The 72,089-nt window shown below is 47.0% G+C and overlaps 1 long non-coding RNA gene across 1 annotated transcript; it reads right to left on the bottom strand.

Moving 5' to 3' along the window:
- Positions 1–13,028: 13,028 nt before the first annotated feature.
- LOC138453078 (uncharacterized) lies at positions 13,029–63,679 on the bottom strand. The gene is made up of 2 exons (XR_011260359.1): positions 63,630–63,679; positions 13,029–19,203 (listed from the first exon to the last, which is right to left on the bottom strand). It is a non-coding gene; the product is annotated as an uncharacterized lncRNA (long non-coding RNA).
- Positions 63,680–72,089: the final 8,410 nt, after the last annotated feature.

The following is a 72,089-nucleotide window of genomic DNA, read 5'->3' as shown; positions in this document are numbered from 1 at the left end:
TCTCTCTGTGTTACTTTGAGTATTCTGTGACTCGTTTCAGTGCTCTGGTCAGCTACCTTCGCCGCTTGTAGCCCGTGTGAACACCTGTACCATCTCGGTAAATTATTTTACTCTGTTTACCACACAATGGCTACAATAATGCCCTACATGTACGAGCCCGAGTATACCGAGGAGGAACTACTGGAAAGGGAAGCACGCGAAAACGATGGGGATTCGGACGGCAGTTGGGAGGACGATTCAACAGATGAAGAGCCTGGGCCTAGTCGCATGGACGGTGTTTCCACCTGGTGCACATGCAATCGGTGTGAGCTAATGCTGACCGAGGACGAGAACTGCTGCTGCCGAGAAAACTCGGGATGCCTGGCGTATAATTCGGAAGGCGAGCCACGACCGCAATGCATCACCGAGCTGCCAGACTTCAGGGCAGCCTGCCTCACACGGGCCGTGTTGAGAATAATGATGGTGCTTATGCACGAACTTCGAGCAACTGTTCATCCTCGTAATCCGAGTAACGAGTAAGTATACTCTGCTTGTCATGCCACTCCTATTTCATGGTCTTCTACTATAGCCAAAATTACATCATCTACATATCATTGTAACGCACGTAAAGCGTTGAATAGTGTGCATTGTCTAGATAGCATTTGTCCGTGTAAAATGCCATTAGTTACAAGAATTGTCATTGACAACAAACGTTTATTAAACTTATCTGGGTCATTTAAAAACAGTTTGTTTCATTCCTTTTCACAGGTGGTACAGGCTGGTGGCCTATCGTTCCTATGCATGGTGGCTTCACGGGAGGCTTGGACACCACGTTCGAAGAGTGATACCCGCCTGTGCCGTTCGTGCCATTAGAGACACGTTCCCGAGTGACAGCGGTCAGTACAGGGGATTTTCTCTCGCTGTGCTGCAACCTGACCTGTATAACCTTTAAAGTCTTCTAATTTTTTTTTTCTTCATGAAAATAAGATACAAAATAAAACACCACATTTATTTTAACAACGTTTGTCTCGATTTTTTAAATGAATCACATATATCTATAGTATCAATTACCATTGGATTATACAGGCCTTCGGGTCTTGGCCACTATAATACACTGGTTGAAGTGTGGGTCTGTGCTCACAAGAATCTGCGGTATGTGGCATTTGTTATTGATAAGCAACGATATACTATCATTCATATAAAGGCGATATACTGTATATTGATATAAAGGCGGTTCGCGCCGGTGGATGCTCGCTGGCATGGGGGGGGGGCTGTCCGGGGCGCAAACGGCCAAGGTGCCAAACTACATGTACACTTCAAAAGGTGTCCCACGCCAAGGGGCCATCGGTCACATGGCCTCCTCAGACCCCGTGTCTCCAGCCAGGCCTCCCCTTGAAGCAGGCCGCCCCCCTGCAATCCACATAAGTGTGTCTCCATTCAGCAGTCTTCCTGTGCCTTATCTGCACGCCCCAGGCCCATCCATCCCACCCCACTGTATCAAAGGCGGTTCGCGCCGGTGGATGCTCGCTGGCATGGGGGGCTGTCCGGGGCGCAAACGGCCAAGGTGCCAAACTACATGTACACTTCAAAAGGTGTCCCACGCCAAGGGGCCATCGGTCACATGGCCTCCTCAGACCCCGTGTCTCCAGCCAGGCCTCCCCTTGAAGCAGGCCGCCCCCCTGCAATCCACATAAGTGTGTCTCCATTCAGCAGTCTTCCTGTGCCTTATCTGCACGCCCCAGGCCCATCCATCCCACCCCACTGTATCAAAGGCGGTTCGCGCCGGTGGATGCTCGCTGGCATGGGGGGCTGTCCGGGGCGCAAACGGCCAAGGTGCCAAACTACATGTACACTTCAAAAGGTGTCCCACGCCAAGGGGCCATCGGTCACATGGCCTCCTCAGACCCCGTGTCTCCAGCCAGGCCTCCCCTTGAAGCAGGCCGCCCCCCTGCAATCCACATAAGTGTGTCTCCATTCAGCAGTCTTCCTGTGCCTTATCTGCACGCCCCAGGCCCATCCATCCCACCCCACTGTATCAAAGGCGGTTCGCGCCGGTGGATGCTCGCTGGCATGGGGGGGGCTGTCCGGGGCGCGAAAGGCCAAGGTGCCAAACTACATGTACACTTCAAAAGGTGTCCCACGCCAAGGGGCCATTGTTCACATGGCCTCCTCAGACCCCGTGTCTCCAGCCAGGCCTCCCCTTCAAGCAGGCCGCCCCCCTAAGACCACGACATACATACGTCATTCATTCACAAACACACCCCTGTTTCTAATACTTTATAAACCACTTGATATGTCGCATGAGAACATCTTTGTGCTTTGCAAGTCAACTCCTGAACGTGCTACCTGGCAACCACCGAGATCTACGCTAATCTGGTCGTCGTCGTGCTATCCGTGAACTTCTGTGACCGCTTAGAGCAAACCTATCAGTGCGCTACCTGTGGCCATCCACCTATTCTCCCGCAACATACTGCTCTGCTTGCTGAATCCGACTGTTTGTTGGTCAAGGTAAGGCCATGTATCCTAGTCATATTTCGCAGATTTTTAAATTTCTATCTATTTGCGAGTAGAGTACACAATAGTGCTATGTTCATTGGTCTCATTGCTATTGACTAGAGTTTCCATTGCTATGCTATCAATAGATCTATTTATTTTCATCTGTGTCTATTGTCATCGAATTGTATCCTTCGGGGGTCCAGTCTATAATGTAAGCATGTTTCCTTCTCGTGCAATACAGAACATCGAAGGGATGAGTCACATGTTCAGATTTTAGTCACATCATTTATACATTTCTGCAATTTATGCAAATACTAAGCTGCACATAATGAACTGGTACAGTTCCTGCGACCAAAACAAACCTTGCATTGATCATTGTATGATTCATTTACTTTTGTATCAAATCTTTATTCTTGAAGATTGTATAATAATGTCGATATTTACTTTTCAGATTTATCAACAATGCCTGCCTGTTCGATTAGCTAGGATTTATAAAATCAGTGGAAGATCTACAATCGAGGGGGATGCACATCGACCTCATAGCCACGGATAGACACGTTTCAATTGCCAAGACAATGAGAGAGCAGTTCCCACATATTAAACATCAATTTGACGTATGGCATCTTGCTAAATCAATTAATAAGAAAATCTCGGCTGCAGGAAAAAAAAAAGGTTTTGAAAGTATTTTGCAGTGGTCACATTCTATCAACAACCATCTTTGGTGGAGCTCAAATACTTGCGAGGGGTCAGGGGAAATACTACTTGAAAAATGGCGGTCACTGATGCACCACTGTACCAACGTTCACCGCTGGACAGAAAATGAACATTTCCACCAATGTGAACATGGCCCTTTGTCCCCAGAGGAGGCACGGAAGAAGAAGTGGTTGATTCCGTCATCACCGACACACAAAGCCATTGAGAAGATTGTTTTCGACAAAACTCTATCAAGAGATTTGAGAGGACTGACAGAATTCTGTCACACAGGAGATTTGGAGGTGTTCCACAATATGTGCCTAAAGTACAGGCCAAAGCGCTTGCATTTTAGCTTTCGGGGCATGAAACATCGCACTCTACTAGCGGTCTTGGCCCATAACAGCAATGTCGGACGTGAACAATCTAGGACTAGGGGTAAAGTAAGGATGCCTCGCTACACCAAGGTGTTTTCAAAACGAAGTAAGCAATGGGTGATCAAACCAGTCTATGATGAAATGCAGTTCGACTTTGTGAAAGGCCTTATTGTTGCTGTGTTAGAGAAGCACAGATATGGAATTTTGGACGTTTCTGTACAGAGCAGTGATCCATTGCCACCAAACATTGCGACTGTGCCATGCCCACCCGATGCACAGCTGATTGTAAAGTACAAATCGCAGTTTAAATAATTGCAGTAGGATTGTATTTTTGTAAATAAATGTTATTGTACAGTGTACCAGTAAACCTAACCCCCAACTTCACCATCATGGGTGGCAAAGCTCGCAGACAACGGGGAAAAAATTGGGGCACTTAGAACGCGCCAGCCAAGCAGGCCATGGCATTTGGGAGAGAAGCCAGTTCGCATTTGCACATTGAGGCGCACTACATAGACGGATTCTAAACTTCAAGTTCTCATAGATGCCTATACTACGTGATGTTGCAAATAAAGAATGCGAAGGACAGTGCACAGATGAGGCCCACAAGTCGCACTGGAAGTATAAGGGTCTATTGTTTTTTGACCTTGAGACAGGGACCATGCAGAAAGAACTACATTTGAAGGGAGTGCGCAATAACGTAAGAGAACGATAAGGCAGAAAATTCAGAAACTAGACCGAGTTTCAGTTTTAGGTCAGTATACGAAAAATCATTGTCAAGAGCACGGTCCGTTTTACAGACTGCATTACGAAGAGACACAATGGAAATTTCAAATATAATGTAAGTAAATCTTTACACGCTTTTATACCGGAATGAAGATTTAATGAATGGATGCATGAATAAATGAATGAATGAAGACTGTAAAAGATGTTAAAACTATTCGTAGTGGGCACATGGGCATGCAGGTTCACTGGTGTCACCGATCTCGCTCCTTGGCCCAGCCACTTTTCCCTGCACCACGGGACTGTCTCTGTATCCTTCAGCCCCTTGTCCCGGCATTTACCTGGCACTTGCCACCAGCTGGCCCAATTATTTAATTTGTCATCAACTAACCATGTACAGCCCTTCCCCATGCGCGATCAGAAAGACACCTGGCCTAGTAGGATCGTTGTCTGTCTGCCCTTGTTCCCCACCTGCCTCGTCACGCCTAGAAACACTTGAGTATACGCGCGTTACAAATGCCATATCATATATCATATCATTCCTCATGCATGTAGAGTGTCGTTTATCATTGTGTGTTGCCCTCGATTTATCTCGTTACTTTTCGCATTTATGTTAGAGAAGAACATACTCCATTGAACTACCCTTGCAAGCAAATAGTTTCTGATCGGCCGTAATGAATGAAATGAGTAATATTAATGAAGTTCGGCTAGCAAGACTAATTATCATTTATTTGTTTTCTTAACAGGTATTTGATCCCGTTCCGCGCCTGCCACCTGTTTGAGACACCGGCGGACGGATTCTTCAGCAGACACCTGCAGCTTCGTGTCAACAACTGGAGCACGATCACCATATTATGGGACGATCGCCAAGGGCCCACATGCCCTTATGCTGTACTAGTGGCTAGAAGTAACATAACAAACTTTAGGCTGGACTAGTGCCTAGTTGATGGAACAACCTTGCGGTTCACCGTGCTTCCAAAGTGATTCTTTTTACGAAAATGAACACCCTGTGTGCCATAATGGAACAGCGCGTGACTCAAGATGAAACGGAACAGTTATTGCGGATACAGATAAAAGAAAATAAATGGCTTCCGGAGTTCATATGAATATTCTCTAAACATTTGATGCCAAATAAATGTACTTTACCAAATGTACCGTGTTGCTGTTTCATTGTAAAGTACAGTTTCATATTCCGAATTGTGGCGCGCTGTGTTGTGAGTTGATCTGTGTTGGTTTCCGGGTTCGCAGAAGACGACTGGGCGCGTTTGCCTACGCAGCACAGTAACGTCACGGGGAGAGGCGGGGAATATGAATGTTTTCATAATGTCAGGCTCAGGGGCGGGGGAATTGATTTAGTGCCGCAAAAGCAGGTCAGCCAGGGCGATCGGGAAAAAGATAGGATTATCAGAAAATGGCGGCTCACAGGTGCTTGTTTTCGCGTGCGTTTAATGGACGAAAACTCGGGTAAGGTCCATAGGAAAGTTTTCTAAAATCGACCCACTTAGCCTTAAAAAAACATGGCCGACCCATAGGGACAATAAAATTTTTTACTAGAGTATGCCTTTAATAATGACATCAGAAAGTGCGTGGCAAGCAAAAACATTGAGCGAAGTATTGCATATGGCCCAATATTATGAGAACAGAGTGAATACACAGAAAGAGAAAGAGGTAAAGGATAGGGTGAATTTGAAAACAAGGGTGTTACTTCAGCAAGTGACGAGACACAATAGAGGGAGAGGAAACGTAATTCGAACATGCATGGAGGGCCTCTGGGACTAAATCAGTGTGCGTACTGCAGAGAGGAAGGTCACAGGCGAGCGCAATGTCCACATTTACAAAATAGAAATGGGTATGGTCACAGAAGACAGCATAGGGGACACCCAGGAACAAATGGGCAGAATAGAAACAATATGCAGCAGCACCAAAATAATCAAGGAAATGTTACCCAGAATCAGAACCAAGCTCAAAATCAGACTGCTTTTAGCCACATCCAGCAGAACCCACAGTATGGAAACCAGAGTGAGCGGAATAGAGGGAAGGGTGGAAACATTTTTGATACACAACCAAATACGTATGATGATGTGTTCCCTCAATAGGACAGCCCAAGACAGGGGTCGGAACCAGTGTCTATTCCTGTGAATCAAAAAGGACCCTATGTAGAAATGAAAGTCGGGAATAGAGAGCATAGCTTTCTCGTAGATACAGGAGCGCAAAAGTGCTCGATAAACCATCACTTGGTTCCGGAGATACCACTGTCAGGGCAAAGAAATATTTCAGTAGGGTTCGCAGGTACCCCAGTAATCAATCCAGTGTCCCAATCAGTACCAGTAACATTAGGTTCATTCACTGAATATTGTCCATTTCTCTTAACAGAAAATTGTGGGGAAAATCTTTTGGGATTAAATCTATTGAAAAAACTGAGTGCAGTTATCCATTGCACTTCTGGAGTGTTCTTGACAATTTCGCCACAGAATGTACCAGTGTCTGAATTTTTATCCAAACCTTTGCAAGGAGAATTGAGTAAAGTGCCAACTTGCATATGGGCGATGAATGACAATGTGGGATGCTTGAGAATAGAGCCAGTAAAGATTGTTCTAAAAGAGGGAGTAACGCTACCGCGTATTCCACAGTATAAAATTTCAGCAGAGGGAGAGAAAGGATTGAAAAGTATTGTTTCAGATTTGGTAAAACTACAGGTGATTGAAGAGATTACAGGCAGCACATGTAACAGCCCTATTCTCCCAGTATATAAGCAAGGGGGTAATGAAGTACCATATTGTTTCATAATTGATCTGTGCGCATTAAACAAAGTGGTAGATACTCAATTCCCATTGGTTCCAGACGTCACCACGATTTTGACAATGATACCCGCCTCAGCAGAGTACTTTAGTGTTATAGACTTGAAGAATGCCTTCTTCAGCATTCCAGTACACAAGGATAGTAGATATCTGTTTGCCTTCACATTAGGAGGACGATCATTTACATTCATGCGCATTCCACAGGGCTACACAGAGAGTCCGAGTATTCACAGCAGGGCATTGAAAGAACAACTAGATATGCTAGAATTACCGACAGGCTGTGTATTGTTACAATATATAGATGATCTATTGATCGCTGCTGATACAGAGGAGATTTGTAAAAAAAAGTACTGTTTTATTATTGTCACATTTAGCAGCGCATGGCCATAAAGCGAGCTTAAAGAAATTCCAATATTGTCGAAAGGAGGTGGCTTATTTGGGCTACCTACTTTCGAGAGTGGGGAGAAGACTGACACCAGAGATAATCTAGAGTATTTCTGGTATGCCTATTCCAAAAACACAGAAAGGAGTCAGAGCTATAATAGGTATGGCTTCTTACTGCCGGCAGTGGATTGTGAACTTTGCATCGATTGTGAAGCCAATGGTGGCATTGACAAAAAAGGATGCTGTAATGCCTTTGCAGTGCATTGAAGAATGTCAGAGAGCATTTGATCTACTCAAAACTGCATTGTGTTCCACTCCAGTTTTGGGCACACCAAATTATGAACATTCTTTCAGATTGTTTGTACATGAGAGTGAAGGCTGCGTGTTGGCTGTTTTGACACAGGAACAAGGTGGAAGAAATAGACCATGCGGCTATTTTTCTTCTGCGCTGGACCCTGTAGCGCGCGCACTACCACGTTGTTTGCGAGCTGTTGCAGCGGCTCCTGCCTCAGTGAAACAAACTGAAGGAATGTGTTGGGGCACACCTTAATTTTGATGGTGCCACATGCCATAGATGTTCTATTAAATAGAACGCAGACGCGACACCTCCCATCTGCTAGATTGACTAGATACGAAATTGTCCTGTTTGCGCCACACATCCAAATTATGAGGTGCGGCGCTTTGAATCCTGCAGAATTAATGCCACTGCCCACGGAAGCATTAGGGGAGAATGAATCACCTCCCCATGATTGTTTAATGGTCACTGAGGAAGAAACGAAAGGAAGAATTGATTTAACAGATACCCCACAAAAAGAGCCAGATGGAGAACTGTTTTGTGATGGCTCCTGTATTAAATTACCTGATGGCACATCAACTGCTGCCTATGCTATCACTACACTGAAAAGAATTGTGGAAAGTAAAAGAATCCCCTACAACTCTGCACAAGCAGCAGAGATAATAGCTTTGACCAGAGCCTGTGAGATTTCTGAAGATCTGAGTGTAAACATATATACTGACAGCCAATACGCCTTTGGCGTGGTCATTAACTTTGGCCGACTCTGGGCTGAGAGGGGTTTCTTGACATCACATGGAGCCAGAATTCAACATGGCCCTTTGATTGTACGATTGCTGTCTGCACTTACATGTCCAAAGCGCCTAGCAATAGTGAAATGCAAGGCACATAAAAAAGTAACATGTAAAGTGGGAGAGGGAAACGCATTTGCAGACAGGATTGCGAAGCAAACTGCCACTGATTTGAATACCAAAATGTTGACAGTACAGTCTGAGGAAGTGCCCTGCATAATAGAAAATGGAATTGCTACTGTCAAAGAGATGCAGGCAGAAGCCACTGCTGACGAGATACAAGAGTGGGCTGAGGGCTCTGCAGAATTAGATCTAGAAGGTTTCTGGGTAGACAAGAAAAGTAAAAACTGGATGCTGGCCAACTCCTATGTAACTGCAATGGTCACAATGGCCCACAGTCCTACACATTGTGCTAAAAAGATAGTCCAGCATTTAGCCGCAGTATGGGAGAGCACACACAAAGAAATATGCTGAAAGGCTGGTCCAAAATTGTATTACGTGCCTACAACACAATGTGGGGAAGGGAACGGTGACTCCAACAGGCAGTTTCGGCCCTCCCTCTATGCCATTTGAGGTAATCCATTTTGATTTCATATAGAGGGAGAGGTGCCAAAACTTGAATTACGTTTTAGTGGTTATATGTGTGTTCAGTAAGTGGATGGAAGCATATCCATTAAAAGACTCCACCGCCATGAGCACTGCAAAAGTAATGTTGAAGGAATATTTTTCACGGTTCGGTCTGACCCGGGTCAGATAATGGCCCGCATTTTGTGGGCGCAGTGATATTACAGATTTGCGCTGGTCTCCAGATTGACACGAGATTCCACTGTTCTAGACACCCCATGAGTGCCGGTCTTATTAAACGTCACAACGACATATTAAAGGCCAGAATAAGTAAAAATGTATGCAGCAAACAAGTTGCGCTGGGTAGACGCATTACCGCTTACGTTACAGTGCACATCTGTGCAGGCAAGAACTGGGCTCTCCCCGTACAAAATCGTAATGGGGAGGCCAGCGAATGTTTGGTGTGCACCACAGCCAAAGTGGCTAAATGAAGTAGAATATCCTGTGCTCAGTACTTATTGTAACCTTTTAATGCAGAAATTGCGTTTGATTCATCAGCAGGTGCAGGAGGCTCTACCCATTGCTCCCACCCGGCCTGTTTGTGACCACAAAACCAAATTCTTCAAAGAATTGGGCCCATCTTAATTGCTGAGAACTCAGGGTCCTGGCCGATCTTAAATAGTGTAAATTATTGTGATCAGTGATAACCAAAACTGGATGTCGGGCTCCCATTAGGTAATGACGCCATTCCATAAAAGCTTCCCTGATTGCCAAAAGTTAATTATCCATGATGTCACAATTCTGTTCACACCCATTCAATTTGTGAGAGAAGTAGGCTACTGGATGTAAAATGCCCTCCCCATCTGCCTGTGACAGGATTGCCCCTATGGACCGATTGGAGATATCAGTCTCCACCTGAAACTGTTTCTCAAGATTAAGGTGACATAGAATCGGGGCCTCTGTAAATGCTGCCTTTAACCTCTCAAAATCTTCCTCAGCCTCCTGATCACAATGGAACTTGGAAGCCTTTCTTAACAATCGGGTAATGGGAGTAATGATGGCAGAACAATTATTGATAAATCTTCGATAGAAATTGGCAAATCCTAGAAATGATTGAATGTCCTTCACAGACTGAGACAGCCATTTGGTGACTGCCTGTACTTTCTTGTCATCCATAACTACTGCTGGCGTCATGCTGTAGGTTTGCATAAAAAATGTAGCTTACATTGCGTCAAAAAGGTAGAAAACTTCCTGGGATCTCCTGCAAATCTGTCAGGGGCTGCCAACGGAATACCTAGCTGTTGTTGCACCACAACTGTATTGGATCAACTAGATGGTCCTGCCGATGAGGCCGCTGCCACCTCACCCCGGAGTGGCATTCCTTGAGCTATTAACCCACTAACCTGCATCTACAACATAGCAGTCTCCTGCCGGGACTGAATAAACTCTGCCTGAATATCCTGAAGTGCCTTTAGCACCTCTGTTAAAGGTGGAGGGGACTCCATCTGGCTTGGGTGGCTTAATTATCCCAATTTGGGGGTGGTGATTATGTCACACTCCTGGAGTATCACACAACTCCTTCCTAGCCACGGTAGCCACATGCAGTTGACCCCTTCCACCTTGGTTGGCACAGGCTACTGGTTTTAGCATATACAGGTACCTCCAGACAGCCAAAGGGGGAAAGAGGGTTAGGGAGAGGTTGTGGATAGGTAGGGGGTGTTAGGGTTACCGGAAAGAGGGTGAGGGTACCTGCAAATGGATAGGTATTAGGGAACATAGGGAAAGAAACAGCATGTTAGCTCACACTTGTCTAGAACATGTGGTACACCTTCATGTCCAGGTGTCCAGTCAAAGGATCGAATAAAAAGGATTGAATGTCCTTTTTTTGGAAACCAAAAGGACTGGAAAAAAATGGTTCAATGTTTTTTATTTATTTATATACTTTTTAGTTTAGTATGCATAAAAAAGTTTTTTTTTAAAGAAAAAGGGGGGTTTAGGTGGTACCCCCCTAAAAAAAAAAAAAAAAAAAAAAAAATGCATTCGGTCCTTTTGATGTAGAAAAAAAGGCATTCAATCCTTTTGCTTTAGATCCTTTCACCTATAACCGTACACCTCCTGACATAAGCTGCACCCTTCTTGCTTAGAGCATAGCTTCATAATTCATGTATCCTTCCCTGCCAGCAAGAAACATAATCACATACATGAGTTACTAATGACCCATAGATAACTGCAGCAGCGTACAACATGAAATGGACAAAATCACAAGGCAAAACACATGTATCTTGCAGCAACGTGATTTTCCCATTGGAATAGCTCCAGCGCTTCCTGTACTGTAATCAGGCAACAGTTACTCCTGGAAATGTATAAAACGTAAGCGGCTTGCCACAAACATGAAAAGAACAAGAGCAAGCAGCCACAAAACAACACATAAGCCGCTCTCCGCTTCTTGTGCGAAAATGCCCCCACCCAACGTACTTCTATTCAATTCGCTAGGATTCCGCTTCCCACGGTTTGCCCAGCATGTGTTAATGAGGATCCCTTCAGTAAGAGAACATCCATGTGCGCCACTCCATAAACGTGTTACTGCTCTCAATGTGGAGATAAGGATCAGAGAGTTTACACCCTGTGCGAGTGGCACTAAAAGAATGACTGAACGCCCCCACATACACACACACTCCTCGTGGCACTTAACTGAAGCCTGGAGGGGCTCGCCGGCACCTCCCCAGGCAAGCGTTATGCAGCGCTGAACTGACTTACCGCAGTGGCTCTGCTCCGTACCCAAATGACGGACATAGCCTTTCTGGGAAGCACGTCACCTCACCGCCTGGCCCGGGTCCTTCCCATAGCTTCCACAACGCCTGCCCACCTTCTCTCCACCGGACCGTGCCTGCCACGCCTACAATCACCAACAGGCAGCACGGGCCGAGGAGCCAGTTAAGTAGCGCTAATGAGCCTGCGCACGTGCCGGCCCAACTGACAACACAAAGGCTCATGGGAAATGTAGTTATATGCCCATTTTTGCACGGGAAAGCTGTTCTGAACCACCTTGTAACACCCTTTTCCTTACATGAAACTACTAAAAAGGCAGAGGAGGCAGAAGTAGGAGGGGAAATGGAACCTGGACCGGGAGGTCAGGTCTTTAGGGGAGGGATATGTATGTGAAGAATCCTGCAGATCCCTCACTAAATCCCTTCATAAGGTCTCCTTCTAGGTGGCCATGGGAGGGCAGAGGCTTCCCGATCCTATCCCTGGGGCTCTTGTACTGCGAGAGGATCACCTGGGTACAGACAGGGCCCCGGGTAGTGAGGAGATTCCGTGGGATGAGAAGCTGTATTTTTCCTCTGAAGGGAATATTCTTACCACTATGCCAGAAGAGGTTATGACTTATTGTCATTTTAATATCTCTCAACCTCCTGCTATAACTAAGGTGGTAAACTCTGAAGGTTGTAAGGCCCAAACCTATTGTACTAAAAGAAAGAATCTTTTTGATCCCTAAAAACAAAGGTCTTCCTCAATATCAAGGGTACACTGCAAGGAACAGTGAACATGTTGCCTTCTCTACCACATCTTCCTCTAATAGAGTTAAAACCTATAGCCCATCTCTTAAAAATACTAAGGGAATTACATCTACCCTTAAAAAGTTACAAGAAGTGGAAAAACCTAACCTTGAGAAAGTGAACTACATGTCCCAGAATCCCATAAGGATTGAGGAAAAAAAGAGGGCTGAAGAGGCATGTAGCAGTGGAGGACAGGCAATCAGGCCTAATAGCTTTCGCCAGAGTCAGGAAATTAGCAGTGTTGACGAGGAGAGGAAATTACTGACGGGCCCATTGCTCAGCACTCACCCTCGAAAACCAGTTATACAAGATAGCTGCACCATGTGAGGACAGAGTGCAGGATTCACATACTCCAGCAAGATTCAATAACCAAGACTCAATAAATTGGCAAAGGGAAGTCCGTTTAATGATACACACATTAGCAAATGGAAATCGGCAGCATCACGAACACCTGCCTCACCCCGACTTCCCCGAACTTCAATCAAACAGCCTCTTTTATGGGCAAAATTCATCATCATTGACATCTAATTCTACAACAAATTATCACGCAATATAATTGGTTGGGAAAGGTAACTTAAGTATAGGTGCTATATCTGTATATGGAAATAAAGCGAGTGGATTGGATGACTCTTTTCAGGTGGGCATATATGTTCTGTAGGTGGAGTCTCGTGAGCTCATGCTCACCTCCTCTTCTCTGGTCAATCTCGAGTTCCCCGGCATGAGCCTCTTTGCTGAGTTTCAAAACTTGGCATGTCAGGCCTTTGGCCACCTGGGTACATTTCTGCTTTCACACAATGGAGTTGCACGTGTACATTGTGCTGTACTGAGGTAGATATATGGTTGGCGCTTGCCGCTCTATTCTTCTACTAAGCATTATAGGCAGTATCAACTTCTTAGCATCTTGCGTTTCAAGCTTATTTACACACATTCAACAGGGCGGTTGCTTTCATCTTGTCTCATGGCACCATTCTCTTATGTTTTACCAGTGTCTCCCCCCTGTATCCGTTATAATTATCCTTGCAGTTACTAATACTGGCATACGTGCTTTCAGTAGCCAATTCAGTTTGTTCTCGGGGCTGCTCAGGCCCATGGTTTATTTCCATTGGCCTTCCATTAAGGCTTTAGGGGTCTCCTCGTGGACGGTGTGCAGGTATTCCTCATGTTGCATCAGCGGCTGGTACGGCTGTCTGATAGGGTACCGTGCTTCAACCGGTACCGATCTCCTTATGTACACGGGGCAGAGTCCCAGTGCGGCTCTCTGTTGGTTCATTTGCTCCTCATACGTCACATACCTCGGCAAGTACTTTACTGGCAACTCGCAATAAGGGGCAGGGGTGCAGGTCATATCTGGGACCTCCTCTACACTCCCCCCTCTGGTCGGTTCATCGACCACTTCCGCTTCCTCCTTTATGTTCAGTTTCTTTGATTCTTCAGATTCTTGTTCATCGTCTTCTGGGTTTACACAAGATGGTATAAAAGTATGCAATTTTGGTGTCCATATCTTTATCCCCCCTTTCAAGCTTCCTGCTGTTCTCAAATGCTCATCTTTGTCCCAGGTCATCAACTGGCATTGTCCATTTGGACTGCAGTAAATCCATTTGCCTTCATACCTTCTTCGTTACTTGGGATAAGTGACTTGTGTTCCCTCTGGTGCAAATTCACTGGCCTTCACAAAGTCCTTTTATCTCCTCATCTGTCAGGTCTCTGGGCTTCCAGCATGGCTCGACATCGACCATAATTTTCATCCCAATGGCCTTCTTTGTAGTTTTCTGGCACTGTGTGATGATTCTCTTGATAACACAGAATCCTAGCAGCACCATTGCTAGCAAGGCTCCCAGAAACTTGAATATATCAGCCATCCATTGTGGGACCCATGAGAATAGGTTCCAAACCAGCTGTCGTCGTCCACTTCATCTGTTTCATCGATCATCTGGTTCTTTAGGGTTGTCAACATGCTATGGCCTCTGTTAGGGTTCCATTTTCTTCGTCGTGTGATGGTATAAAAGTGCAACATGATTCTCCAATTTTTGCACAAACACCTCCATCCATCGCTGTGATCATGTCAAGCACATATCTGTTCTGGAGAGTCATCAGCCGGACTGCTCTTAGTTCTTCTTTGATCGCGTTGAATCCTTTTATGGTGGTATTGATGGTCTGCAGTAATTCCCATCTCTTTATCTACAACCACTTGGTGTTTGCACCAACCTGAATATGCGGCAAGAGTATTGTTGTAAATACGGATGAAGTCAGGCTAAACGCCTGTGTTCATAGGGAATGGCATAAAATGCGTCCTCTGATTTGGCAGAGAAGTAATTCTCTCTCTTCATCCTTGACATTAGTTCCACAGACCTCCTTTTCCTCAGGTGAGCATCTGCTTTCGGGAAACTGTACAAATTCAGTTCATTTTTTGGAATCACTAGAGCAGGAACGTGGACGTTCACCAGTGTGCATATGCCTCCCCAGTTCCTCGATAGTCGTATGTAGGCCTTGGATCCACATGCCCAGTAATGGTCCATCAGGACTGCAGTTCCTTACGACATCCCTGGGGCTTCATACATTCGTCCACAGTTTTGGTTCTCCCCCATTTTACTCGTGCCATTACTTCTAAAGCACAGTTTTGGGTTTTCCAGCGGTACTATTTGCAGGGGGCCTCCTCTGTCTTAGACCCACGTTAACAGCTTTACCAATTTTGGCCATAGTGGTTTACATAGTCTTTGTGAATTTTCTATTGCTTCTTGGCAGGCTCCAAGGACCATCCAAACTTGGCAGATTATGACTCCTTCTTCCCAACCGTCTGGGGAAACTACTGATCCCCAGATCTGCATTTGTCCTCGGTTCTTCCAGATTTGAGCTTCTCGTTTTCCCTTGGACGTTCAGTCTTGAGTTTATTTCCCACCTTATTCCTGATCCTTTGATGTCAGGGTTTTCATATCTAATCACATGATTCTTGGTGTGCACCCTGTTTCTTGTTTTGATGTCCTGGACAAACCCGTCTTCATCAGGGTAGTCCTTTTCGTTGGCTCATATCAACGAGGCGTCTCTTCCCATAAATTGTCCTCTGGTGTTGCTCATCGATACGTGTGACATACAGTGTGCTGTGGGACATCGATTTCTACAGCCACAAAGATTTTGGACTTGCCCATGCTGTACGGCAAGAGTGCACAGACGAAATATTCTCCTTCTGATTGTCTTCATCCTACTTCCTTCATGTGTTGGTACCAAATGTTGTTTCCAAGATGGGCTGTGCTGTCCAAGTAATCGTTTAGTTTGTTGTCAGTTTCATATGGACTTCTCTTGAGTCTTAATGTTTTTCTGTAATTGGCTACTACTATGTCTCTGAATGCGTCTGTGCTGCTCTTTCGTTCAGGTAGTCTCTCAGGTATTATCCTTGGTGGTGCAGGTCTCACTTCCTGCACTGCAGTAGCAGAGGAAGGGCTTGCATTTCTTTTCCTCCCCTCATGCACTCTTTTGTAGAACTCCTCCCACCACATTTGGCTTATCATCCCCCCACCACATGGCAGTGTCGTAGGCTCGGTAGTTACTTCTGGCGTTGGAGCTGGTGTGCTCTTTGTTACCGTCTCAGTGGTTTTGTTGCCCAGCTCCTCATGTAGCTTCTTTGCTCTAAGTATGAGTGGAAACACATACTCAACTACCGCATCTGTTTTCTCAGTGAGTTCTTTCGTGGCTTCCTCCGTTCCATTGAGGGATTTTGCTATGCCATCTCTGTTCGGTTTCTCGCTTGGTTCCCTGTTTTCTGGAGCTATTTGTTCCACGGATGACATTCCTCTTTCAGTTGTTTTTGCCTGCGGTTGCGTAGCCATTGGCTCTTGCCCATGTTCGTGTGCACTCAGTGTATGGGTGTGTGCCCTGGACAGTGCTGCATTACCATTCATTCCGTGCTGACCTTGTCTCCAGCTTTTCTCACCATTCATTACTTCAAGTGTATACGTATTACTGCTAATTACATTCAACTGTAAATCGTTTGCTTTATCATCAGTTTTTCTTGGGACAGTCTGGGAGCTTTTGTGGGGCCCAGACGTTCATTACCTGGTGGATGCACAGACATTGGGATGCTTCGTGCACCAATAAAAAATGCAGTTCTGATAGTTAGAGACAAAAATACTACAATAATCACTATGCATATACATATAATGGCTTTGAAAGACAGTTTACAGCATCTCCTTCCAGGAAACCGGGTGCGCCCTTCCGCTGGTGGCACGACTCAGTTACTGTTTTGGGCCCCCATTTCAAACAAGTCCATAGTCAATAGTTTATTTTTCTTCTTATTCTAATCTCGTCGCTCAAAAGTTCAGTGAACACTAAAGTGACAAGTGCTGTTCAATGTCCCCCCTCTTGCGAGTGATGATGATAGTCTCTGAGTATGGAGTACAGTTCCTTTGCTAGACTATGGGAAAGGTTAGACTATCGTTTTCAGCACATCATATTTATTCTGTATTGTTGTGGGAACCGCATTCCCAGGGCACTCTTCCAACTCGCCTTGGCCCTGAGGATATGCAGGAAAATGTTCACAGTGGCACCATGAAAGGATGGGTTTGTTACAAATCACGCAAAAATAAAATATTGAAAAAATAAAAATAAAAATAAAAGTGAAGGTAGGAAAAAATAAGAAAAAGGTTGAAAAAGGTAAACACGGCTGTGAAGTTTGTGTCTCTGTTCCTTTCACTTGGTCCTTCGAGGTCGAGTTGCTGAACAGTCTCTCTTTCCCTCATTTACTCCACTGTGGAACGATGATGAAGGAATAGAAAAAATAAGAAAAATGAGACCAAGATGTTGGTATCCTCGATTTTGCTTTTCTCGAACTGTCCTACGTTAGCAGCATGAAGAACTATGTCTTTGCTTCCTTGCTCTGTTCCCGGTGGGAGGATGATGAAAAGTTTTATCTTGGATCTCCCCCTTCTAGGGCTCGTCTTAGCAGTGGATGTCCATAGTTGCTTCTTAGTTGTCACGCAATAGCCCTCAGGAGTCTGTTCAATTGAGCATTTTTTGAGGGATCATTAAGAAAAGCGGGCACCTCAATGTTGCGGGGTCTGCCCACTAGTTCTGGAAAGTCTTCAATGAGATGAAAGAAAACACGAAACGCATACTGACTGTCTTCAGGTGTTAATGACATTTGCTCTGATTCTTTGGCTCTTAGGTCACAGGCCTTTCTTGCAGTGTGATCAGTCTTTGTCTCCTTGATCTGTCCCTCGACGAAAGGTCTCACTGGAATCTCCTTAGGAATTCTCGCTGGAAGTTGGACGGTTCCACTTGGAGCATGATGCCATGGAGAAGGGTTTTCATGTGTAGGAAATTGACTGAATCTCTAAGGAAAGTGACAACGTCAACATCAGCAGTTCTTCCCACCATTTCTGGATAGTCTGTGATTAGCCTAATCAGGACGTTGTGGGCTAGCTGCGTGTCTGCAGGGGACAGGGACATTTGCTTTGTTTTGCTGGGTCCTGATCACAAGTCTTTTTGTTGTCATGAGCAGTTCTTGCACTTTCCTGCTGCGTGGATTGCTACCACATGATTCAATTTACCCCATATTTGATTTAAGAAGTCATTATTTCGGGGATCTCTGATGAAAGTCAGTGTATCTGTGGTTCTCCCGACCAGTCCTGGACACTCCTCTATGATTCGAAGGAATAAAGTGTAGGTAAGTTCATCAATGACTGTTTGAGGTGGGAGCATTAGTCTTTTGTTCACTGTGCTCGGGCAACTCGGCGAAGACCTCTGTGATGACAGTCAGTAGTTGCCTGATTACCTTCTTATTTTCTGGATCTTGAATGTATTCTGTGACACTTGTTTCTCTCCCTATGAGTGACGGATAGGTCAGTATTACTAACTGAAAGTAGGTGAGTACATCCCACTTAAGACTTCTGCTGGGGTGAATCATATGTCCGTGAACAAAGTCTTGATACTGGATGCTTCAGGATAACGGTTTTAGTTTACCGGATTGTCCTATTTTACTGTTTATCAGAGTCTGAGAGTTCATGTTCAATGCTTTGTGGCTCAACGTGATCAAGCTACCGGTGTCACTGCGGTTTCAGAATATGCGGTTTTCTTCTTTGGCCTGCAGTTTCAGCTGCACATTGCGTTCATTTGAAAGTCTTGTATCTCATTCAATGCTTGGAGGAAAAGTTCAGTTTATAGCCACAATTTTCACAGCGAGTTCTATAGTTTGTCTCTTCTGCTCGTGCGTCCTTCTTCCTCGCCATTGACCATGTCTGCACGTGCTGAAGCCCTTCCCCGTTGTCTGTGGATTCCTCGGCGGTAGATGCAGTAGGAGTGCTCTCTCCTATGAACAGCTTGATATCGTTCAGGATGGTCCAGGCTCTTCTGCCCACAAGCTTAACAGCGGGCGGGGTGCAGTCCTCTACGATGAAAGGGCCATTAAACCTTGGCTCGTCCCATCTTTTCCTTGTAAAATTCCTCACGAGGACGCTGTCTCCAGGGAAGACGAGAGGCGCACAAAGGATGTGAGCTGCGCTGCATCAGCACTATCTGTTGTGGTTTGCGCCATGCTGTCCCCTTCCCGCCGTCGCTGCAGCTGGCCTGTAATGACAGTGGCACTGGATGTGAGACAGTCCAGATAAGCTTTCATTTCTTCTCCCAGAACCTCCCTAGTTGTCTGGGCATCATATCTAGCTCTGTCTCGGGGGGTAAGGGGAGTCCTCATCCTTCTCCCAGTAACTATTTTGTGTGGCGTGAGATGATGGTCGGAGCCTGGTTGGTTCCAAAGCGCATGCAATGCCAGTGGTAGGCAGTGCATCCATCCCTTTCTTAATGTGAGCTTCAACTTGGCTATCCTTTCCTTGAGCAAGCCGTTGATTCGTTCACATATCCCATTTCCCTCTGGATGATACGCCGACGAGAACTTGTGCTTTATACCAAGCAACAAGCTAATCTGTTCGAACACTGTGTTCACGAAATGAGACCCATTATCTGATCTCATTACCTCGCACACCCCCCATCTAGGGAAAACCTCCCACACCAGGAACTTAGCAGCACAGGCAGCGTCAGGGTGTGCACAGGGAACTGATTCTACCCATCTGGAAAAGGGACACACCACCACAGGTAAATACCTGTACCCATTACACACTTGAATCATATCGACATAATCAATATGAAGGTGCTGGAAAGGTCCATTTGGTCTGGGGATGACTCCTCTCACTACTTTTAACGTGTGCCCAGAGGTAAATTGTTGGTAGACAATGCAGTTAACCATAAAGAATGCAACATGCTCTGCTAAATTCGGTATAAACCAGTCTTCGGCGAGTGTTGCGGCAAGATTTTCTCTTGACATGTGTATGGGGTAGTGAAGCTGTTCTAGCGCTACTTTTAGAAGGGCGAAAGGCATTACTGGTTTACCAGTGCTGTCTTGCCTCCAAAATCCGAATGAGGGGTTTAAAGAACACCCTTGACGCTTCCAGAGATTTTTCTCCTCCTGAGGTGCCTCCCCCTGGAGCTCCATTAACTGAGACTGCCCCATATTAGTATAGGCTTCTGGTGTGGCTCGTGCTACCATTATTCTCTCATGGGTACGTGCCACATCCACGTCCATGATTGTTTCAGCTTTGGATGCCATACGTTTGGCTTCCGTGTCCGCTTCATGATTCCCACATGACACGAAATCTGTCCCCTTGGTATGAGCAGCGCTATGCCCACTGGGAGCTGTAGTGCTTTTATCAGCCTGTCCAACAGGGCTGCATGCTGCACTGGCATGCCGTCTGCTCGGAGGTAGCCCCTCCTTTTCCAGCGCGATAGTCCTGCGTGCACTGTTGACGTCACATAGGGAGAGTCACTGTACACTGTCACTTCCTGGTCTGCGTGATTCTCAATGGCGAGTATGAATGCCACTAGTTCTGCAGCCTGTGCCTCATAATGAGATGGTATTCGTGCACTGACAAGTACTTGGAACTCTCCATTCGCCATGTGTTTGATCACGGCCACGCCTGTATACCTTTGTCCGTCTTCTTGGTCAATTCTCGAAGACCCATCAATAAAGACGATCTCCCCACTCGCCAGGGCATTTTCCTTTACCCTGGGGATCTCATCATAGAATTCCACATAGTTCGCACAGTCGTGTATAGGTTCTCCCTCTGTGACTGGCTCAGCTATGAACGTAGCAGGGTTCACAGTTTTGCATCACACTACTTTGATCGATGGATTAGAGATAATCAACTCGTAGGCTGATGCTCTCTGAGAAGTAAGCGTGCCCTTTGGCTTCTCTAGTATGGCAAATAGTGAGTGTTCAACATATAGTGTCATGGAGCACCCCATCACAATGGATGATGCCTTCTCAATGGCGACTGCGGCGGCGGCTAGATTTTGTTTCGCATGGGAAGTGGCCCTTCATGACTGGGTCCAAACTCCCGCTGTAATATGCTAGGGGTTTACACCCCAGCGAGGTTCGCTGCGCGAGCACTGCCGTCATAAGATTGCCATCAGTATGAGAAAACACATAGAATTCCTCAGCATAATTAGGAATCCCGAGGACTGGGGCCTTACAAATTGCCCCGTTGAGTTCTGTAAACCCTTTCTCCATTTCTTCATTCCATTCAATTTCTTCTCTCGTCGCCTGGGCCTTTTTAATAGCCTGCAACAAGGGCTTGGTATATGAGCTGTAGTCAAAGATCCATGCTCTGACATAGTTGCACAGGCCTAGGAAGCTTTGCATTTGCTTTAATGAGCGCGGCGTGGCCGTGTTCATGATGGCCTCAGCCCTTTCTGGGGTTACCTTTTTCCCCTCATGTGAGATCAGTTGCCCTATGTACAACACCTCCTGTTGGCAGTACTGCAACTTGTCCTTGTCCACTTTGTATCCCTTCTCAGCTAATATAGTCAATAGCTGGACAGAGTCATGTCGGCATTGCTCTTCAGTGATGCTGCAGATTAAAATGTCATCTACATACTGCAAAACAACACTGTCCACCACAATATTGCTTAGGTCTATTTGCAGGACTCGGTTGAAAATGGACGGAGATTCGCAATACCCCTGTGGCAACCTCGTACTTTTCAGGCGCATTTGTCTGAAAGTAAATGACATCAGGTCTTGTGAGTCACGGTGCCATGGAATCGAGAAAAATGCATTTTTCAAATCGATCACCGTGAAGTATTTTGCCTCAGTGGGTATGTTGCACAAAATTGTGGATGGATTAGGGACTAGAGGGAACTCGGCTTCGACTATGTCGTTCAATGCTCGTAAATCCTGGTTTAAATGCCAAGTCCCTCCCTTTGATTTCTTGACAGGATAAATCACTGTGTTGCACGGTGATTCTGATGTCACTAGGATGCCCTGCTCCATCATGGCAGAGATTGTCTTTGCCCTTCATCTGCTTCTCTAGACATGGGATACTGTCGTGCCCGTGGCACAATTGCTCCTGGTTTTAATTAAATTTTTACTTCGCCGGCCCCGGAGACCTACGTCATAAAGCCCTGTAGTCCATACTTTCGCTGGCACTAGGGCCATGTCGTCATTGAAATATTCTGGGCGTACCAGCACTATCATCATCCTCTGCGGCACCTCCCGCTTGATCATTTTGACCCAAAATATGAGACTCAATTCCACCCGTGTCTCTTCTAGGTCAGGGTGTTCTTCGAACAGATCATCATCGGTGACGTCAGTCACTCGATACCCTTCTTCGATGGCGACAATCGCACACCATGGTCTGCCCTCGTCGTCATATCCTTCAACTAATACTACCTTTCCTCGCACCGCGGCAGATTGTATTATTAAGGGAAATACTTGTCCCTCCTCTTTGTGCATGGGTATTCTTGGCCTGAATAGAAACTCATCAGGGGTTCTCATAGGTTTGTCTGCGAGGCCTGGCAATCCCGCCATAAGCACTCGTACACCATATGCAAAAACTTCTGGCTCCAGTGTACAGCTCTCATAGCTGCACGTCCAGAGTATGCTCTGATCATTTCGCACACGTTTGCATAATGCATTCCTGGGGTGGAGCACACTATGCCAACCTCAGTGAACGAGATAGTCATATTCAACTTTGTCATCAAGTCCCGACCCATGATATTCACTGGGGATTGACGAGAATACAATAAAGGTACATTCGTGTTACATTCTCCCACTGAGACCGGGAGTGCATCAGTAAAGGGAACTCTGCTATGAGCTCCAGTAAAATTCTGGGTATCTATGGCCTCGCCGGACAAGGAGAATTTGCCTTCTCGTATGCACGAGCGCGTTGCACCCGTGTCAACTAAGAAGGAACATATACCCTAGTTTCCCTGTTAGGGTCTGGTGTCACTGATAGGATAGAACACATCAGAGTTCCCTGTGAGCCGTCCTATTCCATATATAGGTTAGGTCCACTGTATACCTGTGGGTTTCCCCCACCAGAATTAGTGCCCTGAGCCACTAGCTGCAGTGTCTGCTGGGGTTGTCCCTGTGGTACATTCCCCATGTTCTGTGGCTGGACCACTTGCTGTGCACCTTGCTGCAAGCCAACCGCCTGCTGCTGCACGGTATAGTTTTGTGCACTGCCCTGTTGTGGGGTAGCAGGTTGGTTCACCATGCCTGCCCCCATCCCTTGGTGTTCTGCCACATGCTTTGGCTTCTGCACATGCGCGCCACATGTCCTGTCACTCCACACAGCCAACACACTGGCGGTGGTCGGGCCATCTGCCATATGGCATAGTCAGACTGCCCATCGGTGCGTTCTGGATACCATTTTGAACATTCTGTAAACCTCCTTGGTTACCTCTAAACCCTCCCTGATTACTCTGCCATCCTCTTCCTCCAAATCCCCTTCCTCTTGGGTAAAATCCCACGTTATCCTGATTAGTCTGTGGCGGGTTAGTTGCACACTGTGCACTCGATTCGGCTGGGCTTGTTAGCATGGCTCCCTCGAGAGCATACTTTGAGAGCTTCCTTTGCACTAGCTTCGCCTCTTCTCCCTTACGCGTTGCCTCTTTCTTCCGATTCTTTTCTTGCAACAGTCTACAGTAATGTGCAATTGTCAACTGGATTTCGGCTAACGGTTTAGCTTCTATTCCTTCCAATTTTTTTAGCTGTTTTTGCACCGGTTCTGGTAACTCTTGGCACAATATATGATAGAATACAGGGATAGATTTCGTCCAAGACTCATGGGTTTCGAGCACCCATGCGTCTTGAAAACTCTGGATATAAAGCAACGGATCCTCTGACTCTTTCATTTTTCGAGTCATTATAGCTCCCATATCAGATGTGTCTGGATATAGCGTATGCAGCGCTTTCCATACTGCTGCTCTACAGTTATTAAATGGCGCTCCGTCATGAGAGGTGTTAGTTATGGTTACCCTAGGGTAACCTGCCCTTTTCCATACATCATCTGCTCTTTCTCCGAGTATAGCAATTAGGAGACCCTTGATGTCCCCTATGGCTAGGGTGATGCCCCCGTAATTTTTTTGAATATATTGCGGTCTTGCTCCCCCTTTTCTAACAGTGTGAATTGGAATGCACAATCCTCCTTTTCCTTCTCTATACCTCCTTGGTCTCTCGCCGGGGTGGCGTTCCCGCCTTGCCGTCTACCTGGCAATGCCCTTAATCTATCTGTATAGGCAGGTGCTGACACACCCCTCTGACCGTGGTGTGTTTCTTCATGTCGGCTGGACTGTCCAGCGGACTTCGGTGTCCAGCATCTGACCATCGTACCTCTCGGTTCCCTGAGAGGCACTTTTCGCACCGTCTCCCTTCGTCATGCATCACTTCCTCTGCTTCCCCATCGGAGTCAGACTCTGAATACTCCCAGTTTACACAACTTCTTGCATCATCTTCGCTCTGCCCAACTTCTAGTCTATCTAGGGAACGTCCCCTACTCCCACTACTTCGGATGACATCCTCAGTGTCATATAGCTGAGTGTTCTCTAAGCGCTCATCTTCCCTTCCCTCTTGGGAGATTAGTTCCAGTCCCATCTCATCATATATTTTATGAATCGCTTCCCCGATGCTTCTGGTGTCGAAGTCATCATCAATAATTGTCCCGCTTGTACCTGGTACCGCATCGCTTGCAGGAAAGAACTCTTCTATGTCTTCCCTGTCTACAACAGGATTGGGTTTTTTAACTTCCCGTTGCAAATATTCTAAATCTCGTGCCCTTTGCCTGCGTTTATGCTCTGCTTCCTCATCCATTGCTCTTCGCTTCTTCGCTTCCTCTCTAGCCTTATCTACCTCCCTCATCCATTCATTTCTACGTTCTTTTGCCCTTCTACTTTCCTCATCTTCTCTCTTCTTCATTTTCCTTTTGTGCACTCTCCTTTCTTCCTCCAACTTTAGCATGTTCTGCCTGTACTTTTCATAGGCTGCATATTGCGTGCGACTGAGCAGTATACCTTGCTCTTCGCTATATAGTTGTTCTTGCCTCAACCTATCCTTCTTTCTTGCCCTCTCGTCTCTTATGTCCACTTCTTTCTCCCTTTCCTTTCTTTGCGCCTCGTCAGACCATTCACTCGGCCTTGCACCATCTCTTCATTTTCCATCTAATTTCAATAGTATCTGCCCTCCCATCCATTCATCCTTTGCAAATGTTAACTCATTGGTTCCTTTCCGCTTCTTTCCCTCTCTCTCTCTACCTAGAGGTGCACTCGTTTGTGCCTGGCCCTTTCTTTCCTCACCTCGCCTCTCTTTGTCCCACAGAATTGTGGATGCCGAGTCAATTTCCTGTTCCTTCTCTTTCGTCTCGTCACTGCTACATGCAGGTGACTCATATGCAGGGTTGCTATAACCTGTGGCTGCCTTAAGTTCTCTTAGTGGGTACAGACCCTCCGACTTACTTCCCTCAACAACTGGTTCCGGTGGGGCAGGTGGCGCGGTAGGTGTCTCACCCCCCTCCGTACATACATTTAATATCCAGTCTGCGGGGGGTTCTTCTTCCTTTACTTGTTCAAACATTTTCCAAAGCTCGACAACAGCAAGGCGTTTCTCGAGCTTCTTCCCGCTATATGTGGCATGTAAGAAGGTGGTCATGTGCTGTAAAACAGCCTTAGACAATGACCCATTCTGGGGCCATGGCATAAACATTTTATTTGCGTTGCCCTTAACCCACTCCTGGCAATATTTCTTCAGCTTTGTTGCATGCTTTGGCAACTGTTTGCACAAATGTGCAAGTGGGGTAACTTCCTCCATTCTTAATTTTGTCACCAACAATGCTCACACAGTTTTTCAACTTTTCGCTATTATGAGCGAGCACCACATACGCAAGCTCCAATCCAACTTTTCCGCAAAATTTTTATACCAACAGTTTACTCAAGACTCATCAATTCAGTGGCGATTCCCTCTCATTTACAGAATCGCGTAAAGCAAAAATGCATTGCCATCAATCGATAATACAACAATTCAGCATACACAGGACATATAGGACAGACGCTTGACAGACTAGACGGACACCAGCTGGTCATACGTATACCTGCCTTCTAATAACTACCCCGTCATTGGATTTGAACGAACCCCATTATGGCGTCTTTAAACGCCATCATAGCCTAATGTCCCCCCTCTGTGGGATCTGGGTTCACGTTCCTTCTGACCACTCTTTAAAGCGCATGAACAAGGCGAATTTTACAGTTTTCTCTCGGGTGCCCCCCCCTCCGGTATTCCTTACAGTTTTCTCTCGGGTGCCCCCCCGGTATTCCTTACAGATTTTAATGTCAGGTGCCCCCCCGGTATTCCTTACAGATTTTGATTTCAGGTGCCCCCCTGATATATTTCCCCAATTACTTCAGGTGCTCGGGTCTTTACCCCCTATATATATACAGTCTTCTCTACTTCTAGCTGTTTTATTTTTTCTCCGCTACCCTCCGTTACCTTTCCCCTTCTTACACTACGGCCTATAAGACCTTTGCCAGGATAACGAGTTTCGTTGTTTCACTCACCAATCGCCTCTTTTCCTCTCTGGAACTTCAGGATCACTGCCCCTTCCTCTTCCTGCTTTTAAGGTTTTCGGCAGATCCGCTGCCCGTGGGAATGAGAAGGGTTATGCTTGGAAAGGCGGGTTCCTTCAGACCCACTACAGATTTTTTGGAATATTTACACTATCATTGTCCACGGGGAGCCTCTCAGCCTACTCAGCCGGAATGGCAAAAGGACTCGTGATTTAACCGAAGGCCCAGAGTTACTTTGTGCCGTCGGTCTAGAGGTGTCTTATAACTATATCAATTGATGATCTATAATTGATGGCCGAAACCATCCTCACTCTACCAAGTGTTGACGAGGAGAGGAAATTACTGACAGGCCCATTGCTCAGTACTCAGCCTCGAAAACCAGTTATACAAGATAGCTGCACCATGTGACGACAGAGTGCAGGATTCACATACTCCAGCAAGATTCAATAACCAAGACTCAAAAAGTCTGTTTAATGATACACACATTAGCAAATGGAAATCAGCAGCATCACGAACACCTGCCTCACCCCGACTTCCCCGAACTTCAGTCAAACAGCCTCTTTTATGGGCAAAATTCATCATCATTGACGTCTAATTTTACAAAAAATTATCACACAATATAATTGGTTGGCAAAGGTAACTTATAGGTTCGTATAGGTGCTATATCTGTATATGGAAATAACGCAAGTGGATTGGATGACTCTTATAGGGTCGGCGTCTATGCCCATCCCTCTACAACACACGTGATTGACGTCACTAGAAGTACGACGTCTCATTGGTTACAGTGTCTATAGGACCCTAGATTACATGGCCCATTGTGATTGGGAAAGTTACACCCCTAAACATAAATCTCCATTTTAATTAGCAGTATGCAGAATAGACACCCAGGTGCCTAGTGTGCCAAGATTCACCCTTCCTCCCTTCCATCAATCAGTGTTTTAGGGCTATGTGTCAATTAGTTGGCTGGGTATGGCCTCGGATCTGTAGTCTCTTATAAGGAAAAGTTATGGCATCCTCGGGTTCTGGATGACATCAGGGGGTGGTACATCTTCGCGCCTGTCTGGTCACGTGTTGGTTCACCATGAATATGCTTCAGTTTCCAGCCTTTTGTGCATTTAATTCCGTGTTCGCTTGGCCACCTGCATGGGCCTCCCTTATCTTGACCTTCATGGGCGGGCTGGTATGTTCTGTAGTTGGAGTCTCGTGAGCTCATGCTCACCTCCCCTTCTCTGGTCAATCTCGATTTCCCCGGAATGAGCCTCTTTGCTGAGTTTCGAAATTTGGCCTGTCAGGCCTTTGGCCGCCTGGGTACATTTCTGCTTTCACAAAATGGAGTTGCACGTGTACATTGTGCTGTATTGAGGTAGATATATGGTTGGCGGTTGCCGCTCTATTCTTCTACTAAGCACTGTAGGCAGTATCGACTTCTTAGCATCTTGCGTTTCAAGCTTATTTACACACATTCAACAGGGCGGTTGCTTCCATCTTGTTTTATGGCACCATTCTCTTACGTTTTACCAGTATCTCCCCCCTGTATCTGTTATAATTATCCTTGCAGTTACTAATACTGACATACGTGCTTTCAGTAGCCAATTCTGTTTGTTCTCGGGGCTGCTCAGGCCCTTGGTTTATTTCCATTGGCCTTCCATTACGCCTTTAGGGGTCTCCTCGTGGACCGTGTGCAGGTATTTCTCATGTTGCATCAGCAGCTGGTACAGCTGTCTGATAGGGTACCGTGCTGCCCAGGGTTGTTGTGTTATGGCTGCTTCAACCGGTACCGATCTCCTTATGTACACGGGGCAGAGTCCCAGTGCGGCTCTCTGTTGGTTCATTTGCTCCTCATACATCACGTACCTCGTCGAGTACTTTACTGGCAACTCGCAATGAGGGGAAGGGGTGCAGGTCATATCGGGGACCTCCTCTACAGCAGTAATGGCTGTTAGGCAGAATTGCATGCAGTACCCTCTGGAACCACCACATACAATTAGGACTACGAGTGTAAGGTAAACCAACCAACTGTACCACACAGTTTTTGGTAGCGAGTTGAGCAGCCAGGCTTATCTCAAGAGTGAATGTGAGCAGTACAAGAGGTTACACAGAGGTCTTTCAATCACAGTGGTTCAAGTAGACACTTATACTCAAGGTTTCTTGGTAAAACACTTATTAATTTATACACAATCATTTAGAAAACATGTCATTAGAAGGAGGCAACTTAATATCATACACTAATACACTTCAATACAAAGCTCTAAGATTTGAGACAGTTTGAGCTTCCCTGAAGAAGGAGCAAAATAGCAGTTCAATTACTTAGAAGTGAGCAAAAGGGACAAGGTAAGTAGAATAGATCCCATATACTTGTTAGACAGTGCAAATAGTTTCAATTCACCAGAAGAGTTCAATTCAAGTCAATAGGACTAGGCCAAAGTCAAAGGGCTAGTGTTCTGGATAGGATAGAGCAGTTCTGGTATCAAAAAGTCTTTGCAAAAGTTCTCAGAAGTAGTTTAGGCAAAAATGATTCATATGTAGGGTCACAAGCTGATTAGGCGTGCAAGTTGGGAAAGTTTCACAAACTTTCACTGCGAGAGTGGCGTTCTATCAATTGGGTTGGCACAGAACCTTAATTTGAAGAAATAAATGCTGCTGAAGTTGTTTGTTACTGCCAGTTCCTGCAGATCTCACTGTTCCTGAGCCTTAGTCGAGGGGACAAGAGGGAGGATGTCGGGGGACTCCTGCACTGCACCGGATAGTTGAAGAAAGCAAACAAGATGGAGTCACTTCAGTTCCAGTAGCTGTAGATTCAAGAACGCAAGCTGGTGTCCCTCTCCCTGGTTAATCCTAACCAGCCTTGAGAATGGTATCCAGGTGTCTTACGAGTTGATTGGTCCCACCAACTCAAAGGAAGAAGCCGTCCTTGAAGGAGCTTCTCTGTCGAATGGAGTTTGGCAATTCGGACCTGCAGCAGGGCTTCAACGGGCAAATCAACGGTCCAGGAGTTGCACCAGCTGTCCTCTTCCAGCTCTTCCTCAGTTCTTTCGTTCCAGTGGTCGACTCTCCTTTCCAGGCCAAGAGACTCGCCTTTTAAACAGTTCTCTCCCTTTCATTCCAGCCTAGCTGCCTCTCACTCAGCAGGGTGGCTGACCTTGCCAGACAGTCAGCCAGCCAATCACGCCAGAGTGCATTTGGGTCTCCTAGGAGGCTAGGCACAGGAGGTTCCGGGCACCTCCCTCACTTCCTGGCAACCCCAGCCACTCAGACGACAGAGGCGGTCTTCACTCCTGAAGCCCGCCAAAGGCACACAAACAAAGGGACCAAACCAGGTATGGCGCACAGAGACAAACACTAGAAGGACCTTTCCAAAAAAGATACGGCGAAAAAAGAAGACCGGGACATGTTTAAACAAAGGGGCTTAAGGCGCCATATTGCAAAACATGGCTCCCGTGATTTTTGCTACCGGTGTTCGCGTCGGGAGCAATCATGGTAGTTTGTTGTAAAACCACTGCCACCAGCCTTTTCAATAGGAAAAGGTAGCATTTGACTGCTACATGAGTATTTAGACACAGGGGACACTATGTAACCCCTCCAGCAGTCCATTGTAAGATGGTGTGTGCTGGGTCTATGAATTTGGAAAGACTAGTAAAGTCAATTTCACTTTACATTCTCTGGGAAACAGTAGTTTATCCCAGAGAAGGTATTTAAACCTTTGGGAAGTCTTAAAGACATCCCTGTGTCACTGCACTGAAGGTGCTGTGTAACACACATGACAAGATGATGCCTATGGAGTTATCTAAAACCCCATATTCAAAGAACACAAGTGTAAAACACACATCAAAATACATGAAAGAGTGGGAAAAAGGGCTCACACTCTTTCCAGGTAAAACAAATCAAGTCCTTAAAATCCAGCAAAGCTGCTGGGGGGTCTCCAAGGTGAAGGAAATTAGCACATTTTTGAGAATTCTCCCTAACACTCGTCCCCCCCAGACTAAGGGACAGGAGGATTTAATCCACCCCTGGATGAATCTCCTTACTCCAGTCGGTCAAACATTTTGGAGAGACCATCAGCATTTTGGTGATTGCACGCAGACCTGTGTTCAATGGTAAAATCAAATCCATGTAGGCTGATTGACCATCTCAACAATTTAGGATTCTCCCCCTTCATCTGCATTAACCATCTCAAGGGTTGGTGGTCAGTCTGAATCACAAAAGTAGATCCATACAAGTATGGTCTTAACTTCTTCAGTGAACACACAAAGCAAAACATCCTCTTTCAATGGTTGCCCACCTTGTTTCTGGTTCCTTCAGCTTCCTGCTAATGAAGCAGATGGGGTGCTCCCTACCTTTCTCATCTAGCTGACTCAGAACTGCACCTATACCTGTATTGGAAGCATCTGTTTACACAATGAAGGTTTGGCTGTAGTCAGGAGCTCCTAAGACTGGAGCTTGACAAAGGGCTTGCTTAAGTCCTTCAAATGCCTTGTTGCACTCCTCATTCCATCTGAACTTTTTAGGAAATTTGGATGAGGAGACTACATTCAAGGGAGATGCTATGGACGCATAGTTTTCAATGAAGTTTCAATAATACCCAGTGAGGCCTAGGAAGGCTCTCACTTGGGTTTGAGTAGAGGGGTGGCCCATTCTTGTACAGCTTGTACTTTGCTAGGCAATGGCCTTATTTCACCTCCTCCTACCTCATGTCCAAGGTAGACCACTTTGCTCTGACCAATTTGACATTTACTTGCCTTTATGGTCGGATGGGCCTGCTCAAGAGCCTGCAAAACATATCCTAAGTGGTCAACATGTTCCTTCCAAGTAGGGCTGAACACTGCAATGTCATCCAAGTATGCCATGCAGAAGTCCTCCATCCCATTCAGAAGTTGATTAACCATCCTTTGGAATATTGCAGGTGCGTTCTTTAATCCAAAAGGCATGACCTTAAACTGGTAGAGGCATGCTGGGGTTGAAAATGCAGTTTTCTCCTTGGCATGGTCTGTCAGGCTATTTGCCAATAGCCTCACGTTAGGTCAAATGTCCTGAGGCCCTGGCTGAACCAAGTTTGTCCACCAGATCATCTGTCCTAGGTAAAGGATGGGCATCAGTCTTAGTGACTGCATTTAGAGCTCTATAGTCCACACAGAATCTCAACTCCTTGGATCCTGCCTTTGGCACTAGTACAACTGGACTAGACCATGGACTGGTAGAGGGTTCTATTACCCCGCGATCAAGCATCTTGTTGACCTCTTCCTTTATGTGGGTTCTGACATTATCTGACATCCTGTAACCTCTGCTTTTAACAGGTAAACAGTCACCAGTGATAATATCATGCTGGCCCCAAGGGGTCAAGCCTGGTGATAGTGAAAACAGAGGGGCAAAGTTATTTAACAAAAACTTGCACTCCTCCTGTTGTTCTAGTGTCAGATTAGAAGAGAGATTAACTCCTATTTTCTCATCTAAAGGTTGTTCCCTCAGGAGATCAGGTAGAGGTTAACTCTCTTCCTTCTCTTGAGCTGAAGATAGAAGCAAAGTTCCTACTTCTGGTCTGGTAACATAAGCCTTTAGACGGTTGGAGTGAAAGACCATGGGGCCCTCCTTAGGATTGCCTTAGTTCACCAGATAGTTGACCTCTCCAAGTTTTCCCACAACCTTGAAGGGTCCTATCCATTTGTCCTGTAAGGCCCTCTGCCTTGTAGGAACCATAACTAAAACTTGCTAGTCTTGAGTAAACTAAACCATGTTGGCCTTCTGGTCATGCCAATGCTTCACCAGAGCCGGACCTGCTTTTAAGTTATCAGATGCTTCTGTCATCATGTGTGTCATTCTCTTCCGGAGACCTAACACATAGTCAGTGACTCTCACTGGCTTGGGAGAAGGAGCACTCTCCAACCCATCCTTAAATAGGGCCAATGGACCTCTAACTGGATGAACATAGAGATGCTCAAAGGGACTAAATCCAACTCCCTACTGAGGGACTTCTCTATAAGCAAATAGAAGGCATGGCAGCAGAAGGTCTCACTTTCTTCTAAGGGGTTCTTCTAAAGCACCTATCATGCTCTTCATAGTACCGGATTAAACCGATTAATCCATTTGTTTGGGGATGGTAGGCAGTTGAGAACTTGTAAGTTACTCCACAGTTTTTCCACATGGCCTGCATGTAGTGGGACATACAATTTGATCCCCTGTCAGAGATTACTTCCTTGGGAAAATCTACCCTGGTAAAAATACCAATTAGGGCCTTAGGAACAGCCTGAGCTGTAACAGTCCTCATAGGTATGGCTTCAGGATACCTAGTAGCGTGGTCTACTACTACCAATATATATTGATTGCCTGAAGAGGTTGGAGTGTCTAAGGGACCAACAATGTCGATTCCTACCCTCTCAAAAGGGACTCCCACCACTGGGAGGGGCACAAAAGGTGCCACATTCTTGGCTCCACTCTTGCCAGATGTCTGACAAGTGTGACAGCTCCTACAGAATTTATCTACATCAGATCCCAACTCAGGCCAGTAGAAATAGAGAGAAATCCTTTCCTTGGTCTTCTTGAAGCTCAAGTGACCAGCCAAAGGAATCTCATGGTCTAACTGTAGGAACTGGTGTCTTGTCTCTAGAGGCACTACAAGTCTTCTGTAGTCCCCTGGGATAGACTCAGTTGGTTCACTGTAGAAAAGGCCATCTTTCCAGTATAACCTATGCTCCCCTGGCTCTTGCCCGTCCAGCTGGGAAGCTGCCTGTTGGCGAAGACCTTCACGAGTAGGACACTCTCTCTGGCCTCTACTGAAGTCTGCCCTACAGGGTACACCTTCTGCCAGTAAAGACTGCAGCTCAGGATGGTTTTTAGGATCCAGATCTCCAACAGTAGCAAGGTCCTCTTCCAGCTCTGAATCTTCAGCAGCTGATTCAACCTTTCCTGGTTGTTCCTCACACTCCGCCTCAGCTGGTGGAGCCTTCACAGGTGTGACTTTGGACAGTCCTCTCGGGGATGTCCTTCTTGGTAGCATGGGAGTGCTTTCTGGCTTTTTCCTTGAGATCTTGGGTTTCCCCTTTGTCTCATTCTTCCTGGAAATAGCTGTTAGTAATTCCTGTGGACTAGGTGTTATACATTCTTATGTAACATCCTCTGGAGAGCCATCTAAGGCACTCTCCCTGGCCCTCCTTGTCTGCTCCTGTTTATTTTTGCTGCTGGGAGGCCTGCGGGTGCTTGATACAATTCCAAGAGTTTTTAAGCTATTCCCCAACAAGACTCTCCTAGGCACCTCACTTTGTACATTTACAGCTATCTTGACAGTCATGCTGCTACACTGGATGAGAGCTGGTAGTCTAGGAAGCATTTGGACAGGTCCTCCAGCAAGCTTAGTGAGGCTTTTGCGTGCCTTAGCAACATCCTCAGCCTTGAAAAAAGATTCATCCACTACAGTAATGCTGGCCCCAGTGTCTCTAATGGCAGGGGTCTCCTGCCCATTTACAAGTACACCTGCATTGTAATATTCTTTGGTGTTATCTGGAATAGAATTATAGACATCTAAATTCTGCTGTTCCCACAGACCCAGGGACACTACAGAAACACTGGCAGAGACTCCAATGGGGTTTTCAGCCAGTACTTGAAAGTTGCCACTCGTCACATGTACTTCTTCCTCTGGGGAGAAGGAGACAGTGTGGACCCCTGAAGGTTTAACCTTGCATCTTGGATACCCTTTCACATGGTCAGTAGACCCACAAGCATAACATGTTCCAAATGTTTTGACAAATGGGGGCCTCTGATGACCTCCCTCTGGTTTGGCACCAGAGGTTTCACTAGCCTAATTTGGCTTCCCTTGTGGCCTACCCTTTTTATGTTTGGGGGCCTCTTTTGGATTGGAGGTATTAGAATTCTTTTTGCCATCTTTCTTTTGCTGCTTCCCATCATCCTTCTACTGAGTTGCCCCAGAATCCTTGTGAGTAGCCCTGTTGGCAACCCACAAGTCAGCAGCCTTTGCTAACTTCTTTGGATCAAGTTCCTTAGAGTCAGCCAAGTGCTGTCCCAGCTCAGGAGAGTAGGCATCAAAAATAGATTCCAACAAAAATAGATTTCTCATTCCTTCAAAAGTGTTAACCCTGTAACCCTTTGCCCAACCATCTAAGTTCTTCAAACATTCACACACCCAGGTAGCCCAAGGGGTACCATCATGCTTTTTCAGGGTCCTAAACCTTTTTAGATAGTGGGAAGGAGTTTTCCCAAATCTAGCTATCAAAGCTAGCTTCACATTTTCATACTCCAATCTTTCAAGTTCCCCCACCTCCATTACAGCATCAGTTGCAACCTGGGGGAGCCTAGAAAAATGCCAAGGAATCAACTGATTCCCTGTGAAACCCTAAATCCCATAGTTATACTCAAAAGCAGCTAACCAATCCAAAATATCAAATCTCACCTCATACATACTCACAGCTTCTTGAGGCATGCGAGGTATCTTAGGACTGGAAGACCTACAAGACTCTGGGATAGACCCATTTTCAAGAGACAATTTCTTCATTTCAAGAGCATGATGCATTTCCATTTCTCTGAGTTTGATTTCTTGATGTTTACTTTCAGTTTGCATTTGGAGCCTTTTGAACTCTAACTCAAGTCTCATCTTTTCAAGATAGACACATTCTGGACTCAGTACTGGACCTGGTAGGGTCCCTGTGGCTACAAGTTGAGGGCCTTAAGCAGGTAGAGGGACAGTGGGCCTCACATCTTGAGACTCCTCTGGCTCTTCTAGCTCATCAATAACATTAGAGTTAGACTCTGAATCATTATCATTGTTAGGGAGAATTCTCTTATAAGGCTAATTTCCCAAACCTAGTGAGTCCCCCAGCAGCTTTGCTGGATTTTTGGGGTTTGTTTATTTCTCCTGCTAAGAGTGAGACTCTTTTCCTCCCACTCTTAGACATGATTTGAGGTGTACCTTTGACTTTGTATGTGTTCGTGGGCTATGGGGTAACCTCTTTTTACTCCATAGGGCATCATCTGTTTCCTATGTGTGTTACACAGCACCCTCAGTGCAGTAACACAGGGGTGTCATAGTGACCCCCAAACATAGACTCCATACCCGGGGACTGACTGCTGTCTCCCAGGGCATGTAAAGTCACCATTGGCTTTACTATTCCAAATCTGTGAACAGAACCAGTACAAACCATCATATTGTGGAAGTACTGGGTAGGGGTAATTCGATTGCCCCTGGGTTTGTTTTCAAGGGGGCACTGTCCAGTCCCCCCCCCTTGTCAAGTTTCTGGCTGGTGGCAGTGGTTACCACGCAAAATATTCCTTCAGAATAGTCTCTATGGGATTTTCCCATTGATTTTAAACGCACCACTTTTAGGTACAATGTTAAAGATACCGCCGGTTTATTTATTTAATATTAATTCCCAGGTTGGGTCTTTTTGCCAGAACTCGGTTCTAAAATGGCGTTTGTGTCCGTCTCTGTGACTCTGACCAAGGTCGAGCCCTTTGTTCCACTATTTTGGCAGGCTTCTCCACAGAAGCCCTCCAAGTGGTGCCACTCTGTCTGGGTTCCATAGGAGGGGTGGAGGGGGGATTAGGCACCCTGGACTGCGTTGCCTCGGCAACCCAAGTCACCCTCTTCTCTGATTGACCCAGTGGTGAGCCGCCCGGCTCACCACTTAGCATGTGTGTTTGACAGCTAGGCTGATGAAGGGGGGTTTTGCTGGATAAAAGCAGGGCCTTTGGGACTGGAACTTCAGAAGTCGCCACAGGACCTAAGAATCCGACGAGGAAGAAGCTGAGCCACCTGCAACCCAACGACACCATCGGTGAAGCCCTGCTGCACGAACTCACCACTTTCCAATGACAGGGAAGATCTTCTACTGGAGAATCTTTCCCCCCTTGAGCTGGTGGGACCAACCAGTTTGCCTTCTTTCGCACCCAGAAGCGTTACTTGGTTGAATCGCCCGTGCCAAGCACCCCGGCGGCCGGATAGCCAAGCTCAACACTTTTGACCGCGAATAATTTGGACTGCGCCTTTTAATCGGAAACTCCGTGGCTGGTTTCATCCCTGGGCAGTGCAACGACTCCAAACTCCCTCTACAACGAGATCCTCTCTTCCTTTGACTGGTACAACGAGCTGCAACCACTGCCAGGAACAACTGCCCCTGCTGGAGCTTTCTTCCCATTTAAGGTACTGTGTCCTGCCTGGCCTCCCTTTCTACAGAGTGCTCAAGGTGTCCCTTAAATCCTTGACCTCTATACTGAGGTGGCCCCAGACCTGATAACTTTGCCTTTCTGAACTACTACTACTCCTTTTTGACTTTTCTGCAAAGACTTTGAGTGCATTTCCACTGTGTGATATTGGGCACATTCTGCCTTGCTCTCTCTAAGAGTGGGCCTGGCCTATGAACTTTTTGCTCTACGGAGACCCCGCCTTTCTTGACTTGCTTTGGTTTCTTAAAAGTGTTGGTACTGTGTTAATTCCATACTCTCCCTTTTCTCTCCCTTTTTAAACTAATTATTTGAGTGCCATCCAAGGTTACGCGCTCACCTCTGTTTTGCAACTAAGTGGTGTCTTAACTTAGACTTGTCAAATAATTTAACTAGGGAGGTGTGTATACTTATAATGACTGTGTTTGAACTTGCTTGATATATTAGTGCCAGTGTATTTTCATAAGTGTGATTTTAAATAAATAATTATATACTTTTATACCAAAGCTCTGGTCAGTGTTTGCTTGTGCTACTGTATTTTTGTACCTAATGTGTATACTCTATATACTGACTAACTCTTCTTGAGAGAAGTCCGACTGCTGCTCACAGCTACCAGGTAAATCTGGGTGGTACAGACTGCTACCAATTGGGTTTACTGCCAACACCTGTAGTCTTAATCTTCTTGCAGTGCTCCCTAAGGGAAGTGCACAGGATTCTGCCTAACAATCATCCTCATCAACACTAACCTCATTTGCTGAGGGGGCAGGGGATATAGCTCTACCTTCCAGTCTTTGATGATTCAACAATTTCTCAAACAATTCATTTTTCTTGCCTTTAACAGAGAGAGACCTGACTTTGCACATATCTTTCAGTTGATCTACTGTAAGAATGATCAGGGCTTCCTGCTTGAAGTTATCCATATTTGGCATTATGAAACAATTGCCGTTCTAGTGGTGCTTGGCCGTGTGAAGGTTATTTGATCAAAAGTAAGAGCAGCACTATCAATGTAACAACTATACTTTATCCTCACCGCTGTACACCATTGTTAGGCAGAATTGTATGCAGTACCCTCTGGAACCACCACATAGAATTAGGACTACAAGTGTAAGGCAAAACAACATTTGGTATAAGTCTGTACCACACAGTTTTGGTAGCGAGCTGAGCAGCCAGGCTTATCTCAAGAATTAATGTGAGCAGTAAAAGATGTTACACAGAGGTCTTTCAATCACAGTGGTTCAAGTAGACACTTATACTCAAGGTCTCTTGGTAAAACACTTATTAATTTATTACACAATCATTTAGAAAACATTTCACTAGAAGGAGGCAACTTAATATCATACACTAACACACTTCAATACAAAACTCAAGGATTTGAGACAGTTTGAGCTCCCCTGAAGTAGGAGCAAAATAGCAGTTCAATTATTTAGAAGTGAGCAAAAGGGACAAGGTAAGTAGAATATATCCCATATACTTGTTAGACCGTGCAAATAGTTTCAGTTCACCTGAAGAGTTCAATTCAAATCAATAGGCCAAGGCCAAAGTCAATGGGCTAGTGTTCTGGATAGGAAAGAGCAGTTCTGGTATCAAACGGTAAAGTCTTTGCAAAAGTTCTAAGAAGTAGTTTAGGCAAAAAAGAATCACATGCAGGGTCACAAGCTGATTAGGCGTGCAAGTTGGGAAAGTTTCACAAACTTTCACCGCGAGAGTGGCGTTCTCTCAATCGGGTCGGCACAGTATCTTAATTTGAAGAAATAAATGCTGCTGAAGTTGTTTGTTCCTGCCTGTTCCTGAGCCTCAGTCGTGGGGACAAGAGGGAGGACGTCGGGGGACTCCTGCACTGCACGGGATAGTTGAAGAAAGCAAACAAGATGGAGTCCCTTCAGTTCCAGTAGCTGTAGATTCAAGAACGCAAGCTGGTGTCCCTCTCCCTGGTTAATCCTAACCGGCCCTGAGAATGGTATCCAGGTGTCTTACAAGTTGATTGGTCCCACCAACTCAAAGGAAGAAGCCGTCCTTGAAGGAGCTTCTCTGTCGAATGGAGTTTGGCAATTCGGACCTGCAGCAGGGCTTCACCGGGCAAACCAACGGTCCAGGAGTTGCACCAGCCGTCCACTTCCAGCTCTTCTTCGGTTCTTTCGTTCCAGTGGTCGACTCTCCTTTGCAATCCAAGAGACTTGCCTTTTAAACAGTTCTCTCCATTTCATTCCAGCCTAGCTGTCACTCACCCAACAGGGTAGCTGTCCTTGCCGGACAGTCAGCCAGCCAATCACGCCAGAGCGCATTTGGGTCTCCTAGGAGACTAAGCACAGGGAGTTTCAGTCACCTCCCTCACTTCCTGCCCACCCCAGACACTCAGACGCCAGAGGCGGTCTTCACTCCAGAAGCCCGCCAAAGGCACACAAACAAAGGGACCAAACCAGGTTTGGCACGCAGAGACAAACACTAGAAGGACCTTTCCAAAAAGAAACAGTGAAAAAAAAAGATCAGGACCAGTTTAAACAAAGGGGTTTAAGGTCCCATCTTGAAAAACATGGCTCCCGTGATTTTTAGCTACTGGTGTTCGCAGTCAGGAAAAATCATGGTAGTTCGTTGTTAAACCACTGCCACCAGCCTTTTCAATAGGAAGGGTAGCATTTGACTGCTACATGAGTATTTAGACACAGGGGATACTATGTAACCCCTCCAGCACTCCATTATAGGATGGTGTGTGCTGGGTCTATGAATTTGGAAAGACTAATTTCACTTTACATTCTCTGGGAAACAGTAGTTTATTCCAGAGAAGGTATTTAAACCTTTTAGAAGTCTTAAAGACATCCCTATGTCACTGTACTGAAGGTGCTGTGTAACACACATGAAAAGATGATGCCTATGGAGTTATCTAAAACCCCATATTCAAAGAGTACAAATGTAAAGCACACATCAAAATACATGAAAGAGTGGGGAAAAAAGGCTCACACTCTTTCCAGGTAAAAAAAAACAGGTCCTCAAAATCCAGCAAAGTTGCTGGGGGTCTCTAAGGTGAAGGGAATTAGCACATTTTTGAGAATTCTCCCTAACAATGGCCTGCACCTGAAATCAATTGCCTCACGTAAGAGGCATAAAAGCCTGCACAGGAGGGAGCAGGAGGAAGGAGCTGGGGAAGGGGCTGGAGCAGGAACTGGAAGGCTGGCAGTAGTAGTAGAAGGAGAAGAGCACATGGCTGGCAGTTCATGAGGAAGTGTGATCACTTAAAAGAAAACTGGGACGCGAAGAGAGCAGATTTCACCTGTAAATTCTGAGAGGGTTCTGTGTTCACAAACCCTGCCTTGCCATGGCTGCACTAAGAGAGACGTGCTGAGAGTGAAGGTCTTCCCAGTTGCGCCTAGTGTCTGTAATTGCAGAGCTGTGACCATGCTGAAGCCCGAGGCCCATAGCACGAAGCAAGCCGAGGGACAGAGGAGTGCAGGGGACTCCTATGTGTTGTGGCCGAACCAGAGACACCCATTCTGCAGAGGGGTGTGGGTCCAGTAGTAGAAGAAGCAGATGTTGGGAAGTTGAAGCAGCAGCCCTCAACCGCAGTGTTCCTGGAGCCGGTGAGTGAAGCTTTTATTTAATTTTTTATATTCACATATTTATTAAGTATATTAAAATTACAATCAGAAAAACACTTTTTCAGAAAAACATTGACCCTGCCTCCCTTCCCTCCACACATTAAAGATCAACAAACAATGGCAACTTTACCAATTTCAACCAATTCCGACTCTTGAATATACATGTACGGCGGAAGCACAGATTACAGTTCCAAGAATATTTCCCAGATTTGTTCATAAGGTTCCATGTCATTTCATTGCAGGATGTTTTTTCGCAGGGTTTATTACTGTGATTTCTTTCCAAAAAACCCATCAGATTTGAAAAATATTATTTTTGGGCGGTCCCCCCCACCCCAACCCCCTTTTTCTAAAAAATGTGATGTGTTTTTTCCCCAAAGAATTCACGGTAAAAAACCCTGCGAAAAAACATCCCGCGACGAAAGGACGTCGTACCGTTCATGAAGGTTGAATTTCTTATTCTTTAACAAGAACACCCTTTCCAATGCTGCTATTTGCTGTAAATCATTCCTCCAAATAAAGGCAGATGGTACCTGCTCACTCTTCCAAACCCGCAGTATAATTTTGTTTGCACATAACGATGCTCTGAAGAACCAGCATTGCTGCAGGAGTGACAGATCGGCTATCAAATCCTCTTCCCCCAAGACAATGGGCCTCATTACAAGCTTGCTTCCGGAAATAGCATTGCCGGTATATCCGTACCAGCACCTTTTTCTGGACAGGTGTAGTCCGAGTTGTGACGCCAGTAATACCGGCATCCCAAGTGACCCACCGCGTCCATCAACACCATTGCCGGTATCTCCGGAGATATGAGGCAGCCGTGTCTGTGATACCGGCATGGTGTAAGTAAGTGCACATTCCAAGGTGCACGGACACGCAACCACCGGCATGGACATGCCAGTAACAATGTGAAAACGATGGCGGAACACTGGCATCGCGGACCAGGCGTTAAGTGGATACTGTTGTGTAGAAACATGCCACAGGTACACAAAATCAGCACAGGTGGACCCAATGGGCTGTTCCACGGCACAAAAGGACCACTCCCACACCCCACACCCATTACAGAACCACAATGCTACCATTAGCTGTAGCAGTACTGGAGCTGGAGGACATGCCTTCAGAGCTACTGATTGACGAGGCAGTGAGGCGGAGGATGCAGCAGAGGGGCATGAGGAGAAGGAGGGCCATCATGGTCCAGCAAATCCCCAATGTGCAGCAGGTTGTACCCCGCAGGCAGTTACCAATCACTCGCCTAAGAGCCACCCAATTCAACCTCACCCCTGCTCAGATCCACACCCTGTACCGTCTAGACAGGGACACCATCACCACCATAGTGGACCTCATACATGATGACTTGGTCAGCCTCATTAATATCCGGAAAGCCACCCCCCACCCCCCTTTCTGAAGGTAGTGTCTGTGCTACACGTCTTTGCCACAGGCACATCCCAGTACACAGTGGGGCAGGTGCATGGTATCTCCCAACCCTGTTTCTCCAGTGTGCTTTTCCAGGTGCTCGATGCACTCCTGTCCCACGTACAGGACCACATCAGCTTACCACAGACTGCTGAGGAGGTGAATGGCACAAAAATAATGTAATTAGTGCAGTGGACTACACACATGTGGAGCTGATGGTCAGGCATGCTGTGGAGGTAGTGTGCCCCAACAGGAAGCTGTACCAGTCCCTAAACGTACAGATGGTGCGTGATACCCGCCAACTCATCATGCATTGCTGTGCAAGATTCCCTGGCTCTACACATGACTCCATGGTGCTGCGGAACTCCGCGCTGCCCCGTTACATGGCACGACACGTTGGACATCATACCTGGCTGCTGGGTGAGTGTAACTACAAGTCCATGTGGAGTGTTAAATTGGGGGGGGGCAGTGAACAGCATAGCATACCTGGCTGTTGGCACACCTGGCTGAGTCTAACTACAAGGTCATGTGGAGTGTAGAAAAAATGGCCCAGTATCACACCCATGCCCAGTGGATGTGCACACTGCATGCATTAATCCATCTTAACTCCTATTGCAAATTCCTGAAACAATTACCAAATACATGTGAAAGTGCAAAGAGGCCGGATAGGTCATTAAAAGGCAAAGGTAGATGAGGAGTAAGAGCAAGGAACATCATTACCCACATTTGTAACAATAATAAACCTCACACATTGAAGGAGACATGACCCTACTCAGCGTTGTGAGGGCAAGAAATGTGCAAGTGTGTAGGGGCAACTGAAGGTGCAACACAGTAGTAGCATGCCAGAGTGGCAGCTGTGTCTCCATGTATGTTAAATATACAGTGCATACATAACTCCATCTATTTGGTCCAGCAATTAACCAAAACCACATGTACCAGAAAGCACCACCCCATAGTGACAATGATAAGCAAATACACAGTGAAAGAAAAGCACAACACATGATGCTCAGCCAGAGAAACCAGAAGCTGCCACCCCAGAAAAATATGTGGATGCACACACATTTGCCAGTTTCACTGCCTGTTAGTACCTGTGTCATGTCTTCAAAAGTAACACCTTTAAATGGAATGCTTTTAGACCAAAACCTCTGAATTGGCAAAATACTTCACTACCACTAATATATGATTTCAAGGTGGCGGCGTCACCCGATCCACCATTTCACACCCCAAAATACCCCCCTATTGCAATTATTTAACCCTTTACCCCACACACACATATTACATCAATATGTCCTTCGTCATATGGGTTACGATATGAAAGTATGTCTATATAAAGGATTTGTAATAAACACTGCATACCGGTACAACCACTAAATCACAAATGCAAACCATTGAAATGCTAAAAGTACCGTTGTACCGGGACATATAGTTGTTTTTCATATGTGACACATTAATGACATTTAAATCCATGTGTGTCAGTTGCTGCTAAATTCTTAGAGGTAATCTTGTCTGTGAATGGTCCATGTGAATGCAACAGCACAACACCTCCCCCCCCCACGCATCCTGACAAAGTTCCCTTCTGGTATACGAATAACAACTTATGTTATCTAAACTCAATTCTGCCTGTTCATGTTAGTCTTCTCAATTTAACACGATAGAGCCTGTGCCAACATTGAATGACCAGGAAATTGACATGTACCATTCCTGTTGCTCCCATGCAGGTGATGCTTGGTATCCCCTCATGCCACGGCTAATGACCCCCGTCAGGCAACCCCACAACATACACGAACAGGCGTAAAACCGTGCCCGTGTACTCACTCGCTGCACCTTTGAGCAGACTTTTGGCCTGTTGAAGGCGAGGTTCCACTGCCTCAGTAGATCAGGGGGAGCCCTCATGAATAGCCCTGAGAAGGTGGGCACAATTGGGCTGGCATGTGCCATGTTGTACAACATGTGCATCAGGCGCAATGTCCCCGTGCCCGACAACATGGATATGCTAACGCCAGAGGCTGAGGACGAGACTGATGAGAAGGAGGACACACGTGCAGACCTTATACACCACTACTTTTGAGCACCTGCTACACACACAGCACTAGACATCAAGAACACTGGGCACTGGACACCGTACATAAATAAATGCACTCACACTGAAAGATCAATGTCCAGTCATGGTTTGGTTTTGAACACCATATATATTGTGAGTAGAATTACTGTTTACATTTGTGATAGGCCTTAACGACCTCTACAATCCCACCCAACTATTTCCCTCCACACCACTCCCAAACTATGCCTCACCACACCCCCTTCCCAACTATCCCCCACACACCCCCTCCCCAACTTTCCCTCCCCACACCGCCTCCCCAACAATCCCCCCACACCCATTCCGCAACTATCCCTCCCCACACCACCTCCTCAACTATCCTTCCCCACACACACCGAGTCTGTCCTATTTTCATCCACGTTTATGTGGAGGGGTGCGCGCTTCTGCAGGGCGAGTCAGCCGCAGCGATCTACACCTTGGGCTGCTTTGTTGTGAACTTGTGGGAGTGTTGCTTGAGGATGGTGCCAGTGGCAAGGGCATGTGCCATTGTTCAGCATGTGTCTACACCAGCATAGTGATGGACTCAACCAGGGTTGATATTGACCCATTCCCCTCCCTCACACGCCGTGCCAGATGGTCTACGCCTTGTGTGGCACTACACAGCATCTGTGCGGTCCTCCTGGAGGTGTCCTGTAGTGTCTCCCGCATGAGCCGGGCCTCCTCCAGGTATTGTTGCACCATTGTGTGCATAGATGGTTGTCGTGCCTCCATCCTGGACAGACAGCCCTCAATGTCACGAACATTGCATAGGGGTGGTGGTTGCCTGGGATGGGGGCTCATTGGGCCCACGGGACTGAATCCCTCAGCAGTGGCGTAGCTGTGGTCGCTGGATACATTATCAGGCCCACCGTCTTCCACAATGTCATTGGGTAGGCTCCCTTGCATAATGGGTGCAGGTGGCCCCTGTCTGGGTGGGTGGCTGTACAACAGGTGGCTCCTGTTGGGGGGGGGGTGGCTGTACAACAGGTGGCTCTTGTCAGGGGGGTGGCTGTACAACAGGTGGCTCCTGTCGGGAGGTGGCTGTGCAACAGGTGGCTCCTGTCGGGTGGGGGGGGTGGCTAGGCAACTTGTGGATCCTGTTTGGGTGGTGGCTGGGCGGCTGCAGTAGTAGCCCGATCCCGTCTGCTGCTGGATGCACTGGATTCCTGGGTGGAGATGGAGGTGGTGGTTGGCGGCGGCAGCGTGCCCTGGTGTTCCGTGATGTGGTCAGCTGTTTGGCCTCATTACCAGATGATGTGCCTGTGTGGGTCAGAAAGGCAGGGCATCAGTGATGGCTGTGGATTCATCAGACAGACATAAGTACTAGTGAATTCAGATGTATGTGCATTGTCATGGACATGCTGATGGCCATGCCATGGTGCACACATGCATGTGTCAGGGAATGCTGTGTGGGTGCATGTGTGGTGTGCGTCCATGGTGTGTGCAGTGCCTGTTGCCTGGGGTACTGGTGTTTTCTGTTTTGGGTATTCTGGGTGTGCCACACAAGCTGTATGACATGGGGTTGTCTGATTGTCACACTGATTTGTTACACATGTGTGTGCTGCCTATGGCATTTGCTGCATTGATGGTGATTTAGTGGGATGGGACATGGGGGGTGGGATACGTGTGCCACATGCATCATTGATGTGTGTATCTTGTCATCTGCTGGTGGTGGGGGTATGTGACACTGATGTGACTTTGGGCATGTGGTAGCATGGCGGTGATGCCAGCAGTTGTGCAGTGTCAGGGGGATGAGTGTCTGAGTGCCTGCAGGTACAACTTGTGGGGGCAATACAGGGGACCTGTGTGATGTATGAGTGGTGTATGGGTGTGGGTTGCAGGCAGGTTCCATGTGGATGTGTGCAACGAGGTTGACGCTGAGTGGACTGCCAGAAGGGCTATACTGGCTTCGGGTACAACATACTTGACATGTTGGCCTACCCATTAGCATTGGGGCTACAAAGTGTGTGATATGACATTGGGTTTACGGGGACTCACCAGCCTCATTGGATGTGACATCTACAGCCTCCGCATCTCCAACTCCCTCGATCGTCTCTAGGTGCATTATGCTGCTGCAGGTTTCCTCCGAGGCCTACAGTTTTATTGGTGATGGTGGTCCCCCTCCTGTGGCAGTGCGGCAAGGAGGTTCTGCACCAGGAGACGTAGATCATCCCACCTCTTGCAGCAGTCCCTAACTGTTCTTGGGGTTGTCTCCACCGCTGAGATCTTCCAGGCGACCTCATCCAAGATCGCCTTATTCCTCAATTGGGTTTGGCGCCGTAGGTCATTGCAGAAGACTTCTGCAGAGTTCTCGACCAGCGTGTCCACCAACATGTTCAGTTCGGCTTCACTGAATCTTGGCTTGCCCTACCATGCAGCAGGTTGCCTTGAGGACATGTCTGTGTACATTTTTCAGTGCTCAGAATATGCCTCTGACTCCTGGGCACTGAGGATTGCAATGGATTGTGTTTTTTAATGGCCTCCAGTACATTTCCTGTTCCGGCGATAACGTTATTTCCGGTCACGGTAATACCGGTACCGGTAACAGCGGCGCCGGTAGGTCAGTGTGCGCCTAGCCGGAATTGGAGTCAGAGTCAGCGAGGATGCTGGTATGGTGGGTTTTGGGGCCGTTTTATGGTATTACCGGCATGCCAGTGCTACAGTGTCCGGCATGCGGGAATGCACATGCACGTTGACTGGGAATCAACCGTTGATTCCGGCAGCAGTGCCACACGGACATGGTAGCACCGGCATGCCAGTAATTCCTATTTTTTACCAGCAAACTTGTAATGAGGCCCAATGCTAACAAAATCATAATCCATATCAAGCATCAGATCTTCGTTCATAGTCAATCGACATCTTTTCAGAAGTCCCTTAAACTGCTACATTGCCACATCATATGCTCAAACGATCCCACCCTGTGTTTGTATCTCCAACATGCCTCTAACTCTAGCAATTCCCTTTCATATAAATTCTTAGGTGTCCAGTATACTGTGTTCAAGATTTTGATCTGTCTCACCCTTTCTCCCAGCTTTAAAGAAGACAAGGTCACATCTGCACTAGTTGTTCCGTTTGCTCACACTCATTTCTGATTCCAAAAACTCTGACCATTTATCTAGTAATATCTCATTAGTCTCTTTGTATTTTCCAAGGTGTTTATAGACCAACTCAGCCCAGTCTGTCTGCTCCTCAGGTATTCTTTCACCTTCAGTCTTTCATATTCCCCATAAGTGCAACCTCCTAGATCTCTTTCAGAAGTTAGTCTGTTAAAAGTGATAAATGTTCCGTCTTTGAAAAGATCGCTCAGCCATTGGATACCGCTCAGAAACCAATTTGGCCATAACAGTGTTTTCTCTTCAAACTTAATCACGGGGTTTAGCCACAGTGATGAGTTATTTGAGCTGGAGTCATCTTCTGGGGTGAGCTTCAAGAGGCTTTGCCAGCATTCTCTCAAGAATTTCGTCGGAGCGTAGATTTACACCCAGTTCCATCCTCTGATGTTAGCAGCGCCCTGGGTGATAGTGGAGTACATCTGCTCATTTCTGCCTGCGTCCAAACATCTGGCAAATTCTCAATAAAAGGGAATAAATGTCTTGCTCTGAATGCTAGGTGATAGTTTATAAAATCGTGTACCCCTAAGCAACCTTTCTCCGTACGTATTTGTAGCTTCAGCTGTGGTTGGTTCCCACCCCACAAGAAAGATTGTATCATACTCTCTATTTTCTTCATAGCCTTTTTCTTCGCCATCATAGGAACCATGCCCAGGATGTAATCTATGCATGGAGCCGAAGTCATCTTGATTGCGTTCACTCTAGCCCATAGGCTCAACCCCAGTATGTTCCATCTTCACAAGTCATCCTTCAGGTTCTCAGTTACACACTGCAAATTAACTTCCATCATGCAGTCCATGTCCTTTGTTAGCCATGTGCCCAGATATCGGATTTTCTCCTGGCACCAATGGAAACCATAATTACTCAGCCGTTGACTAGAACAAGCCTCTGATGCTGCTAAAGCTTCCGATTTTGACCAGTTAGTCTTGTAACCTGAGTGATCGTTGAAGTTATCAGTTTGAGTCATTGCCACCGGCACGGATGTGACCAAACCTTGCAGCACCAATAGCATGTCATCTGCGTAAAGCCAAAGTTTATGAGAAGCTTTGCCGAACTGAACGCCCTGAATCAAGGGATCTCCTCTAATCTTTGCGTCTAACGTTTCCATTGCAGGACAAATAGCAGGGGGGAGTTCAAATCCTTCTGAAGACAACCCATTTGTACACACACTTGCTGTAGGTTTTGAATACAACAGCCGTACCCATTGAATTAGGTTTTCTCCCAGACCAAAACCTTGCAACGCAGCCATAAGGAACTCCCACTCCAGGCGATCAAAAGCCTTTTCTGCGTCCAGCGATATTACCGCCACTTCTGTGTGTACTTTCATACTTTCAGATAGTGTCAAGATCAATCTTTGCATGTTTTACGATGCATGCCTCCCTTTCACAAAACCCTCCTGTTCAGGGTCAATAATTTCGGGCAGATGGTTCTCAAGTCTCCAACCCAAGGCATTTGCGAAGATTTTATTGTCAGTGTAGATTAGACTTATTGGTCTGTAGCTACTCAGATTCACCAAGGTTTTGCCTTTCTTCAGAAACAGGGAAATGGAGGCATGCCTAGTGGAGGTAGCAAACCTTTGATCTTTGAGGAATGTAACATCACTAACATAAATGTACATAACTCATCAGGCATAATAATAATAATGCATAACGTTGTAGAATTCTGCCGGCAGGCCATCTGGTCCAGGGCAGTTTCCTTTGTTCAGGTGATACACTGCTCTCTTAAACTCTTCCAAGATCAGGGCTTCTTCCAGATTGTGTCTCTTTTCCATATTTAATCTCTTTAAATCACATCCTTCAATGTACAACCTCAGTCAAAATTCATATCTACCTCTGATGTGTAGAGCTTAGTATAGTATTCTTTTAACTCTCTTGATTTCTTTAGGCTCATGAGTTAGGACACCATTTATATCTGCAATTGCACTAATAGATTTTTCATTTTACATTACTCGTAGTCGGTGGGCTAGGAGACAATCACATTTTTCTCCTCCCTCATAGTAGTTGCATCTTGTTCTAAACAGAAGTCTATCCGCTTTCTCTTTCAGTAAAGTCTCTAGTTTGGTTTTCTTTTGTTTAAGAGCATAATATGAATCCGCTGTGTAATATATCATGGTTAGTTGTTCGATTTCTTCAATTTGCTCTCTCAATTTAACTGCTTAATTCTCCCTTTCTTGTTTCCTTTTGCTCGAGAGGCCAATCAGCATTCCCCTCGTGCAGCATTTAAATGCCTCCCATACACACTCCACTGAAACATCACCTGTCCCGTTCTTTTCTACAAAAAACTTTGCTTCCTTCACAATTTTAGTCAATATTTCTGTCATAGAGTAGAGTAACATTCATTTTCCAGACGCTTGTCTTAGGTATTGGAAATGACAGTGACATTCCGAGATAAACAGGGGCATGGTCAGAGATCAGAATGGTATCGATCTCTCCTTATTTGTAGTTCTTTTTTTTTTAAAATATTTTTTTTATTGGCATGACGAGAGAACAGACAATCAACACATTGTACAGCATAAAGAGGTAGCAAACATATGAGTGGTAATGCAGCACATGGAAAATGCCGGCAAGTACAGGTACTCAGTTGTTCAAATATATGTGGCTCACCGGTGGGTTAGTTTACTTCACCAGGGGGGTGTGGGGGGACAGCAGTTCTAAGTCATCCTTGTTGTTGAGATGAGTACAAAAGTCCAACCATACATTCTTGGGGCAAGAGGTCAGCGGGAGAGTATTGATATAGTCCTCCTCACACGATTGAGTCCATGTGAGGGCCCCCAACCACATCCCGAACGAGGGGGGGGATCGGCGCTTCCAACATTGTAGTATGCATTTTTTGGCAACTATGGTGGCAGTATTCAGGAACCTAGACATCTTCTTCAATTGAGGATTATCCCACAGGCCGAACAGTAAAGCTAGGGGTTCTGGGGGGACAAGGGACTCTGTAATTTCTGAGAGAGCGTCAATTATGGCTTTCCAGTACGGGCCCAGCGCATCACAGGACCAGAACATGTGAGTGTGATCTGCCGCAGGAGACCTACATCTAGGGCAGGTGCGAGCCTGGGAGTGTGCAAACCTGTCCAGTCTGTACGGTGTGTAGTATAGTCTATTCAGGAGTTTGTATTGTATACACCTATATCTGGCATTAAGAGAGGTAGTTTGGGTGTGTATGCACATTTGTCCCCATATTTCATCAGTGATGGGGAGGGCCAGTTCCTCACTCCACGCATCTCGTGCCTTAAGTGGCACGTCCTTAGGGTCCATCATAAGCAACTTGTATAACGAGGACACTATCACCCTAGCTCTGGCCGAATTGGATATGTAGTGAATCTCAGGCGAATCCGGGGGCTCATCAGGGTAAGAAGGCCACCAGGCGCGGAACGCTGCCCTCAGCCTGTAGTATTGTAGTAATTCCAGCACAGTACCGAGGTGACCGGGGCGCCACGTCTGCGGAGTGATAAACTTCCCATCAGGGTAGAAGTCGGTCAGGGCCCGGTAGCCCAAGTTGTGCCAGTGTTTCATGTGTAGGGCTTAGGCCTGCGAACTGCCAGATGGGCAGCCATTTGTAATATGGGTGATGGCCGGGTTGTGCCTGCAGAGTATGTTTCCAGGCCCTGACAGCAGCTGCTGCAGGGTCAGCCGGGGCATCGGAATGAAATGTATGGTGGAGTATAAGAGAGAGGACGTTGACTCCTTCGCTTGCTAGTTTCTCGAGCTTCACATGCGGGGGAGGATCGGAAAACATGTACCAGTACGTGGCGTGCTGGGCCTGCGCGGCTATCCAGTATTTAGTGAAGTCCGGGGCGATGAAGCCCCCATTTTCATAAGGAAGAGCCATGTGCTGCCATTTCTTACGAACCGCACCCGAGTGCCACAGAAATTGGGCACATGCAACGTGCAGGTTCCTGAAGTATCGCTTTCCAGGCCAAATCGCGACATTAGCGAAGACGTAGAGTAATTTAGGGACAGTTATCATTTTGATTAGAGACAGTCTACCTGACAGGGAGAGTGGGAGGCTGCGCCATTTCAACATTTGAGCTTCAGCAAGCTGCGCCGCAGCCACATAGTTGTTGGCCAAAAGTGAAGCTTTAGTGAGGGACACTTGCACTCCAAGGTATCTGATGCCCCTCGGTGACCACCGGAGGGGAAATTCACAGGGCGGTTGAGTAGTGGACGGGGTGAGCGGGAAAATTTCAGATTTGGTATAATTTATGGTAAAGCCCGAGAAAGTGCCAATTTTGGTTATGTCTCTCAATATCGGGTCCAGGTGGGCAGCCGGGTTTCTAATGTAAAGAAGGACGTCGTCAGCGTAAAGTGAAACGATCTCGGGAATTTCACAAAGACGTATACCTTTGCACGTGTGTTTGTCCCTAATGTAGTCAGCCATGGGTTCTATAGCGAGCGCAAAGAGTATCGGGGAGAATGGGCAGCCCTGGCGGGTTCCTCTGTGGAGATTAAAAAGGGCCGAGGCCCTGGAGTTAACTAGGACTCTGGCCACGGGGCTCGTGTATAGTAGTTTAATGTATGATCTCATGTGTGGACCAATTCCCATTTTGTGGAGCACCGCCCACATATATTGCCATGACACCATATCAAACGCCTTCTGGGCATCGAGAGTGACCGCCACGGCATTTGCGTTGGGGTCAATATTAGACACGACATTAAACAGGCGACGGATTTTGAGGGTGGTGGATCTGCCGGGTACAAAACCACTCTGGTCGGGATGAACTAAGTGAGTCATAATGGGGAGGAACCTATTGGCAATAATCTTGGCAAATATTTTCGTGTCGGTGTTAATTAGGGAAAGGGGTCTATAGGAGTCTGGGTGCCAGGATGGCTACATGTTCCCGATAAAACTCAGAGGTTAAGCCGTCCGGGCCTGGTGCTTTGCCCCTAGGGCAGTTTGAGATGACTGAGGTTATCTCGTCCAGGGTGACAGGAGCTTCAAGTAGGTGGCAGGTCGCACGGGAGAGGAGGGTCATGGGGATTTGCTCTAGCAGGGTGTACGTGTCTTGCAGGCTGTGTTCCTGTTGGGGGCCATACAGGGTTGTGTAGAACGCAGTGAATGTCCCGAGGATGCCATGGTCGGTCCAGCACAGGGCGCCTCCTGTGTCTTTGACACAGTCAATGCGGTTCCTACCCCCTTTAGTGCGGACCAGTCTGGACAGTGTTCTACCCGGCCTATCCCCTTCACCATACTTCCTGGCCGCTACAGGACGGGCATAGTACTGAACTTCTCTTAGAGCATGAGACTCAAATGTTTCCAATTCCGCTCTGATCTGTGCCAATATGATTGGGGAAGGGGCACAGGCATACTCCCTCTCAAGCTCCTTTAACTTCGCTTCTGATTGCTGCAAGCTATTTTTAATGGTTTTGAGGACCCCAGCCTCCCTAGAAATGAACATCCCCCTGATGAAAACCTTGAACGCCTCCCAGCGTACCCGATCGGACGTGTCTTGTCTGTTATTGCATTCAAAGAAGGTGTTGATGTCAGCTAGGATATCAGCTTTGAAGACTATGGCTCTCATTACGACCCCAGCGGTAAGTGAAAAATGATGCCGGTAAATGATTACCGGCATCGTTTACTGCTAGGTCCGATCATGACCCGTGAAAGTGCTATTAGCGGCATCGTAGTTAACGGTGCCGCTAACAGCACCAAGTTCGCGCGCAAGCGACCTTCCACACCATAAGTACCGGCATCGCGCAACGGTACGCAAATCACGAACCAAGCGGACATGCTCTTAACGCCATCGCAAAGGCCGTTAAGTACCTTACCGCCATGGTGCTAATTCCGCCATCGCGAACCAACCGTAAATGGCCATGTGCAGTGTTCCCAGCTGCCACAGATGCACAGAATCAGCACAGGTGGAGGCAATACAGACTCACCAAGTACAAAAAGAGCACACCCACCCCTTCCCACACCCAGTCACACTCCACAATGATTCCAATACGACTAGCAATGTTGGGGCTGGAGGACCTGATTACAATGCAAGTGCTACAACTACAACAATAACAACAACAACAGGCAGCACAGAGGAGACGCAGGAGGAGAAGGAGGGCAAGGCAGGGCCAGCAAGCCCCACCAGCACAGCCAGTGCCACCACGCAGGCAGCCCCCAATCCCACGCATCCAAGCCAGTCCATTCAACCTCACGGCTGAGCAGATCCATACCTTGTAAAGTTTGGACCGGGACACCATCACCACCATCGTTGACATGATACACAACGACATTGTCAGCATGATAGAAACACCCACCGCCATCCCCCCCTACTGAAGGTAGTGTCCGTGCTCCACTTCCTGGCCACAGGCACCTACCAGCACACAGTGGGGCACTTGCATGGCATTTCACAACCATTATTCTCACGTACACTGATCCAAGTGCTCGAAGCCCTCCTCAAGCACAGAGACGACCACATTTCCTTACCACGGTCTGCCCAGGAGATTGCAAACACCAAAGTGGGTTTCCATGCACTAGCCGGCATACCTGGTTGCATTGGTGCCATCGACTGCACCCATGTGGAATTGGTGGTCCCACATGCCATGGAGGTAGCGTACCACAACCGTAAACTATTTCACTCAATCAATGTGCAAATGATCTGTGACTCCAACAGGATCATCACACATTGTTGTGCCCGATTCCCCGGATCAACCCATGATTGAATGGTCCTGCGGAACTCCACAATACCACGCTACATGGAGCGACATGCAGGGCCAAGATCCTGGCTACTCGGTGAGTCTCATGTCATGGCCATAGAAATGTGAAGTGGGTAGGTGATTGACGTACCAATGCATACTTTACCTGGCTGAAAGGGGCGGGGGGAATGATGCATACTTTACCTGGCTGAAAGGGGGTGGGGGAATGATGCATACTTTACCTGGCTGAAAGGGGGGGGGGGGATTATGCATACTTTACCTGGCTGCGAGTAGCAGAGGCAATGGAGCCAGCTCATACCCTAAAGCAGCACAAACGTCAACTGACACCTGTACACATAATGCCCGATGTAAGCAGCCCTACCATGTGAATGAAGGTGTGTCCCAACCATGACACAACCATCTGCAAGTGCATTGTACCGATTCAGACCACATTGACTTCAACAAAATGCACCTACGTGCAATGACTTTAGCCAATACACGGCACCAAACACCATCAACTGAAAGGCCAGTCTCCCATAACTGCACATAAAGGAGGCACATGAAGGACAAAAACATCAATACATCACTACACAGACACCGAGGCCCCAAAAACTTCCCTATCAACATTAGTAGTGCTCAGTGGGGTCATCATGAGGCTGACAGCAATGTTGCCATGATGAGAGCGTTGATATCACAGGACACCTACCAGGTCTCCAAAACAAACGCCATGAACGAACACAGTGGATGGGCACTCACAAGGCACTTGACCCCCTGCATACATTGGTTGATGGCATGCAAAACAGTCCATGAGAGGAATACACATATACCGGTCACATAGTGTGAATCCATTTGTGCATGTAAAAGTGGTAAAAAGTAACAGTTGAATACATGCCATGGTGGCACGTCATGTTTGGAATTTGATGTCATGACTGACACATACATTGTTGCCCACATACAGGTGATGCAGGCTATCCCTTCAAGAGGTGGCTCCTTACACCAGTCCGGGAACCCACAGAACCAGCACGAGGAGGACTTCAACCGTGCACATACACGTACCCGTGTGGTGATTGAGCAGGCATTCGGCCTACTGAAGGTATGGTTTCGCTGCCTCAGCAGGTCTGGTGGGGCACTCCTGTACCGCCATGAGAAGGTGGCAAAGATCGTCATGGCATGTGTCATGCTACACAATATGTGCCTCAGACGAAATGTGCCCCTGCCCCCTGACGCAGAACTGCAACCACCTGACGATGAGGATGAGGAGGGTGGGGATGGGGCAGCACCTCAGGGAGGCAGCGATGCACAGGAGGGGCATGAAATGCGTTGGACTCTGATCAACCAATGTTTCTAGCACACACGGATGGGGGGTGTCACATGGAAATGGCAATAGGGGCACTGTGTGTGTCTGGGATATGGACACTGTGGACTGTTCACCAATAAATCACACATACGCAATGAGCAATGACCACACATGTGATTTGTGATCAAGAAAAAATTGTATTGTAAATGTGAATTCAATTAACACACCCACTCCCCCTCCCCACTCAACACCCCAACACACCCACTCCCTCCTCCCCCTCAACTCCCCAACACACCCACTCCCCCCTCAACTCCCCAACACACCCACTCCCCCCTGCCCCCTCAACTCCCCACAAAAGTGTGTGGATCCCTGTGTCGAAGTGCTTAATGTGGAATTGATCCACTGGGTGGCCTCTACTGGCAGCCCCCTCTGCCGGCCCCCGGGGCACCCCTGCCTGTATTCTGCAGGTTCCTGGCCGACCTGCGGACGGGGCTGCTTGGGGCAGAACTGGCAGCGGAGGAGGTACTCGGCTGCTCGCTAGGACGCATGTCCCTCATTGTCTGTACGAGCTCAGAGAGCACGTGCCGCACCGCGGCAAGTTCGGCACAGATGTCCTTGCTGGAGGATTGGATGGCTGCCTTCACAGTCTCGCCACATCTTTGCATTTCAGCACTGGCACCTCCACAATCGGCCACATGCTGCGTGAGGAGTGAGGACAGTTGGTGTTGCCTTGTCAATATTTGGTCCAGCGACTGTTGGTATTTTGGGGCATTGAATGATGCAATTGCCGGGGTCATTGGGCTACTCCCCTCCTCCACACCTCCCACTGGGCATGGAGTGGCTGGCCAGGAGTTATCAGGGGATAGCCCCTGTGTGTTATCAGCGTGCAGGCTACCTGGGGACAGGTCGGGGAAATGAGGGTGGTCAGTGGGGGGACATTCTATGGCATCCGCATCATTCCCCACCACTATCAGAGCAAGCTGCAATGGCAGCAGTCTCCCCAATTATACTGCTTCCTGCAGACACATTCCCTTCAGTGGCCACCAGTTGTTGCATGTCTGTTGCTGGTGGTACCATGCTGCTTCCCTTGGGGATCATCGCTGCCCTGGGCTGTGTTGTGGCAGTCAATTTTGGCTGCTGTGTTTTTTTTTTGGGTCCAGCAGAGGTGGAGGGTTGGTGTGGTGTTGCCTCTGGCCTGGCCTTCTTGGCAGGTGTGGTGCCAGTCTCGTCCTCGCCGGGGTCCGAATAGGAGCCTGTGGTGGAGCAAAGGAGGGAAAGTGTTATTGATGGGTCTGCGGACATTGAGCAGGTATTGTGATGACTGCCATGAATTTGATGAATAGATGGTGCACTTTGGAGGCAGTGACATACAGGTTGTCTCCCTTTTGGGTGGGTTAAGCATGCAGGAATATGGGTGCCTACAGTGGAGTGTGCATACTGCATGTGTACAGGGTGTAGGTCAATGATGCCTGTTGGAAGTCTTCTGCTGATGTGTTGCGTTAACCCTATTGGGCAACATTGTGATTCCCATGTAAATGGACTTCAGGGAGTTTAGCATGGCTTAATTTGAGGCACCTACCTGTGTCACCTGATGTCGGGGCTCCTCTCTCCATTCCACCGATGCTCTTGATGCCAATCGTTGTGGCACATATCTCCTCCCACGGCTCCATTTTAATTGGTGAGTGTGCTCCTCCGCCAGTTGCCATGCCCATGTTTCGGTTGGCCGACAGTATGCTCCTTACACGGAGCCGGAGGTCGTCCCACCTTTTACGGCACTGTTTGGTGGTGCGGGGTGTTGTTCCTACTGCACTGACCCGTTGTGCGACTAGTTCCCATATGGCCTTTTTCTGTCTTATTGCCGGTCTGGTCATTTCAGTGGAGAATACGATGTCTGCGTTTTCCTGGAGCGTTTCCGCCAACATTGTAAGCTCTTCCCTACTGAAGCGCTCCTGCCGCTGCTGATCGCAAGATTTTTTTACAACTTTCGGCATTGTGGGGATGCGTGGATGTGGGTGAAGTTCTGTGCCAGGTCTCGGGGTCAGATGTGCACTGGTTGTGGAGAATTGCAATGGATTGTGTTTTTAAAGATGGCCACCGTGCTCTTTCCCATTCCGGTGCGATGGCGTAAGTTCCGGTGCTCGCTAATATCGGTGGGTAGGGTGGCGGTGGTGCAGCTTGCACGGCATACGATGCCGGTAGCTGACGTTTTTGGGACGTTACCGGCATGGCGCAGATTACATTACCGGCATGGCGCAATGCTCGTGCCCGAGAGGTCGTAATTTACCGCTTTTAACGGTTCCAGACCAGCACGGACACGTTATTTGCGCCATGCCGGTAATGTCCATTACTTACCGCCAGGGTCGTGTCTTGGAGGGCCTCCGACTTAAATCTCCAGGAGGAGCAAGGGGGAGGTCATGTCCTAGCGTAATATGAAGTGTTACTGGTGAGTGGTCCGATAATGTGCGCAGTAATATCTTGGTCTCTATGGCCCTGCCGACCATGCAACCCGATATGAGGAAAAGATCTATCCTGGAGAGGCTATAATGTACCGATGAGTAGAATGTATACTCCCTAGCCTGTATGTTGAGAGTTCTCCATACATCCTTGAGACCCAGTGTGTCCATGTGGGCGCATAGTCTATTGGCCGCGCATGATTGGGCACTGCGGGCCATCTAGGATCTGTCCAGGTCTTTATCTAGGATTAGATTCATGTCCCCGCCCCATATAATGGGAATACCAATATACTTCAGAAGCGTGGTGGTGATGGCATCAAAGAAATCTGGGGCATCGAAATTAGGGGCGTACGTGTTCACAAGAAGGCATTCCATATTAACAAGTGTGCAATGAAGTATTACATATCTGCCCTCGGGGTCAATGTGGCTGGAACGCAGAGAAAACTGGACTGATTTATGGATTAAAGTTAGGACCCCCCTGGACTGGGTGGAGTTCTTCGTATAGTATCTGTTGCCACCCCATGTGGGGCCGAAGAGTGTTTCTAGGCGCCCAAGGGCATGAGTTTCTTGGAGAAAGAGGATTTTAGTGCCATGCCTCTGGGCATAGGCAGTTATCCTGCGGGCCTTAGTGAAATTGCCCAGACCACGGATATTCCATGTCATGATGTTCAGGGCCATAGTGTTACATTATGAAACATCCCCGTGGTAGTATACATTACCCTTCCACCTTTTGCATTTGCCGTGCGTACACTTATGTTGAGTCAAAGTCATGCATCCCTCAGTCATGTTTTTAACTGTTAACCAAACCCCAGCTTTACCACCCCCCCACCCTCACTGCCCAACTTGCAGTGGAAATCTCCCCACACCCAAGTGCAGGTGCCTGCAACTAAGCCGACTCTCACCAAGAAGTAGAGGTCGGAGGGCAAAATCCAACGTGGCTAAGCCCCAACCAGGACCCAACAGGGGCCACCAAGCAGTAGCAGCCAACAAAACATAAACATTGCAATTGCAGTGGGGTGTGCTGTTGCCATGTGGGCGGCTGCTTGAACAATGTATAAGACAGCGAGGGCTGTCTGAGGCAGATTTCTGCGGGAGACGGAGTCTGTATAGGGCCCCCAAGCCCGTAAGCTATCAGAAGCAGGGCGAGGCCGGAGCGGCGTCTAATGTCAAGGAGCAGCGCTGCCCCCGGCTGAGAGGAAGGAGTTCAGCAACCCCAACGCCGGGGCCGGGCCGCGGTGCAGGAATGTGTTCGGGGGCTTCCAGTTCACATGGTTGCTGGTAGATTCTTGCCATCGTCACATATGACTTGAAGGATTATTGACCAGGATGGGCCTTGTCAGGTTGAGTTGCATGTCGTTAGTCCTCCACGGCGCGGTCAGCAGCCGGATTTTGAAGTGGTATATGGGCCTCAATGAACTTCACTGCCTCATCATGGACAGTGAAGAAGTACAGTTTGCCGTTATGGGTGATTTTGAGGCGGCCCGGGAACAATATGGCGTATGGGACTCCCCGCTCCCTGAGCAGTTTCTTGACCCTGATGAATTGACTCCGCTCCTGCTGCACCGCCACTAAGAAGTCCGGGAAAATCCTGATGGTGTGGGATTCGAGGCAGTGGTCACCTTTTTCACGTGCAAGGCGGAGGACCAGGTCCCTGTCCCGGTAATTGAGAATCCTGGCAATGATAGGTCTCGGGATGTCCCCCGGCCTGGGGCGTGGTGATAGGGCTCTGTGTGCCCGCTCGACAGTAAAGTACGGAGAGAGAGCAGGGTTGCCTAGTAAATCTTTAATTAGGGTCTCAACAGCGTTTTCCATTCATCCCTTAAGAGCGTTCCCCGGGACCCCGATTATACATAGGTTGTTTCTGCGAGAACGCGATTCGAGGTCATCGCACTTGGCTCTGACACTCTTCAAGTCACGTGACAAAGAGGCGACTGTGTCCTGTTGCACGTGTATCTCATCCTCGGTAGTGGATATCCTGCCTTCAGCTTCAGTGATTCTGGTGCCTGCCTGATCAACACGGGTTTTCAAAGAGGCAACATTAGCATTAATGTCATCTAATTTCTCGTGAGGGGAGGCAAAGTTCTTGGCCATGGACTCCATGATTGTGGTCAGATCGGGGGTCCCCGCCTCTGGGGGAACGTCATTCTCAGGGTCTTCCTGCAGGGATGAAGTGTGCGCCGTCTCAGCTCTCGGCACCGACTTGGCGAATCTATCCATGGCTCCCCTCCCAGCGGCCCCCTTGGACTTATTCAGCATCGTAGGCACTTAACCAGTGTTGATGGGGGGGCCGCAAAGCATGCAATAAGCGAAGGACGAAGGCAGACGATGGATCAGGGTGTCAGAGGACCACAGGCACCACCACAGTGGCGGGCGGGAGACCAGCCTCCAGGGGTAGCCAAGGTGCAGCGGGAACAATTGGGTATCAGACGCAGGGCCACCCTTGCAGTCAGATGGGGGTGGGGCGCTGACAAGCAGCTGGGAGTGGTGGCCGTAATGCCCGATGGTTCAACTAAAAAGAAGGTCAGGAGGCACTGTATAGGTGTGCTCACCAGGCCACACCTTTCCGAGGGGCCGCTCGCAGTCACCGTGGGATGGATACTCACTGCAGGGTGTATGTGGAGGGCAACAGTGTCCTCAGGAGGAGCAGCAGAGAAGCAAGTGAGGACTGGCAAGGCAGTGGCAGCACCAAGGAGCACAGTTTTAAGTAGTTGAGGTGTGGCAGTAGTTTAAAGTGGCAGGTGAATACACAGTAATAAGATGAAGCCGCGCTACAGCCTCAACCGAGTTATTTAGCAAAGCAGGCTCATGGGGAAAGCCGGCGAGGCCGCTTATTGGGAGGACGGACCCCCACTCCTCGCCCACACAGCCGCCGCCGCTCCGCAGGGGTCCCGTGCCGCCAGAGCCGGATAGTAGGGGGCCCCAGCTAGTATAGTGGTTCAGTGTTTATGCGAGGAGGAGTTCCGTGGCTGCCACAGAGGAGCCGGACAGTCGGCAGAGTGGGAGGAGGGGGCCGCAAGGATACTCCCAGCCCAGGCCCCCCCACTCCTCACCTGATCAGCGTGATCCCTCGCGCACTCCAGGAGGTCGCGTATATGCTGAGGCGGGCAGGCCCCAGCCCCGTCAGCCCACGAGTCCAGGCGGTGGGGGCTCCAGCCCCGTAAACAAGGATAGGAGCCGGGGTGCGCTCCAGCGTCGGCCCCGGCAGCAGACCTCTGGATCCGCCTCGTTTCGAATGAGCGAGCCCCAGGGCGAAGTCGGGAGATGGGCCAATTCCACGGCGGCACCAGCAGCGGAGCAGTCGCGCTGCCGTGCGCCCCAGGGGGAGACTGCCGCGGCACACAGCACAGTCACAGCGGCCTGATGCAGCACGGGCTCCCAGAGGAGCAGGAAAGAGGGGGCGGGGGCCGGGCGCACACCGCGGACGCCACCAGACAGCAGGCCGCAATCAAAGGAGGCCCAAAACTTGGCTCTCCGGGTCCGAATCGGACCGGGATTCCGCCGGGTGAAGCCCAACACAGCAGGGCAGCAGGGCAACCACAGGATCAGTGTCCAAAGCAGCAAAGATCGCAGATGCAGGCGGATGATTGCCAGAGCCACACGGAGCTCGAAAGCTAAGCAGCCATCCTGGGCTGCTCCACAGCGCCACCCTCCTTTTTTGTAGTTCTGTGTGCATAATCCTGATGTCAGGAGTAGGTCTATTTGTGAATACTTTCTATGATGACCAGAAAGAAACGTTTATCGTCTGTCTAGTGGGTGTTGGAGTCTCCACATATCTTGTAACCTGCATTTCCCCATAAAATCTTCCATAGCTCTGCATTTCATTATACTCTCTGAACATAAAGTACTAGTACTTCTATCCAGTAATGGGTCAAGTGTGATATTGAAATCCCCTCCAACTATGAGATGTGCTTGATTCATATTCTGCATAAACTGAGCTAGAGTGACATGCAATTTGCCATCAAGCCTGGGGGCATATATATTGCAAATACAATATAAAACATTTTGTACATTCATACTGATACAAACAATGTGTTATTTCAGATATTGGTAAATTCTTCCTTATCTGCATGCATACCCCTCTAGAACTTGAGGTGAAAGGTGAGCAAAATACCTTCCCTACCCAACCCCTTTTCAATTTATCTGCCTCTGTTTCCAGTAAATCTGTTTCCTGTAAAAGGGCTATAGCAGCCCCCAACTCTTTTAAACTGTTCAAAATCCTCTTTCTTTTGTTTGCACAGTTTGCGCCATTAACATTCCAAGAGACAACCTTTAAGCCATCTTTACATGAAATTGTCATGTTTAAATTGTTTGATTCCCACCCTGTAAAGAAACACAAAAACACACACAAACCCAGACCCCCCACAAACAAACGCAACCAAACAAAAAAACGCTTTGTTTTGTCAATTCCCACCCAGGGGCAACTCCCTCCCGTACTCTTGTGTAGAGATCTCTGTTCCGCCAACTCCCCAAAAATTCTAAAATTATTATAATAATATTCGTTAATACATTCTATTATACGAGTCACTTGAACCCAAAACTAAAACCAGAAGATTCTCAATTTTCCAACCATGAAACATTCCTAGTCCCTCCAAAATCTCAATCTATGTACATATTGCTTGAATGAAGTGTAGTGACAGAAACTACGTCCAGAACTTGTCCCATTAGACAATCTCTACTCCCAACCGTTACTTAAGTACAAAGTAGAAGTCCCACAGGAGGTGAGATCAGGCCCTGCATCCAGTTCCTAAAGTGGACAGAATAATCAAATATATTACGGATTATACAAGGTGAGTATGGCTTCTCCCCGCAACCTCGATTCTGCCCACACACCACCAATGTAACTGAGGGATGTACCCTTTGGTTTTCCCTGCTGTCTCATTCCGGCACCATACACATTAACACCAAGGCAATGTTTTGATGTGTATAACTAAATATAATTCCTGTGTGCGTTGTTCTTAAGACCGACACATTCCATTCAGAGTTGAGTAAAAAGCTTAATTAGAGGGTTGTCACCCACTGGTTCTACAGAATGAGGTCAAGAGAAAGCCTATCAATTCACAAGGTGGTGCGTTGGTTGGTGGGTGGAGACTCTGACCCAGCAAACTTTGAACACCCCTTTCAACCAGACAAGAACACAAGCTCTTCCCTCACCACCTCCTTGCTAGTGCCTAGCAGGGTCTCCACTGACTTTTTCCTGTCCTGGCACAGGATAAGTATTTAGACTATACAACACCACGACACTCCAGTCAGGAACATCACAAGTATGCACTTTTTCCCTTTAATAGTAAAATCAATTCCCATCCAGCGGAACCAACCAAATCGAAACCTCCACCCAATCGCAAGGCCTCTTCTACCTCCACTCCATCACCATTGCAGGCCCCATGATTACATCACCAGTTAGCCACACATTCACCCAAGACAACCAATGACAGGCTGGTCCAGGCGACCAGCAGAGCACCACTGAGCCGTTATCCTTAGAACCAATGCAGCTGGACCACTGGTTCGACTCAACACAAAGGCAGTCCTTCCCTCTGTCTTGCAATACGTCTCCCCGGCATGAACAGCTTCAGTACACTCAAGTGTCCATATCCCATGGCCATGTTTAACACAGCAACTAAATGATTTGGACTGCAGTTTCCCCCGTGAGGAAATGCACTCCCACCAAAGGATCCCCAGTACCGACTGTGAAGGCGCTGTCGTTTCTCTCCCGAGAGTGGTATGACAGAGCCACTTCACAACATAGCCCACAGGTCTGGCCTGCCCAGAAGCTCCCCAACCTCCCACGCCCCTTGATGCACTGAGGGAACACAGCGGCATACCTGGCGATGTGGGGCAGGGGGCCAGGGAAGCACCGCTGCAGTCCTTCTCAACCCACATACACACCATTCCTGGAAAGGACCCCGCCAATGGCTGCTGCATAATACCCACAAAGCGCCCTTCTGATGCACACCAGTAAAATGGCTCGGCCTTCCAGCACCCTCATCCGCTGACCGCCGCACCTAGAACCATGCGCAGGAGGTATCTAGCCACAGCGCCACGCACCCGGACCCATCCAGCGCCTCCATCCCAACTGCTGCCATAACCCACCTCTCCACCGGTGCACACAGCAAACATGCCAAACCAAACCAGAGCATTCAGTAAACAAAGGGCCTGGTTAGCAGAAAAACGAATGGAGTGTGGCACACAGTTAATCTCCCCGGCTTCACGATGTTACACCATGTGAGGGTTAGGCTGCCCGCCAGCTTGGACGGGGGAAGGAGAAGAACTGGCTAAGCACGTACTTGACAATACGGGGTTGCTAAAGTCAGCGGACTGCTCTCGGATAAAGGCATTGTTCCGGACGACGCCTGAGAGCGTCCCCAGGGATTATACATCAAACACTAACCTCTAGGCTATTAAACTTCCTACCACTCTCCACCATTCGCAATCTCCTCCTCCTGTATTTCCTTACTAGAGGAAAGCACCTAATACGGTTCCACGTTCCCACTGCCCTGCTCAAGCTTACTCAAAAAATGCATGCAGAGCAGTTATAAACGGTAATTACATCTTAAATAACATTTCAATTTTAAAACATGTAAAACTAAGAATCAATTATGAAATATGAAAAACGAATAAAAGACTGTTTTCATCCGAATGGAGCCAAATTTGCTATCTAACAAAAAAGGAAAATGTTATTCCTTGTCCATTCTTGGACTTTCAACTGCCTTGAGCCATAATTCAGCCTCCAGGGGGTCATCTGTTTTCTTCATTCCTCCATTCATGTAAATCTTCAGGATTGAAGGTTTTACCAAGATAGTTTTCATGTTTTTCTCCAAAGCTAGGGCCTTTTGCAGTTTTAAAAGCCTTCTTTTTTTCCACTATCTCTTTGGGGTAATCTGGATAGATGGCTAACGGTCTCCCGTCCAGGATGTTTCCTTTTTTCCCTCGCTGCCTTCAGGATCCTTTCTATAACACTTACTTTTGTAAAAACTAGAATAATCTGCCGTGGTTTATCTGCCCTGCTCTGTAGGAGTAATCCAGTTCACCATGGCTCACAATCTTCTTTCCAAACACCTCAGTTAGTACTCCAAGAATACATGAGTCCAGGTCCTTATCCAACTCAGGGCTTTCCTGTAATCCCAGCAAGCGCAGGTTTAGGTTTCTACTTTCAACTTCAAAGATCATGTTCTTTTTTTTTAGGTCTGAAATTTCAGATCTGAAATCTTTATAGGCTCTGAAGCTTCCTGCTACTTCCAAGGCCAGTGCTGAGTTACCAGACTCGACTTTTGTGACTCTGGTCTCCAAATGGTTGACTTTAAAGGTCAATTCATTCAGGGAATATTTCATCTCCCCTACATCCTGGGAAATCTTCAGCAGAAGGGCGTACATTTCACTGTTGCCAGGGGCCTCTTCTTCCAACTCCCCCACCTTGTTTACATTTTTGCGGGATAGAATTGTCAGGAATTTCCAATTTCTTTTTGTTCAAGGTACTCATTACAGAAGTTCAGTGACTTCAGTATCCACAGACAGGGGAGGGAGCTGGAGCAGCTGGCTTAAGCTGCTACTAGGTCGGCTGACGTTCCAGAAAACCCCGGTGAGTGAAGCTTGACATTCAGGTTCACTCATAAACCCTGTAACTGTTACCAGCTCTAAAGTGGCTTGCGTAACAGTAGAAGCGAGTATAGACTGTTCGTCCTTGTGAAAGCTATTCTTTACAATGGAATTTAATCACGTGCACTTCTAGTGAAAAGTTATAGTGCTCACGTGTGAAGAAAACCCTTTCTTTTCCCACTGTCGCATGTCTCCAATAAAGAGGGGGAACGCTTTGTAAAGAACTCCAAAAACTCTGAGTCTGACTTTCACATTTGTCACAATATCTTACGGCATCAAAGGAAGGTCGCGTTTGACCAATTGTGATTCCCCGCCAGAGTAGAATGTTTCTCTGTGTTAATACGTTGGAAGACAAACACTTACAGACACTTAATGTTGAAGATCTACCTCAAAGAGTGGTCGCGTATGCCTAAAGTTATTTTTCCTTTGAAGACTGAACCTTGTAACCCCGAGAACATATATTCTTTAACCACAGAAGTTGATGTATTAATAAGTATAACAAGCATTACACAAGCCAAGAGGCGATCCCTTTCTTTAGTGAAAAAAACCTTTTTTAAATCAATCCACCTATCTGGCGAAGTTGTTAAAGATCCAGTGTCCTCTGATACAAGTGAGACATTGTTATGTAATGTTGATAGTGTGTCAATACAGCTTCAAGATAGCTACTGGACCCAAGAAGGTGTGTACAAAGCTGGGGGAGGGAACTTTGTGCTTGTAAGAAGACTGAGCAAATAACCTGTAATGCTCAGACTGTTGAGGTTGGGAGAAAGTCAGTCTGGAAGCAGAGACAGGTTATCCTTGTGGCAGTAAGGCAGACTGAAGAGGCAAAGAGACTGCCCTTTTCTTGGAGCACAGGAAAGAAGAGTGCTTTGTCTACCTGTAGAGGTCGAAGTGCTTTGCCTTTACAATGCCTAACAATTCTAATATATAAAGTTGAAGTAGGAGTACCAGAACAGTGGTTGTGTATAACACTGTCGGTAGGTGACACATTGGAGTTGGTTGAGGTAGTGGCATACTGGGGAACCTAGGAGTCTGTTTCCACAGTAACAGTAGTAGAAGGTTGTCAAGAGGAGAACAACCCAAGAAGAAGCATCCTGACAATTGTACCAAATGTACTGCAAAGTTTATGAACACTTCTAGAATTGTAGAAGAAGAAGTGGCTAACCTATTCTCTGAACTATGGCAAAGCAATCTTGAAAGGAGGCCATCCAGGATTACCATGTGTGTTATTTCCCTGGCTTGAATTGGAAAGGGATCATTTCAACTGAACGCTGAAGAACTTTTACCAGTGGGTTGATTTGTTTGGTTATTTCATTTGGAACTTACAAGAATGGTTCCAAGACTTTATTCTTCTGTTTGAACACTTGGGGAAATTGTCTTTGAACAATCCTGGGGAAAGCCTCTACCCATGACAGGTGAAGGTCACCCAAATTACTGGTTGTTATTCATTCATTTATGTTGTTGATAATTTACTTTACATGTTTGTTTGTTTAGTGTGAGGGCCAGTTTGTTTCTTTTAGGACTGATTCCCTTAGCTCTTAAACTAGGTAGGGAACTCCCTGATAGAGTAGGTTAAGCAAGGATTTATTTGCATCTTTTTGTTTTAATAAAGGGTTTCATTTTGAGAAAAATATAAGCAGTTGTCCGCGTCGCATTTCTGACCCCTCAGAGATATCAACACAAGATACAATTGAAGCCATGAGCGGTGATGAAGGAATTGAGGAAATGGGAAGCGTTGGGGGTAAATGAGAGTTGAGATGTGAGAGTGGATCTCTGCTATTTTTATGCTAAGGAAGGGGAGTGGCGAGATCAGGATTTGTGGTGGCTTAAGAGGTCTCAACAGGAATAATGTGTCAGACAAGTTTCTCTTACGTAACATTGGGGAGATGGCGAGTATGGTAGGTGGAACGTGCTATTTTATCACATTGGATTAGACTTCCGCCTATCATCAAATAAATATGCAACCTGCATCCCTGGATTTAATGATGTTTGTGACACTAGAGGGAATCTTTAGGTACTGCACAATGCCTTTTGGTTTGGTCTCTGACACAGCTTTCTTTCAAAGGATAATGCATGCTTTGTTTCGTGAGGAAAAAGGGGTATTCTGTTTTCAGGATGACATTCTGATCACAGGATCCACGAAAAGTGAAAATGATGTGAGGTGGAGGAGTGTTCTCAGACTTATCGGGGAGGAGCGGTTGACTCTGAGGAAGGACAAGAGCAAGCTCAAAAAGTCATCCATAGACTGTTTGGGGCACACATTGTGTGAGGGACGAGTGAAGCCCAAGGTGGATTTGGTGTGAGCATTTGAAATTCCCACTGACAAGGAGGGTGTCATGTCTTTCCTTGGGTTGGTGAAATACTATGCCTAGTTTGTCCCACATTATGCGGAAAGGTGCAAGGACATCAGGAGTCTGTAAAAGAAGGGTGTAGTGTTTGATTGGACTGAGTGATGTCAGCGAGAATGTGATGATGTTAGGGGGGCAACAGCCAAGGCACCAGCTTTGGCTAGGTTCTGACACAGTGTGCCCCACATGGATCATAACAGATGCCAGTGATACGGGATTGGGTGTTGTACTGTTACAGAGGCAGTAGGGTGTGGAGAGAGTAGTGGCCTTTGCCTCAATCACTTTGACGGAGGTTATGGGAAGGTAGTCGGTCATAGAAAAGGAGCCGCTCAATGTTTGGTGTGAAGGCATCATGAAGCAAGGCACAGACAACAGACTGGAAGTTCAAAATAAAATACTTCATTACATTAAATGTGAGGATGGTAGAAGGCCTAACGTGCCCTATGCTAAGGTGGGATTTTCCTACCTGAATAAAACGAAGGAAGTTCTGAGTCAAAGAGTTGAACTTAAAAGTCTGTCTGTGTCCAAAACCTATACTTGCCCTCACAACTAAAGATAAACAATGTGCAGGGATGTCAATAATAAAAGAAATATTGTTCAACTCAAAGTTCTGAGCTTCTTCCAGCTTCCAGCTTTATTTTTGCTCCCCTTCCCCAAGTATAAGAAAGTTTCACAAAAGTCTCAGGATTACCTCTTTCAAACTCGAGACAATATAGTTCCCAACAATCCTCGGGGGATCCCTTGCCCACGTTTCAAACAACACAGTTCAAACCAAAAGGTCTTGAGGCTCTGTACTCAAAACAATACTTGCAATTCCTTTAAGTCTCGAGGTTCCCTTCCCCAAGACTTTAACTCAATCAATGGTATTTGTTTCAGTCTTTTCAAAATGTTGCAACACAACGTAAGGTCAGACCAACCCTCTTTCTGAATTGTAATTGTTCCACCACTAGATGCGCTGCTAGCTCACACAGATTACAAATATGATTGGTTAATGATTATAAATGTCGCAATTTATACAAGCCAATATACACAAGTGCTTCTCAAGTGAGACTCAAATAGTTAAATCGTTGTTTTATTTTGTTCATTTGCCGTGTTCATATTTGTCAGAGTTATTTGCCAACACGTGTTTCGACCTCCACAGGTCTTTTTCAAGGCAAAGCTCTGCTCCAGACATATAGTTTGAAAACAAGTGCATAATATAACATTTCAACAAAAAGAACATTGGAAATAATCAATTTGGGAATTACCCCAACAAATGGACAAAGGCATAGAATACAGGGAAAACATAACCGTAAAAATAAAATATACATTACCAAGTCACATTGTCAAAAATTATAAACAGGAATATATCATCGTGAATAACAGCCCCAACAGCGCATAAAAGGAAAAGGAGAAAAGCATGTGCACATTTGTCAAGAGTGGCAATGGGCACCCAGGTAGGTTTTGGGTGGCTGTGCTGATGTAAGGTGACAGATAAGCACACACAGCAGGAAGCTCAACAAGAAAGAATAGGTAACAATAGCTGTGAACAAAAAAGGACAGAGAATACAAAGGTACAAACAAACTAGATTCCCTCTTGGGGTGTATGCAGAAAATGGGGAAGAGTGTTCCACGGATCTTTGGAAACTCCAGCCTTCTGCACAGATTGCTATTACAGGAGCCCACTCTGTATGCTCATGGCTGGGAACAACAGATGTGGGTGTCTGGACAGAAACAGTATAACTGAAAAGGATAACTTAAGGGAGAACCAAAGACTCAAGGAAGAGAAGGGCAGGGATCAAGAACAGAGTAAGGGAGCAGTAGCCAGGAAACAGGGGGGCTGCAAACAAGGAAGCAGGGCTGGAGTAACGAATGGCACAAGGTGCAGGCAAACTGTTGAGGACTGCAGAGAACTGTAGTAGGCTGCAAGGCAGGGAGTCCAGAGGAGCAGGACAGAGAGCTGTAGTAGGTTGCGGACAGAGGGCCCAGGGGAGCAGGGCAGCAAAGGAGCGAACCCAGAGGAGCAGGGCAGTGAGGCAGCAAGCCCAGAGGAGCAGGGCAGCGAGGCAGGGAGTCCAGAGGAGCAGGACCGAGAGCTGTAGTAGGCTGCAGACAGAGAGCCCAGAGGAGCAGGGCAGCAAGGAGTGAGCCCAGAGGAGCAGGGCAGCGAGGCAGAGAGTCCAGAGGAGCAGGACCGAGAACTGTAGTAGGCTGCAGACAGAGAGCCCAGAGGAGCAGGGCAGCGAGGCAGGGAGTCCAGAGGAGCAGGACCGAGAACTGTAGTAGACTGCAGACAGAGAGCCCAGAGGAGCAGGGCTGCAAGGCAGGGGGCCCAGAGCATCAGAGCAGCAAGGAGAAAGTCCACAGGAGCAGGACAGCGAGGCAGGGAGCCCAACGGAGCAGGGCAGCAAGGAGCGCTGGAATCAGAAGCAGGATGATACGACAACAGGAACAGCATTCAAATCGTGGCTCAAGGCAAAAAGGTGCTGGGAGAACTCTTAATGCAAGAGACTGAGCTCCTGCAGGCATCTGCTTAAATACAGCCCTGCCCTGTACTGAGGCAGGCTAATTGGCAGTACCTGGAGCAGCAAACCTGAAGGTAATCTGGCTCCTCCCTCTCTGGTCCTGAGAAGGTGGAAGCAGCACTGATTGTTAGGGCTTCTGGGGATTGTAGTTCCAATACTGATGAACGGGAATAGCCAGGAATTGATAACTGTAGCAAGGTGCATTATGGTACATGTAGTTAGCTGAATTAAATAAGAAAGTACCAAAGTCGTGCAAATGGGAATTAAGGACCAAAGTGTGAATAGGGGTTGTTCAAAGAGTATTATGAAGGTAAATGAGTTCCAAATAGTCCATGATGGTTGCCAATGTGTGCGCCAGTGGCACAGGCATGACAACATTTAACATCTGGTATCAATACCAAAACCCAGGTTATTAATATGGCATACAATCTATATACCATTTGTGTAATGGTAATGTGTTCAATTTAGTGCAACTCATGCGATCAGTCTAGGTGTGCCACTGAGTGCCTCCAACCGCAGAGCCCCTCACTGCACCCGTTAGCCAAATGCACTAAACAAGCCATATGATTAGAATGAATACTAAGTTATCATTAATACCACTAAATGTGCTTAGAATGCCAATACCCAATGATTCTCATGCAATCTTATGATTGAGTGGGCATGCCTATTACCAAGCGTAAAGTCCCTCCAATATGTATCAGTTGATGGGCAATTTCGAACAGAGGACCCTGTCCAGAATTCCCAATGCTCACTCTTTTTTCTTTTTTCACGCCGCATGATTATCAATTTACCATTTCCTCAGCTCGATCATCGTTATGTCTGACAACAATCCTATATTACATGTACAGCAGAATCTTCGGCTTTTACATCATGGGAGGCCTTCTCTTTTTACTTTACAACAAAAACTACTATTAGAGGACCCTGTCCCAATGCTCAATGTGTAATTGGAGCATTCCACTGTACCGAAATATTCAGTCAATTTTTCACTGTAGCTAACCGGTATATCCAACATTGTTCTATTTTGTGTAACATGGTGGCTATATCTCTGCCTCTTGTCTGTAGTTTCACAGTTTGCAGAACAAACCATCTTGGATCAGTATCATTATAATGCTCTAAAAGAAAATGATCAACTAGCAACTTATCGGCTACCCTGTTACGGATGCAACTAGGATGATCTGGGGTTGAAAAAGAGGCTCGCGGGACAGCAGCGATTGTAAACGCTCTGGAATTCTCCTACGCGAGGTAATGCTGAGGCGTCTACGGACACAGAACGAAAGGTAAGAGACTGCTGGTGGCTTACAAGTGGTCTCCCTTATGTTGGTGACAGTGTGCATAGAAAGGTAGTTTGTCCGTGACACATATGTTTTGAAAGTCACGGGCAAATGCATTTGAGCTGTGTTGTTGGTAGATGTAGCAAAAAATGGAACAAGCAAGTACGTAACGGCAGCAATTTTTCCGGTACAGCACACATTACACGCGAGGGAGTATACGAGAGTACTCTTCAAGGGAAGTATGTGGGGTCAATGTGGAGTAGTCCAGAGTGATGCATAACACTGTTAGAGTGGAAGGAAACGGTTTCTATGTTTTTATTTTCCTGCACACCAGGTTATAACAAGTAGGAGTCTAGAGCATATTTCTTTAAAAGTATAGGTAATGATTGTGATTAAGATACACATAGGTCAACAATGGGGAATTATCCCCTGGGGGACCAATATACGAGGGTGGTGTGCAGATATTATGAATAAGAATATATTGGAAGATGATTTTGACTAAAAAGAAGACAGGGCTTGAGATGGGTAATATAGGCAATAATACTTGCCTGTGCTCATTGAAATACGCGGGTCTAAGGGTATAACGGTTGTGGAATAGAGTAGTTCGACTGAAAAACAAGAATATAGATCTAGCGTGTAATTATTCCCTATCTATTACAGAGCTATACTGACTTGGAAGACAGTTCTGGACAACAAGAACTGCTTGAAGTCGGACGTTTGTAATTGACAACAATACATGCAGATGCAAGTATGCATGAGCATATAGTACAGTAACTACCCCCATAAAATTGAGCCTGTCTCAGCATAGCTTCCCTATTCTGAAGGAAATAACCTGAACCATCTGATGATCAATCTCTTGATATGCATTGCAGAGAGTGAAGAACTTCCCTTGAAGGAGCAAAGAAAAAACTTTGAAAAAACATTGAGCGTTTCCATCATAACATCTAGATGTGATGATTTTGAGTAAGTATAGTGAGAAGTGTTGTATACAGAGTCAAATGAAAATAAATCAAATAATTTGATTTCATGTTGGTTTGCATCCTGGGTGGGGTCAGACGGTGTTGACCATTACGTAGGGATGGGAACCGGATGAATCCATCAATCAACGTTGACTGAGTGTCAAGAAATATCA

Source organism: Ambystoma mexicanum, chromosome 4p, assembly GCF_040938575.1.
Source record: "Ambystoma mexicanum isolate Mex_15411 chromosome 4p, UKY_AmexF1_1, whole genome shotgun sequence".
NCBI lineage: Eukaryota > Metazoa > Chordata > Amphibia > Caudata > Ambystomatidae > Ambystoma > Ambystoma mexicanum.
Note: the sequence above shows the minus strand (reverse complement) of the source record. Positions and strands in the feature narration are given on the sequence as shown.